At 38.7% G+C, this 72,089-nt stretch overlaps 1 protein-coding gene across 1 annotated transcript; it reads left to right on the top strand.

Moving 5' to 3' along the window:
* The first annotated feature begins 37,150 nt into the window (after positions 1 to 37,150).
* On the top strand, positions 37,151 to 51,119 carry LOC147900064 (transmembrane 9 superfamily member 2-like). The gene is made up of 7 exons (XM_087376761.1): positions 37,151 to 37,515; positions 38,376 to 38,416; positions 38,527 to 39,094; positions 39,268 to 39,405; positions 39,509 to 39,665; positions 39,744 to 40,228; positions 50,643 to 51,119. The coding sequence occupies exons 1-7, from the start codon at positions 37,382 to 37,384 to the stop codon at positions 50,860 to 50,862; spliced, it is 1,743 nt and encodes a 580-aa protein (XP_087232887.1). The 5' UTR covers positions 37,151 to 37,381; the 3' UTR covers positions 50,863 to 51,119.
* Positions 51,120 to 72,089: the final 20,970 nt, after the last annotated feature.

The raw sequence follows: 72,089 nt of genomic DNA, 5'->3' as shown, positions 1-72,089 counted from the left end.
ACATTTTTCTTTTAAGGACTCTAGGAAATCATTTTGAAATTGAGTAAAACTTGATTCATTATTAGCAATTGGCATTCGGCTAAGGGAGTCTGCTACCACATTGAACTTCCCCTTCTGATATGTCAGTTTCATATCAAACTCTTGCATTAATTCATCCCATCTAGCTTTTCTACCTTTAAGCTATGGCTGATTACAAATCCACCTAATGCTTTCTTTATCAAAGATGATCTCGAATTTGGCACCATACAAATAGTGCCTCCACTTCTTCAAAGCATAGACTACAGCATACAGTTCCTTCTCATATGCCGAGTAATGCCATTGGGCACAGTCTAACTTCTTGCTTTCAAAAGCCACTAGTCGACCCTTTTGTAAAAGTACTGCCCCAACAGCAAAATCATTGGCATTAGTCTCAAGCACAAATGGTTCATTGGGATCCACTACCTTTAAGACATGAGCTGATGCTATATCTACTTTTAATTTTTCAAAACTCCTCTTTTGAGGTTCATTCCGTATGAAGGTGCTTCCCTTCCCCTTAATCTGGTATGTCATCTTGCAACAGCAATCTTAGCATGTTATCTAGTGGAGACACAAGGTAAATAATGATGAGCACTCGTCGCTTGTCTCTAGCTTGTAGTATGCAACAGAAGTTTTAAAATCCAGATAAACCCAAGAATATCTATGATTCTTCTAGATTTGTAGGATGTGGCCATTCCAACATGGCCTTACTTTTTCAGAATCCATCCAAATCCCTTCTTGGGATATTATATGTCCCAAGTACTTTACTTCTTTTACAAAGAATTCACTATTTTGCCCCTTGCAATTGATCAAAGAGATCATCGATGCAAGGCATAGGATACTTATTTTTTATGGTGATTTTATTTATGCTTGGTAATCTATGGATAGATGCATAGTACCATCCTTTTTCTTTACCAGTAATACTATTATAGACCAAGGTGAGCTATTTGGTTGAATTTGGCCCATCCTAAGGTATTTAGTTAATTTTCTCTCGACCTCAAGTTCCCCCATTTGACTAAGCCTAAATGGAGGTTTACTAATAGAGGTAGATCTAGGAATTAAGTCTATTTTATGATCTACTTCTCTCTTAGGGGTTAAACCATCAGGCAAATTAGCCAGAAAAATTTATTTAAATTCAACCATTAAATCATTAAAAGAAGATTTATACTTTTTAACATTAACAAAAACAAGATTACTTCTTTCCGATGCAAAAGTCATAAAATCACCAATAAAAGTAAGTTCACAAACATATACCTCGCATCCTTGTTGGTGTAGCAGTCGTTTTAATTCCATCAAACAAATAAGATGAGAGTTGGGCACATCATGTTCTCCCTAAATCTGGAAGAGTCTACCATATTTTACCTCTTTTTAGTACCATTAAGCGGCAACACCTGCACCGCTTGCACTTGTTTTTATGGAAGTCTATTTGGGGCTTTAGCTCCCACTTGTTTATTTTTAGGGAAGTTCCAAACAGCATGGTCTTTTCCCAAACATTTGAAGCAATGATTTTCTTGTTTGGCCCCTCTTTGGCCCTTTCATAATCCTCTTTCTTCAAGAGAGGATATTTTTGTGTTTGAGGTTGTTTACGTGGTGCCTGAGAAGCCTCCTTCTTAAAGTGCCCCTTCCTTTTCAAATTGGGAAATTTGCTGAGCCTAGGAACAAAAATGTTTGTTCCAAAGTTCCATCTTTGGATTTTCCCATTGTATCATCATATCTTTGGGCATACTTGCACCTCAACACTATAAGTGTCTTTGAGACCTCTCACGAAACCCCTTATGTTCTAGAATTTATCGATTCCTTTCAACTTAAGGACTACCTCCCTATAATTTGCTATGTACTAGACTAGAGTGTTCTTACCCATATTATAATCGTCCCAAGCCTCCCAAGCTCTTTCTGACTCACTTTTAGGTAAAATTTATTTTAAGAAGGCTTGTTCAAATTCAGCCCAATACCTAGGAATTCTATCATTTTCCCTAAGGCTCATCCACCATTTATAGGCCTTATTTCCAAGAGACAAACTCGCTTCCACTACTTGATTTTCAAGAGGGGTATTCCTAAGTCAAGGAAGTCTTGCCATTTTTGCAAGAACGTATTTATCGCATCCTTGTTGCATTCTTTCTCTTCCCCATTGAAAATTGGTGGTTTTAGGTCCTTAAGAATAAAAGAGGTTTCTTTAAGTCAAGAGACCTCTCAACTTGGCTAGGAGGAGTTGGTGGTTGTGCCATAGGAGTTACTGATTGAAAATCAGCAGATAGCTTGGTTATGGCTTCAGTTTGGAACTTCAATATATCATTAATAGTTCCTAACTATGTTTCTATGTTTTGCATTCCGGTTTCAAGTTTAATGAATTCCAAATATAGAATTCCATAATCATCATACTCTATGTCCTCCATTTTCATATTATCCTCTTGAGTTTTGTTTAGGGCTTCCTCATGTATTTCTTCTTCAACTATATCTTTTCCTTTTCTAGCCCTTTCCTCGCTCTCTCTAGTCATTTTATCCCTTTTTGGAGTTGAGATTTTCAAATGCGAGTTTCCCAAATATTATAAAGTGATAAGCTCTATAATAAAAAGAAAAATCAAATGCCCACTTCCCTGATATTTGTTCGATAGTTTTGGATTTTTTTCTTCAAACCCATTGCGCCTTTTTGCTTGTGAGTGATCTTGACTTTATGTGCCAATCCGTCAAGCTTGAATTTTCCTCTCATTCTCAATCTTCCATCCCTTTCAATTTGAAATTTTGATGAGGATTAGGACGTCTTGGGACCTTGGAAAGAAGAAGGGCCTTAGGAAATAAATGGGTGAAGAGGAAATAGAGAGGGGTCAAAAGGAAGTGATGAGGTGGCTTCTGCAAAGGTTTTTAAAACCTTTAGATGATGTGGCAATCTATCTTCTATTGTCTGCAAATCATCATGATGCAAAGTTCATCTTCTCTACACCTTCAATCTGTAGGTCATAGAATCTCAATGATGAGGTTACATGGGGTTCATTCCCGATCAAATGGTGGAAGAACAAATACTCGTAGCAATACTATAGAGGAACACAATAAAAGCTCAACTTCTTCTTTACAAATCTTCTCTTTACACCACAGGTCGACAATTAGCAGTAAACGATAGATTTCTTCTTGCTTTTCCACCCGTGCCTCAATTGTACTCTCTAACACTTGAATTGCACTCCGTGAAGCCCATGGGTTTTAAGGCATTTTACAGAGTTTTCTCTCTCTAAGAAATTTGATGTGAAGATCTTCACAATGATCTTCTTCTTCACATGAAGCCCATGGGTTCTAAAGCAATACTACCAAGGCATTAGAATAGGGGATGCATGGGCAAAAACATGGAAATGTTCCTTCTTGGCAAATAGATCCAACGAAAATGATATTTTGAAAATCTAGTTTATTTTAAGTCACTTGCAAAGTATTGTGGCCATCGGGTCCCATTTGCATGACTAGAATACCACCGAGGCATTATTTTGAACCAGAAGAGGGGATGCATGGGCAAAAACATGGAAATTTCTTGACCATGCAAATGGGATCCGATGGCCAAGATACTTTGCATAATCCTCAATGTAGGTGATCTAACATGTCCTGCAAAGTATCATGGCCATCAGGTCTCATTTCCAGGACTAGAATACCACCGAGGGATGATTTTGAACTAGAAGAGTGAATGCATGGGCAAAAGCATGGAAACGTTCATTCTTGACCATGAAAATGGGATCCGATGGTAACAAGCCTCAAGATAGATTACTTTAATTTCTTGCAAAGTATCATGACCATCGGGTCCCATTTGCATCACTAGAATAGCACCGAAGCATTATTTTAAACTAGAAGAGGGGATGCATGTGCAAAAACATGAAAATGTTCGTTTCTTAACCATGAAAAATGGGATCCTATGGCCATGATACTTTTCATGGAGCTCAATGTAGGTGATTTTAAGTCACTTTTGGGTCCCATTTGCATGATTGGAATACCATCAAGGCATTATTTGAACCAAAATAGGGGATGCATAGGCAAAAACAAGGAAAAGCTAATTCTTGACCATGCAAATGGGATCCAGTGGACATGATATTTTGCATGGGCTTAAATCTAGGTGTTTTTAAGTCCCTTGCAAAGTATCATGGCCATTGGTCCAATTTTTATGAGTAGAATACCACCAGTGAATTATTTTAAACCAAAAGAGGGGATGCATGGGCAAAAACATAGAAATGTTCGTTCTTGACCATGCAAATGGGTTTGATGGCCATGACACCTTGAATGGGGGTCAATATAGGTGATTTTAAGTCCCTTTCAAAGCATGTCCATCGAGTCCCATTTGCATGACTAGAATACCACCGAGTCATTATTTTGAACCAAAAGAGGGGATGCACATGGAAATGTTCGTTCTTGACCATACAAATGGGTTTTATGGCCAAGATACTTTGCACAAGCTTCAATCTACATAATTTGTGCTATAAGTAATGTGCTATGTCATAAAGCACAAAAAGCATGTCACCTAACCATGCTTAGACCCCATAGGTATCTATGATACATCAGCCTCATATACCTTCTTGGATGTCATAGTGACAAGGGACTTGAATGGGGAATTTTACTTGGAAGCTCATCCATCCCATGGATGAGTTTTAGTGTCACTTGTTTTACACATTCTTTGCTCGCCGATGGACATGAAATTTGTTCCCACACAAATACTCCATAGTGAATGCAAGACCAAGGATCTACAGGATAGATCTAACCAAAAGGTGATTTTAAGTCCTTTCAAAGTAATATGGCCATTGCCCATTTGCATGATTAAAATACCCCCGAGGCATTATTTTGAACCAAAAGATGGAATCCATGGGCAAAAAACCTGGAAATGTTTGTTCTTGACCATGAAAATGGGATTTGATGGCTATTATATTTTGCACAAGCCTTATCCTAGGTTATTTTAAGTCCCTTGGAAAGTATCGTGGCCATCGGGTCCCATTTGCATGACTAGAATACCGTCAAGGCATTATTTTAAACTAGAAAAGAGGGGTTGCATGGGCAAAAACATAGAAATGTTTGCTCTTGACCATGCAAATGGGATTAGATGGCCATGATAATTTGTGTGTGTGTGTGTGTGTGTGTGTGTGTGTGTGTGTGTGTGTATCTATCTATCTATCTATATCTTTCTTGCTCTTCTCACTTTCCCACACTGTAAATTTTATGAGATGCAAATGAAAATCAACTAGAATAATGATTTGCAATAAAAGAAGAAAACTTTAGAAGTTTGATTGCTAACGTGTGTTGTGTCAAGCATGTGTGTGATGTGCTCATCATATTGCTTGCATCCCTTCCAAGCCTACATACATCTTCATATTTGGACAATATCTCATGTTACTATGCTAAAACAATGGCACTACCAAGATGCCTTCTGGACTTAGGTTATTTCTCCTTTTCTTGAATTGACTTGATACCTATGGGATTTTCACATTGGGCCACATTAATTCCAATCGATGGCCAATTTTTAGAATTATGTTGGTCCTTTTAGTGTGCAAAGTCTTTGATCCACCCAATCCATTTCATGTTTATTTTACAGGCAAATAACATAGCTAATTTTAGGTTGTTTGCAGCTAGTTGATCTAAGCTATGCACCTTTTTCACATTATTGAGTCCATCTCTCAAGTTAGAGAATATGGTCTCTTGAAATTGCAACTTCTAGGGTATGGCAAGTATGGATAGTTGATGAATCCTTAGGTGCACAATAAAGTTTTTTAGGACTCAATCCTCAAGTGACCTAATGTTGCTAGCTCAGATTCTCCCACTAGTTTTGGGACCACAACTTGTGTGCTTCTTTTTTATGGAACTAATTAAATGGGTGCATCTGCTACCTCCAAGCCTAGCTTCTCTAAAATGAGTTTTTTTTTTGGGAGGCACATTTTTTCAACATTTATTGCAAAAGTTTCATTTGTTGTCATTTGGATAATTCATGACAAACTACATTGCTCCATGTGGTACCTTATTTTTAAGAAAGAAATAAAAGTAAGAAACAAGGAATGATTTATGTTAGACTAGAATTCTTGAGAATGTGAAGAGAAATGACAACTCGCGTAAAGCTTCATGATAGGAAGTAAAACTTATTAATGCTTAAAGAGAGCCTAATTAGTATGGAGAGAATTACATGGGGGGGGGGGGAGGGGGAGCCCTTAAAAAGGTAGGTAAATGGATGGGAAGAGGCCAAGATGGATAGAATGTTTTGCACAAGTCACAATGTACAAGTGAGAGGGCATGGCATGAGGGTGTACTTTTTTGGTATGTATAATCATGGGAGAAGTGAAATTTTGAAAGCAATATGTGAATGTGGAATATAAGATTCCAATTCAAGGATCGTAATATCGGTGCAGTGGCCAGGGCTAGTCTGAGGGTTTCAAGGATTTCTCACATTCCTCGGTCTACTCAAAGACAACTAATAGTTTGTAGAGTGGCCGAGCTATGTCTGCGTAAAACAAAATGAACCTTTGATAGTAGCCCATGTGGTCGGTAAATTGCTGCACTCCCTTGGCATTGGTGGAGGGTGGTAATTCCAAGATGAGTTTGATTTTGTTGTGGTCCATGGAGATACCATTTTGGGACACACTGTGGTAGAGGATTACACCACGTTTAACCCAAAATTGGCACTTAAGGGGGTTTAGGGATATATGGTACAACTGGTACTTTTTCAAGACTAGTCTCAGGTATTTCAGGTGATCATCCCACATCGAGCTCACACATGTCATCCAAGAAGACTTCCACAAAGTCCCTTAAGTACTCCTTGAAGATGGTGATTATCAACCATTGGAAGGTGGTGGGTACATTGGTCAGCCCAATAATTATCACTCTAGCTACATACACACCCCACTTAGTTGCAAAGGTTGTTTAGTGTTGATTCTGCAGAGCGATGGACACTTGCTTGTATCCAAAGAATCAATCTAGGAAGCTATAGGCTTCCTTTTCAACTTCCCTTTCTAGAACATGTTCCATGAATGGCAGGTAGTGGTCGTGCTTAGTGGTGGCATTAACTTTTTTAAGGTCTACGCATACTCAAATCTTTCCATTCTTCTTCAGGACTATCACGATGGGTGACACCCAATCAATATCCTTGATCTCATAGATGAATCCCACATTTATGAGTTTTTGGATTTTCTCCCTCACTTTGAGCATGTATTTGGGATTCATAGGATATGGGTGTTAACATACTGGCCTAGCATTGTCAAGCATGGGTATCATGTGCTGCACAACTTCAGCAAGCACCCCTTTCATATCTATGTATTTCCAGGCCATACAGTCCTTGTATTCTCGAAGGATAGAGCGTTCTCCTCATTGGGGGAGATATTATCGGTGATGAATACCGGTTGGGGGTCCTACCCTTCTCGAGCCAGCTTTACCTCCTTGACTAGGCTGGGCCATCATATCCTTGGGAGCACCCATCTTCCCAAGATCTCTTGGCCTATTGGTAGAAGATCTTGTGATCCTCAATCATGTAGGCCTTGTAGTGGGCTAGTACCTCCCATAGATCCTCCTTCTCCACACCTTCCTCTTCTATTTCTTCATAGGGAGTGGTCCTCTTGGCCTTAGTTGAGTTTTTGGATAATGGGAGTTTCGGACCTGAAGGGGGCTCTTCCATGGCACTTACTTCCATGGCACTTGTAGAGCCAACTAGGGAGGTTACCTTACTTACCTTGGCTCCCAAACTAGAGGAGAACTCATGATGGGTGGTAGTGGTGACAACATATGCTAGCCAGTGGAGCTCTTATTTGACCCTTACTGTCTCCTTGCTCCCCTCATAGGGTTTGAGCATATTAAACATCCTAAGGGGAACCATCAGGGTCAACCCCTTGAGCTCGGGTGTTGTAACTTAGAACCCTATTCTCTCTGGAACATCAATGTTGGCCAGGATGTGCATCCAGTTCTAAGAGAATTCCAGCTCAGGGAGAGGTTCATACCAAAATTCATCGGACTCTTTTTCATCCTCTTCCTTCTCACAGGGTTAAAACAACTTCAAGGATGCTATCTGGATGGTTGTGTCGGATTCTGTGGCAAAAGTTGTCCTGAAAATGGGTGGGCCTTATAGGTGCACAAGTCCACCCGCATGAGTTGCTCCTCGTGGCGTAAATAGATGTTGTCAGTACACCAGTCGTGTACGAGCCTAGACATTCGCAAGAAGGGCATGCCTAGGATGGCTTCATATCCCGATTGCTAGGTAAAGTCCATGACTACAAACCTGATGGGGTACATGAAACCGAATACTTTAATGATGTTAATACTACTGAGGAGTCCCAAGGGTTCTACAATTCCTCCATCGGCTAACTTCACCACCAAATGGGTTTGTTCGAGCGCACGTTTTTCCCACTTCACCTAGCATTCCTTGGTACAGACACTCACCCCGCTCCCCCATCCAGGATTGCATCAACCTTTTGGTGCTATTAGGTTATGCACATTGCCACAAACTATGCCCAATCTACTAATCAAAATCATCTCATGTTGCTAGTTTTCACCCCTACTAGTTGCAGACACTTGGCAAAGTGATGAGGTTTAATAACCCAATACCATTCAATTCAAATCCAAAAAGAGTACTAGTGCTATGCTATATGTGTGCTCAACCTTTCTTATCTACTGATAGAGAACTAAATACCATAGATTAGAGATATTGAGACCATATGCATGCATGGATACTTGGTTAATTAAATGACAAAGGAAAGGCCTAATATTTTCTAACAAGGAGGTCTACATACATTTACTTATGTGTGTGTGCACACACATTGGGTGTGCATGTGTGTGTGTGTGTGTGTGTGTGTGTGTGTGTGTGTGTGTTCATAAAATAAAAGTTGGTACAAAAGTGTCGAATCCGTCATGTAGACCAAGTTTCGAGGTCAAGGTCCACTTATCTATCACCATCCACAGAAAACCATTTGTTAGACAACATATGGCATCATGTGGGAAGACAGGTAATGCCTATGTTCCCCAGCTTGTTATTGCTTATACCAAAGAGACTTAGAACTAAAGACAAATTCTCAATGTATACCAAAACAAGACCCATATGCCATAAGTAATATATCATTTCTTGCATTTTTTTTTTTGAGGAAAGATCATTCTAGTTCTATTATCTTGTCCATTTGTTTCCATTTCCCTGCATACACCCTCCATCTTTTAAAAATGAATGTCCATTTTGGCAGGGTTTGTGATTGTAGACATCCTAGCAATCCTATGGAACTTGCATGAGTTTATCACCAGAGTTTCCTATCAAAATCAGTTGGCAAGAAAATCAGATAAGGTTTAATGAGATGAGAGGTTGCATAACTAGATTTCATTCAAAAGAGGGGGTAGTCCACACCCTTGTGAGAAAAAAACTACAATTAGACAAATTCCCCTTGAGCCTAGGTGAAGGAGTCTAAGTGAATCCAATATCTTGGGTGGGTAGTCCATGCACTTGTATGAATATTTAACACAAAAACAAACATAGGGCGGGGGTATTCCACACTCAAGAATTTTGACAAAGAATTTAACTCACATCAATGAACAAAGAAAAAATCTTGCTCATAAATATAGGAAAAAACAAAATATTACAAGCTTACTTGTTGAAAAATGTAAAACCAATTTTTAGGAAGGAAATTATTGATTTTTTCGAAACTCAAGCTACCATGAACTATTGATCGATAGCTAGTAAAAGAATTCATGACAAGAAAATTATTTTAATAAAGAAAAAAGGATCTATTTTATGAAAAAGGAAAGTTTAATGAGACTAACATAATTTTATAAGTTTTGGATATGTTTATTAGCATACAGCATGGGGGTAGTCCTCACACCATTTGAGTGGGTTACCAAAATGTAAGAATGAAATTAATAAAAAGATAAGGGCAGAAAGGGCTAAGCATAGAACAAAGAGGCAAGACTAGATTATGCTTCCCTTTTTAGGTTTGAATCATCCATTATTGCCTCCTCATATTATACATAACTGGTTCTCCTTTAAAATCAAACAAGCTTCATTAATGAAATAGTGAGATTAGCATGTAAGAAATAAGACTAATAAATTAATCCTCAATCAATAATTTAAAAGAATTATATACCTACATATATAAGTATATATACATACAAAATGAAATAAATTTAATTAAAAAGGGAAATTAAAACATTTGAAGAATTTATACCATAATATCGACAAACAACTCAAAGTAAGAATATATATGTATATATAAAGTCGAAACACATATAGATATCAACAAACAAATAGATAATAAGAAGTATATAAGAAAATAACTAAGAGTATATTTGAGAAATAAATTAAAGAGATATACGAGAAAAGTACTTAAAAAACAAATTAAATATAGGAGGAAAAAGCTATAATTTAATAAAAAAAGAAGGGCCTAAAAAGAAACCCAAGGTCTAAGAAATTAAAAAGGGTTTCTTATATATACCTAAAGGATCTGATATAAAAAGGGTTTCTCATATCAATTAAGATCTATAGTAACTTGGTATATATATAGACTAAAGGATCCACCCGATAGCAAGTTACTATAGATATCTTCACATGTGACCCGTGAGTAGGATCACAAGATAATGAAAAAGGAGATAGCAAATACAACACCATGCAAGGGTACCTATATAGAAACTACCAAGACAGAGTAGCTTTATGATAGCTTGCCAAAAAAACATTCTTTGTTCACAATGCCATGTCAAAGCGCAATCACACAATAGAATCAGGGTCATAACCAAGTGATCCAAAAGGGAAGTGTCATTAAGCCCATTAATCAAGAAATTCCATCGATTGAAGATGGAAAGGAAGCAACAGCAATAGGCAAAGTGACTAAATGAAACTATAAGGGAGAGAGGGACTAAGACTAAGATGAAGCGATGAGTAAAACACCAACAAATTGGGCCAAACCATAGGCTACACAGAGGGCTATCCTCTCTTATTACCAAAGAGCCGAGTATATGTGCATGCAACAAGAGATCCTTGGGAACCGCATTGTTTTTGGGTAGACAGGGAAAGTTTGTGTGGCCAAGGGATGGCAAGAGAGTATAAGGCAAGCAAAATTCTTGCATGTGAAATGGAAGTCGAGATAGAGGAGAAATAAAGATGTAAAGGCACCTAGCAAAAGGAAGGAGCAGAGTAGCTCAGACGTAGGAGCAGAGTAGCTCAGACCCTACGTGTGAGGCATAGTCTTGAGGGTAGCTTTTGCAAAGAGGACCTAGTCTGTTAGCAAAGTGGAAGACTCGTAGTCGCACCTAGTTTGTTAAGAGAGCAAGTCGAGTATGAATTCATTTCGAGACCTTTCTATGCCAAGTAAGATCACAGTGTAGGATTTTGGAGGAGAAGCAATGAGAACTCAACAGAAGATAAGGGACTATGGAAGTGGTGAGTGGGGGGACAAGCAAGGTGATGAGCTGCGACATGGGGAAAAAGGGAGCAGTGTGTAACGATGGCTATTTTAACGGCCAAGGGGAGGGGTTGTGTAGGGTAAGGTAGGGAGGAAGGTTAAGGGAGATTATTTAGGTTAGGGGGTAGTTTAAGGGGGTAGGTTAGAGGTGATAAGGTAGAGGGGAAGTGTGTAGGGAGCTTATTATTAAGACTGAGAAAATAAATAAAGAGGGGAGGGGAAAAGTGTTAGTAAAGCATGAGTGACTATGCATAAGCTAATTGGGAAGAGTGCATTTAAGTGGTTAACTTTTATGGAGGTAAGCGGGGGGGGGGGGGGGGATTTTAATGTATAAAGGTCCATTTTGTGAAGGGGAGCAAGGGGGGAAAGAGGTTAGTTAAAAGTCAAAAAAAAAGTTAAAAATGAAATTATGAAAGGGGCTTTAAGTTCATATTAAAAATGAAAGTATTAGAGGGGGTTTAGGGGGGCCTATTAATTTAGGGATTAAATATTACTTAATGAACATATTAAGGCTCGAACGATAGCTTTGACTAGGGATTAGTTAGGGCAGAGATTAATTGGGGGGGTTTGCAAAGACAAGAGAGTTAAGGCGGGGGAGGGGGGGCAATGTCAATAACTAAATTTCAAGTGATGCATCAACTATTTAAGAAAAACCATTTATATGAGGTTAATCATTAAATTTAATGTATAGGAGGGCTAAGATAGGGTTGAAAGGGAATATGGAAGAAATGTTGAACTAGGGGGTATAGAGGTTACGATCGGGGACAAAAGAGGCTGCTCTTGGTAACATTATAGTGAATGTGTGGAAAATGAAAGTGTTTCTATGTGTGTATGTGTGTCCAGAACAAAGAAGGGATAGTGTGTGTGTGTGTGTTTTATGTGTGTGTGTGTGTGTGTGTGTGTGTGTGTGTGTGTGTGTGTGTGTGTGTGTGTGTGTGTGTGTGTGTGTGTGCATGTGTGTGTGTGTGCACGTGCATGTGTGTGTGCATGCGCGTGTGTGTGTGCACATGTGCGTGCACGCGTGTGTGCATGAGCGTGTGTGTGTGTGTGTGGGCATGCACGCATGCGTGCGTGTGTGTAATATTATCAATACTAATCTCACCCCTCCATTTCATGGCAAATTGACTTGCGACAAGCTACCTCGCTCTCTCCATGTGTGTAAAATAGGATGCTTTACAAAGTTGAATGGTCTTCAAATACTCAGGCGATAGGTAGGTGTTAAAACTTGCTTCAAAAAAGAAAGAGACAGTTAGATAAGAAGATGACCCTCTAACATCTAACTACCCAACACATCCTTAACCCCACCAGGTGGCAATTTTATGTGTGCTCATTCATGGGACAGTTCTCACAACACAAGTCCTTCATTTCCATGCATGCATCCATAGCAATCCATTTAGTATATGGATTTATTTATTTCCAATCACAACCTTGACATGAAGGCATATTGTTAAAACACTTAACCCTAATATTTATCCCCCAAGTAATTCACCCACACATGATTCCAAAACATCAACAATGATAATCACAATCATTTGGGCATGTCAAGATGATACATTATTTTGTGCAAGGACATGCTACAATCCCCCATTGTCACAAAGCAAGATATAAGTAGGTCTCTTTCAAAAACAAAATAGTCCTTAGTCAAATTTTCTATCGACATAGCATCCAACATCCTCCCAGCATCATGCATTCAAACTTTCATAAAAGCACTCTTTCTTGACATCTTTTATTCTAATAGTCATTGTCTTCCAAAAATGCCTTTTATCATTTTCATATATTCTCAATCAAGCCTTGTAACATGCTCAATATTCTACTACTTTGCAACCACAGTTGTTGGAGCCACTCTTTATCAATGAGGCATATCCATCAATGACTGAAGAACCAGTTCCTCCCTTTTTGCACCTAGTAACTAGCTATGTTGTCTCCTAGACTTCATGATCCTAGACCTATGCTTTGGGTTTTTGAAAGATGTGGGATATTCAAAAGATCCATGTTGCCACTCCTTATACTACTTGAAGGTAGGATTCCATCCATCATTAGTGAACTCCATTCAAGCTACTTAGCTCTAGATAACACTCTCTCCCTAGCTATCTAGCCCATTGATAGCTCTTTGAGAGATTAATCATAGGTTCCACATGTAGACTTCACCCATGCTAATGACTAACCAATAAATTTATCTTAATAATTTAACAAAACATACATTATGTAGGAATTTCTCTCTAGAATTTCCAATACTAAGAGCCAATTAGCTAAATTGATGCTATACTAGTCATATTCAAATAATATCTCTTATGGTCACACAAAAGTTGACCTCTACTATTCCAAAGGTTTCTTTCAACACTTTTCACTTTCAAAAGATATATGAAATCATTTTACATTACTCAAGAACAAATCAATTCTCTATTTCCTTTCTTTTTCTTTCTTTTTAGGGGTGTTCATTTTTAAAAAAATTGAAAGGATCCTCTAGAGTATTCCCTTTTTTCAATGCATAAGGGGTCATGAAATTTTTGTAAAGAGGTATCCAATGTTTATTCAAAATTAAATCAAAATGTACGTTATTTAACAAGAAAGAAACAAGCCTCACTCCATGTTGGAGATCTTATATAAATCAAATACAAGAGATTATGTCTCTCGACATCACTATTATACTAAAAGAATATATAGCAAATGATACTTTCCTTTAGAACTGTAGATTGTAAGGACTTTTTCCGTTTGGAGGATCATAAGGGTTAGATTGAAAGTCTTTGCACAATGGACTACCATGTTCTCTCAAGCATTAATTGAAGAATCCTTACATTTGTCAAGGCTCATGGCATCTTCCCAGTGAAATCAATTATTTTTTAAAGGGAAGACACATAAGAGAAAATGGTCCGTTAATATTAGCAACATCAAGGTTGTTAAAGATAATTCCTCACTATTATAATAATCCTTCTTATTGTTTATTTACTTATTTAATTGTTCTTTTTATATTTTAGACTCATGTCTTTACCATCAAGTTGGGGGGTGAACAAAACAAGTTAGAAGAAGCATACTTGGATTCGCTCTATCAACAAGATCTAAACCTCAAATGTGAACTATTGACACTCGTCTACAATAAACATAAGTATTTTCCAACACTCTTCGAATACTTATATTTGAAGTTTGATAGGATTTGAAATAAGAAATAATAAATTATAGAAGTTAGCATCGTGATAATGTTAGTATAAGTGTTGGTGTTAATGTCCAAGTTTTTTACATTTTGCCATACAATATTTTGTGGGAAAACTAAAGCTAGTACTTGAATTTTGAGATATTGTAATATAATTCTTAAATTCACAAATAAGTATAAAAGCATCCTTAATTAATACTATGTTAACATATTTATTGAGGTTATTGTGATCAATGTTTTTTAGATTCTTATGTAATGGGTAATACAAATATGCTAAGTGGAAAATTTTGAATTCATAATTCAACAAATCGGCAAATAATTTGATGGAAAAAAGAGAGGAAAAAATGTGTTGCCACATGATGGTTTTTTCACAAGTTGCCACATCATCTGTATATTCATACGAATAAAAAGTATTTGTACAAATAGGTATTTAGACAAAAAACTTACTAGTACAAGAAAATTAGATGGAACCATTGAATAGATCATGAATTTCACTTTTTATAGGTCCTCAATCCGAGCTACAAATCTCAATCTATAGCCATGACATGTGATCGATAGCACATCCATGCCCATGGCATGTGATCCGTATAGTTATAAAAAGTGAAATTTGTGGTTTTTAATTATCTATTCAATGGTACCATCTATGATTCAAAACCAATACCTTAAGCTATTGGTACAAATAAAAGATGAACAAAGCTTTATTCATATGAATAAGTTATTCTACAAATAAATCAAAAAAATACGTCAAATTCTCTTTAAATCGAGAAATTGATTATTTTTTACATTTTCTTTAAATTACAAATACACCAGTAAGTTAATGCAACCTAGGTGTGCAATATGGTGCTTTCTTATTTTCTTCATTGTAATAAATAAAATGTAGCTTTAATCCTTTAGTTTTATTATAGAAAATACAAAGTAACAAGATTATGATGCTTTTAGAAATAATTACAAAATTTCCCATGAGATTGCGTTTGGATATTTGAGAAAATGATGGGAGGGTTTCAAGATCTTGCATGGGGAGAATTCATCTTGTAGTTTGTTTTTTATCAGAATTGTTCTCAAATTGTTGGAGATCATGCAACATAATGAATGCCTACTCCATTTTTATCTAGTGAAACAAAACAAGGATGGAGATTTTGTATAAAAGTCCTTGAAAAATGGCTCCTCTAGTAAATCCGTTATTCTAGGTCAAATTAAGTTTTTACATGTTCTTTTATGCTTTTGACATCAAGTGCTCTAATGGATGTGGGAAGTTTTATCTACAAATACCACATGCATGTTCAACTTGAAGGATTACAATCCCATGTCTTTTGTGTAAATATGCCACTTGCTTGATAGTTCATGGCACAAAAGATTCACTACATAGTGCAATTCAATAAGTTTTCCCTTTTACATACTAAGATTTTCATGAATGTGTCAAGTTTTGAGAGAGCAATAAATAACGAACATAAGTCATAAGGTAGTAATAAAGATTTTAAAGTTTTAAATAACTACTATGAAAGTAGACTTAATAATTTTCTATTCTTTTCTCGAGATCAACCCCTTCACAAGATAGTGCTAATGTGTGCTTAGTGCTTAAATCGGGTAGGGATGAAGGTATTCTTGCCTAATTCCCATTTCACTCTCCTTGTTTTCAAAACCTATGCACATGTTTTCCCTACTTGTCTATAACACAAATTGGACACTGGAAAGCCACCCACTTGCAAAAGATATCTTAACTCTTAGTATTATAGAAAAAAAGAGATTAAATTAATACCCATTCAACACTCTCATGTGAACATAATTATTAATACATTTACTATAAAAAAGGTCCAGCCAATGGCCTGTAATCAGGAGGCACACGACGAGAAGTCCCACCAATAAACGGGAAGTGCTAGTTACACCAAAAAATAAGATTCAATAGTTGTAAACTCTCTTAATATTTATAATGGTGTTTAGGAAACACCTTCAAAAGTTACAATTAGACGTAGCAAACTCACAATATTTATAAAGGTGTTGACAAACACCAAAAGTTACAATAAGCCTCTCATTGGAAGGCAAATCTATTTTCTCTTGAAATCCTACATTCAACCGATTCAAGGGTTGAGTTCATCTCATCATCATCGATGTAGTTAAAACTACAGAAGAGAAGTAAGGAATTATGAATTTTCTCCTATATAGCACTTTGTTTATTCCGAATGGCTTGTGCTTCTTGGGGTGGAAATCTTCCATAATGAGCCACACGTGAAGATATCTCACTTTGAATGTCTGTTAGCTCTCTCCTATATGAATGTAATTTATCTATTTCACTAGTAGCCATACTTATTTTTCCTCTCTTCTCCTTCTCTAAGCCCTTCAGACAAGCAAACTCATCCTTCTCGTACTGGGTTAATAGAGCTGGATTTGTCTCTCTCCTCCCTCTTTCCCTGGTTCTTAGCAATCCATTCTTTGTTGGTGCTAATGGCTTGCTCAATGGAATCGATGACTTCAAAAAGATCCATGGAAAAGAGAGGAGGAAGGTAACGAGAGCGAGGAAGGTAATGAGAGCAAAGTGCAAGAAGTGTTTTGCTGTAAGGCTGTGGGCAAGATGGAAGGAGTAAGCTTGATGAGAGGAGGTAAGATTGTGGGCAAGATGGAAGGAGTAAGCTTGAGGAGAGGAGTAAGGTAATGAGAGCAAAGTGGAAGGAGTGTTTGCTGCGGGCGAGATGTAGAAGATGAACGACTAGAGAGGGATTTATAGAATTGCAGACTCATAATGTGAGATAAAAGATTTAGAATAAAGAATGGGGAGAGGCTAAGATGACTAGATTGTGTGAAGTAATAGATGCAAGATCATAATGTGAGACATGTGAGATGGTAGATTTTGAGTACATTGAAATCTATAAAATAAAGTGACAGAACACAAGAATGATATAATTATTAGAATCTCATCATGAGAAATTCATTTTATATAATAAGTTAGACTTGCAAATGCAAGACCATAATGTGAGACATGTGAGATGACAGATTTTGAGTACATTGAAATCTATAAAGTAAAGTGATGGAACACAAGTGTCAAGCACAATTGTGAAAAAACACGCTCCGAGGTATATTATTCAAAGTTGCACGTATTTGATGGGAAACTTGCTCTTACTTGTCTTGGATGCATACACACCATTGTAGACCTTGACATTAGAGGCATAAACTTTCTCCAAAGTGTTATGTATCTCGTCCTTGTTTTCTTTATTAACAGAAATCACAATATTGCAAATCTACTAATGGTGGTATATAGTATTCTATCGATGAATTATTGACATGAACTCATCCTAATCTTCCTCAACCTCTTGATCTGACTCTTCTTTCTCTATATTTTCTATGTCCTCCTCTTTCTCTAGTACTTGAAGTTTCTGAGCAGAGGAACGTTGCCTTTTTTTCAAAGTAGCCTTTGGAATTGTGTCCTCTTTATCTTTTACTTGTACTTTTTGAATGGAGGAATGTTGTCTTTTTGTGAAAGTAGCCTTTGGAACATTGGCCCTTGTAATACTAATCTTTTCTATTTTGCGTCTTTCTTTTCCTTTGATAGGTTGCACCAAAGTGGTCGTGGCTCATCCTTCCTCTTCCTCTATCTTTTGTATTTCTTTAGGCCACAATGGTTGTGTCGCTTCTTCATTTTTTAATTCGAACGTAGCATCTGCTTCTTCTTTTATCTCAAAGAGTTTGCATGTAGACCCTTGATGTGGGGCTCCTTGTCTAGGCTACTTTTGAGCAAAAAACTAGGAGCTCTCTCATCCTACTTGTCTCCTCTTTGTTTCTGAACCAAACTAGCATCCATCTGATCCTGCTTGTGCCCTCCCTACTCTTGACTGAATTCATGGTCTATCTTGAGTGATGATGTCTTAAAGTACTCAACCATAATCTTTTGACGCAACCGACTTGCCTTTGCATTTGGAAATGTGCTCCATTCATCCATGAGATCCTATAATGGAGTTTGTAATTCTACAAAGCTTGATGGTGGAGGAGGTGGCATTGCGAACTTGTTTAGACCTCGTGATGATAACCCCCAATACTAGGTTGTGAACACTTTACAAAAATGTCCAAGTATGGGCTGTTTGGTTCTATAGTAATTCCCACAACCATGCTAGAAGTTATATCTTTCTTAAAGAAGCTTCCATTCCATGACCCCTCCCCTTAACTAACCCCATTCCTTATGACCCCCTCCCTTATAACTCCCTTCCCCTTAACTAACCCTTTACTTATAATCCCCTACCCTTCCCTTATAACCCCCTTCCCCTTAACTAACCCTTTACTTATAATCCCCTACCCCTCCCCCTAATACCCTGGTGGCCATGCATTCCATGACCCCTCCCCTTAACTAACCCCATTCCTTATAACCCCCCTCCCTTATAACCCCCTTCCCCTTAACTAACCCTTTATTATAATCCAAAAACATGAATATAAATTCTCCATACTTGGCTAAGGTGGCTGAAGGTTTTAGATAAGATGTAGACTCAGTTTTGTAGATAGGCTCCTTGATTCTTCCTCTTGCTCCTTCTTGCTCCAATTGATTGAGATAAGAATGAATGAAGAGAAGAAGATCTTTTTATACTTCTTTAGGGCAAATTAAGACTTTCCTTTTCTACCCCTCTCTTTTCTTTCCTTTCACTAGCCTTTTTCCTTTTCCTTTCCTTTCACCCTTCTCTCTCTTTCATACTAAGCACAATTATTGTTCTTGATTAATTATACTCAATTATTTTCATAATAAACATGCCTTTTTTTAAACTATTAACCTCACAAATAGTTTTCTATAGGCATCCTTTTCCTCAGGGCGGTCGCTATGTATAAACCCTCTATATCATGTGCGTCTAAGGCCTATTTTGTAAAATCCCTTATCTGTAAGTTTCTTATTCATAAAATGTACCCTTTTTCTATATAAATCTATTAATGTTTTCCAAAATCATTTTAAAAACTCCCTTATGTAAATTAATTCATGTAAATTTTAGAGATTAAAAATATCGTTCTGTTGAACTCACATGATAGGGTTACATATGATGGCTGACCCCTCTGAGTCCTTTTCTTGATTAATAAATATCCTACTAAGCATAAATGATTTGATAATAATTAGACTCAATTATTTTCTTAATAAATACAAGTTTTTTTAAATTACTAACCTCACAAATACTTTTCATGTCAATTGTTACTCAAAATTGGCTATCCATTGAATCACGCCTTTTTTTAAACCACTAACTTTACAAACTCTTAGGTTTGTTATCTAAACGAGTACTTATCGGATGGGCACGCCACTTTGCACCTAAGTCAATACCACCTAGGTTGAGGGGCATGCAAAGTATTGTGTCCATCGGATAATCTTTGCATTGTTGATCAAGCATTAAACACCATTTTTTCCTCACTATGATGCACATTCCTAAAAAAGCATGCTCTTAGGTGGGTTATCTAAATGAGTACTTATCGGATGGGCACACCACTTTGAACCTAAGTTAATACCACCTAGGTTGAGGGGCATGCAAAGTATTGTGTCCATCGAATAAGCTTTGCATTGTCGATCAAGCATTAAATACCATTTTTTCCTCACTGTGATGCACATTTCTAAAAAAATGCGCTCCTAGGTGTGTTATTCAAACAAGTACTTATCGGATGGGTGCTCCACTTTGCACCCAATTCCATGCCATCTAGGTTGAGATGCATGCAAAGTATTTTATCCATCGGATATGCTTTGTATGGTCGATCAAGAATTAAACACCGTTTTTGCCTCAATGTCATGCACAACCATATAAAAACATGGTCCTAGGTGTGTTATTCTAATAAGTACTTATCCGATGGGTGTGCCACTTTGTACGCATATAAATATCACCTAGGTTGAGATGCATGCAAAGCATTATGTCCATCGGATATGATTTGCATGGTCGATCATGCATTATAAGTATACTGCTTTCGCCCTAATGTTATGCACCATCATAAAAAAGCATACTCCTAGTTGTGTTATTCGAATAAGAACTTGTCTTGGACATGCAACTTTGCATGCAAGTCCCATCTTATGGACATCACATTGAATGCAACTCAATACTAAATTATTTATACTATCTTTTATAATTCTAAACCTTAAAATCACAAATTTAAATTAGAGATTCTATTAGCTAAATGCTTGTACCCTTCTATCACCATCAAAATTTAATAAAATAAAGTAAAAGTAAAATAAAAGAGATTAATTTAATAAAAATTTACAACTAATAGGAAAAATATTCAAAAGAGACTAATATATTCTATAATTGTTCCATAGGAAGATGGCAAAATATTTCATTCCTGGGATGGAGGTAATATTATATTGCCAAAGAGAAGTAGTTGCATTTGATCCAAATTCTCTTTGTCACTTTCAAACGACTTGGCAAAGATAAGATTGCAGTTATTGTATCAAAGATTCTTAGTGCACATGTTGAGCTAAAGCATAAGTGTGCAGATATGGAAGTACTTGGAGACGTTATGCCATATAATGTTTTCAATAAATCATTTATTGCATGGGATAGAGATGAGACTTATCAAAGACATGTCATTAGGAATACAAAGTGCAATTCTTTGGATTTCAATGTGGGAGATATTTTGCAAATAAGAACATAACAGAAGGTTAAGTTTTGGGGTTTGAACACTGGGATCAGTGGTCATTTGTGAAGACGAGGATTGTGAAAGTTACTAATGATGGTATAGATGATAACACAACGTCATTGGATGGTCCCTATTATGAGAAAGGAAAAGATTTGAGATGGAGCATGCAATTTTTGAAGATTAAAAAGGGACTTGTGGTTTTCAATGATAAAGATAGAGTATACTACAATTTCAAAGGACTTAAAGAATATGCCTACAAGCCAAGATTTGTCCCTTCAGACGTGGATGATTTCAATGAACTCAGTATAGAAGTGACATCTTATTAGGAGTGGATGAGTTCATTGATGCAGAGAAAGATAAAGAATTCAAAAGCAATGCTTGCTCTGGAATGGATGAATTCTTGCATATTGAGAAAGGCAAAGCCATCAAAAGTGTTGTCTCTTTAGAATTACTTCAAAAGCAATGTCTTATCAGGAGTTGATGAATTCACACATGTTGAGAAAGATAAAGATATCATCAGTGAGTTCTATGGTATTGTGAAGAAAATAGACTATAGAAATGATGTCTTATCTAGAGTCGATGAATTCACGCACATCGAGAAAGATAGAGATATAATTTGTGTCATCTCTTCAAACTTGGATGATTTCAATGCACTTAACCATAGAAGTGATATCTTGTCGGGAGTGGATGAGTTTACTAGTACAAATAAAGCAAAAGGTTTCAGAAGTGATGTCTCATCTGGAGTGGATGAATTCATACACATTGTCAAGGAGTACAAAGAGTTCAAAAGTGTTGGCTTATCAAACATGGACGACATGGATATTGACTCAAATGTTCCAAAGATTACTTCAAGGATAAGAATAATTTTTAGAGCATATAAATAGGTTGAGAGAGAGAGAGACAGAGAGAGACAGAGAGAGAGAGAGAAAGAGACAAAGGGTCCTTAACCATGTTCTCTAGGTGTAATTTTTAGAGCATATAAATAGGTTATAAGAGAGAGAGAGAGAGAGAGAGAGAGAGAGAGAGAGAGAGGGAGGGAGGGAGGGAGGGAGATGCAAGCCATAATAGAAAGCACAGATCCACTATACAATTTAAAGAAGAAGATTTTAGATTGCACAAAGGCAATGCTTGAAGAGGATGCCATCAAATGTGAGTTAGCTAGTATGGTTGATTGGGAGTCAACTGCATTTATGTGGATCGATTCCATAAAGGTGATGTGTCCACATGGTTTGGGAAGTTGAATGATAAAGATCCATTGCTTGTCAATCATATTTGTGAAACAAAGCTAAAGAATTTGGATGGAATATGGGATGATCATAAACGTGTTGTGCTTTGATTGGACAAGAAGCAGTGTAGGATTGAGACATGGGAGAAAAAGTATTGTTGAGATATATAATTGTAGAGGAACGAGCTCCGCATTGGGTGGAGGAAGGCACTGTAGTTCTAAGAGGCATGGTGCTTGGAGGTATCATGCAAAGATTACAGCATTATGCCATCACATAGGAAATGTGACTTATCTTTTGCACTCTCATAGAGCAAGAGCTCTTTCAATAAGAGAGGATTAGATCTGGAGGATATGGGACCGCGTACAAGATTTGTTTAATAGGTTCTCCACAGTTCATTCCACATAGGTGGTATGCTAGTAAGCAGTACAAGGGCAATATTGGTACACGTAGACTTGAAGCGTGAAGAGAGTGGGCAATGCAAAGTAGTGCATCCTTTTCTTGTACGAGTTATTGCAGCAACACATGAAGTGCCAATGTGGACCATTACACCATACTTCAATGGTGGGAACTTGTCTGATATCCTACTCAAGTTGCCATACAATGAAGGGACTTTTAGGAGGTACATTGATTTGAATTTCAAAAAAGGCATAGAGAGGAGGGCACAAGCACAAGGAAGATTTGATGATGCAATTAATGAGTCATGAGAGGTGCTAGAAAGTCTTAACTATATTTTATATAAATCTCCTTCACTTGATTCATGCTCTCCTTGTAGCGTGATTGCATCAAGCTCAATGGTTTCACACAAATTTACATCTTGGCAATAGCTTACTTGACTTTACTTCAAATGGTGCATGTCGTGTTGGAATTGTTGATTGGGGCATGGCATAAGATATTATAGAGGAGCTTAGAAAGGCCTTCAGGAAATTGAAGCAGTTGCTTGGCAAGAGTTCAGAGCATTGGCAATAACAGGTTCAAGAATGCGAGCGCGAGCATGCTCAAATACACTAGCTTGCGCTAGAACTACAAAATTTTGCAAGAAGAGGGAGGTACAATCCAAAGTCTGGCACTTTTGCCCTTGATTGGATTATCAGTGAAATGATCCAATTCTTTCTTGATGCTCGTGACTATTGGACAAGGGATCTTTGTATGTCTGACCAAGTACTAGTGGACCATGTAAGGAGAAATACTTGTAGAAGTATGATGGAAGATGACCCATCGCTGCTACTGAGATGTTTCTTATCTCTTAGTCTTTTTGCATTGATACATAGATAACAAACTTGGTTTATTTTCTTCATGAATGTAGAAAGGAATGTTGTAGAGAATGTAGAAAGGAATGTTATAGAGAATGTAGAAAGGAATGTTGTAGAGAATGTAGTGTCGATATTTTACTTTTTATATTTTGCATTTTCCACTTTATAGTCACTTTCTTTCATGCCATTTCTAAGAGGTATGTATGTTGTTTATGTTCTATCAAAGGTTAATCTACCATGGCTGCACCATCTCTTGAGGAGCTCTCTATGAAGTGTACAGTGTCATTGCAAATGTAGAGCTTTACAAGAAAGCTAAGAAAATCAGTGATGAAGATGAGCTTGTTTTAATGCGACAAGCGATTCAGGCTACTAGTGAAGTCCTTGTTCTACTAAAGTGCATATTAGAGAATAAGGAAAAATCAAATGTAGCATCTTTGGATATGCTTGAGCTTAAGCTTCCTTCTGCAATCGGGTATATGCAAACCTATGAAATCATCACTGAAGAAAATGAAGTCATGGTTAGAAATGTTAGAAAATCATTGGTGGATCGTCGTTTTGCGGGCAGTGTGGTAAATCATCATCTTAGGACCAAATGAAATCATCCTCTTGCTTTAGGTTTTATGACAATTATGGTGTAAAGTTCTATTATGCCAACGATTTTGAACTATGTCGAGCTTTGTTTGATGGATTAGACACATATAGGGATGGTACAAGCATACCTATGCATAAATTTTTGGCAATTATGCACCCTCCATAGTTAAAATTGAGAAAATCTTCTTGTCTCACCATACAATTGATTTTTGAATGCTAAAAAAAAATTCAGTATGACTTCCCTATTCATTTAAAATATTTGCAAGTTTTTGTGACCATAAAACAAATAGACCCATTGTATAACATCTCGATGCAAAAGTTTTTGGCACTTATGCATCGTGTCCTTGAAAATAAGAAGATGTGCATGTCTTGCCATACACATGATGTCCTAATCTTATGAAAATTTGTAAGTACAAATTCAATACTCACTGAAAGGTATTTGCAAAGTTTCATGACCATACCATAGATACATCTATGGCATAAGCATGCCAATTCACAATTTCTTGACAATTGTGCACAAAGCACAGTCAAAAATTAGCATGTACCACTTCATAGATGACTTAAAAGAATTATGAATATCTTTTAGCATAATAAAATTACTCATTAAATGGCCTTTGCAAATATCATCATGGTGTAAGTATACCTATGTATAATTTGTTGGTAGTTATGCACCATACATGGTCAAAAATGAGAAATTATGCATGTCCTACCATAGTAACTACTCATTAAAAGGTAAATACAAAATTTTGTGACAATCACACACATACACTTATGGTAGAAGCATCCCAACGCATAATTTTTTGGCACTTACACACCATGCATACTTGAAAATGAAAAATGTGCATGTCTATGGGAAAGTGGGGGAGAATAGATGCATTATGGCAAGAGGATTGAGAACACATAAGATATTGAAATGGGTGTTGCTATTGATTTGAGAGGGAAGTCCCTCTTTTATAGAAATGGAGAGAGGGTGTCCTAAATCAGTGGAACCTCTCATACATCAATGGCAATCAGCCCTATATCATAGGCACCTCCCCATGTGGGGGCCTTTGTACTACATCACCACTATGTCATGGTCTTAGCACATCATAGCACTAAGTGTGCTACACTACCTACACACACTCAAACATGTGACTACTAGTGGATGCACACATGCACCTAGTAAGTCCTTGATCATAAATGTCCCAACATACCCCCCCTCAAGGGTTTGCCTCATGCTATGTCAAGGATACATCTCATCACATCGTTTCTCATGCCATCTCATAGTGGTTAAGGATAAATCTATGGCTAGGATCTCATGCTAGCAAAGGTGCCCAAGGGTCAAGGTTTACAAAAATGGGATAGACCCCCCCAAATGGTTATCTCCCTTGCATGTACAAGGATTAATCTTAGGCCTTTGTGTGGACCTAGTTTCTCATGTCTGCAAGAGGTACCATGGAGGCAAACACATATCACATGGCCTACATCATATGGTGACTGAAGGTGATTTACAAAAAGACTATAAGGAAAACATAACCAGGACATTCTTTTTGGAGTACTACTCCAGGCAGAGAACCTCACAAATTGACTACATGACCAAGTGGTGACTAAAGTTCAATATGTTGGACTCTAGAAAGCCCAATCTACCACAAAATTTGATTCTTCACTTGCTAATGGAGTTCTTCCTTCAGCAAGATTTGCTTTGTTGTTGATGTAGCTCTTCTTCACATGATATGCTTCATTCTCTTTGGAGTTGTAGTGGGAGTCATTCCTCTTCTCTTCTTGGGCTTGTCTCTTGGAGAGCAACTGTAGATAAAACCTTTTTAGGTGGCAATACTCCACAGTATGATTGGGTACTCCACAGAAGGCACATATCCTTTTCATCGTGTTCACCTTGATGAAATATTCACCATTACAAGGCTTTACTCGCATTCTAGGCTTCTTTTGGAATGCTTTACTCTGAGATACATAATCAATGTTAGAGGAACAACATGATGAAGGCATATTGGGAAGGTCTTACCACCACTAATGTAGCAGTGTCTAGTCCCTTACAAAGAAGTCTCCTTCTCCACAAGTATAATTGGTTGGAGAGATAGTTAGATACCCCAAACTCTTAGCATAAAGGAAATACAATAGTACTTTGATCCTCTAGGATTAGGAGTTCTAATCTGCTACTAAATCACTCTCTTGGCTTGTACAAATCAAGCTTTGTATTTCTCACTTGATGAAGACAATACTTGTTCTCATGTAGAGATTTCCATAGTGCATGTACAAGTATGCAAGCAATGTAAAGTTATATTTGATCAAAGATACTCAACTCTCTTCTTCAAGACTTGAATTTTAGTCCTCTTTTTTTTACTTGGCTCTCTTTACATAATCCTCATTGAAAGAGCAACTAGAACTTGACATTCTTGTTAAGAAAACAACATCAAATGATCTTGCATTTTGAAAGAGAAGTTTATGTACTTCATTTCAGCTTCAATGCAAGTATCTCAAGCATCAAGTATCATTAGAATTTAAGCATTTCAAGAACATTTGTCAAATAGCTACTAGAGAAATTTGCAGATTTGAAGGAGCTCTATCTTACTCAATATGTCACTTTTGATAGGGCTTTTTAAGGCAAATAAAAGATTGAATATCAAAGAAGAACCATAGCATAGCATATCTCAAGATATGCTCTTTGTTATCAACTGTAGCTCTGCCAAGTCGGAACAAAGAAATATTGATTTCTCCTCAGTCACTAGACGAAATTGTCTCAGATTTCAATTGCAAGTAGTTCGTGGTGTTGCCCACCCATGGCTCAGTTTAATTAGAGTATAGTTGAGCACTTTGTCAGAATTATGCGATATCGGCAAACTATTTTCTTGTCGGCACAGGTGATAGAGGCACAATTTGCATACAAGCTTCGAGTTGGAGGTGCACCCTACCTCTAGAAATTGTTCTACAATAGAAAGGGCTTGGCAAATGATTACATGAAGGCGGAGAAAAAGATGATGAGGTGGTAGTTTGAAGCAAGAATAGGCTAGAGGCTCAAGGGATGGTTTGGCTCTGATACCACATGTGGGAAAGTGGGGGAGAATAGATGCATTATGGCAAGTGGAGTGAGAACACATAAGATATTGAAATGGGTGTTCTATTGATTTGAGAGGGAAGTCCCTCTTTTATAGAAATGGAGAGAGGGTATCCTAAATCATTGGCACCTCTCCTACATCAATGGCAATCAGCCCTATATCATAGGCACCTCCCCATGTGGGGGCCTTTGTACTACATCACCACCTGTGTCATGGTCTTGACACATCATAGCACTAAGTGTGCTACACTACCTACACACAAACATGTGACGCTAGTGGATGCACACATGCACCTAGCAAGTCCTTGATCACAAATGTCCCAATAATGTCCAACCATCAAAATGATTTTAAATTTTCATGAAACTTTTAAGGTAACTCATTTAAATGTATTTGAAAAGTTTGGTGACCAGTAGACACATAGAGATGTGGTATAATATTGATGCATAGTGGTTTGACAATAATGCCTCATTCACAGTTGAAAATGAGGAAATGTTTATATCCCACCATAAAATTAATGTACTACCCTAATGAAATTTTGAAATTATAAGCTTCTTAATAATTTAAAATAATTTTCAAAGTTTCATGACCATAATATACATACATGTATGGTATAAGCGTGCCGAATCATAATTTCATGATAATTATGTACAATGCGTGGTCAAAATTTAGAAAATGTGTGTGCCCCACCATACATGTGATATAGAAAATTATGAATATTTGAGAGTATAAGTGAATTACTCATTTTAATATCTTTGAAAAGTTTTATGACCATATCATTCACACATGTATGGTATAAGCATGGTGCTTTACAAATGCTTGGCAATTATGCACAATGTTCTGTCAAAAAACATGCTCCAGTCATCTTATTCAAACATGCACATGTTTGATGGGCATAATACTTTGAACATGTATCAATCCCACTTATGCAAAGTATCATGCCCATCAGATATGGTTTGCACGATCAAAATCGCATTATGCCATGTGTTTCACCGTGTCTCAAGCATAACAATCAAAAAATACGCTCCATGGTGTCTCTTTTGAATGCACACATATTTGATCAACATGATAATTTGCATGTGCATCAATCCCACCTATCTTGAGTCTTGTGCAAAGTGCCATGCCCATCAGATATGGCTTGCATGGTCAAAGCCACCTTATATCATGTTTTTTACTGAGTATCATGCATAATGGTCAAAAAACACATGTCTTATTCGAACACGCACATAGGACGCACATGCACGAAGGAAACAATACTTTGCATGCATGTCACTCCCAAATATTTTGAGACGCATGCAAAGTACCTTGCCCATTGGATATGCTTTGCATCGTCGAGCTCGCATTATACCATGTTGAGTGTCATGCACAATGGTAAAAAAACACGCTCCGAGGTGTATTATTCAAACATGCACATGTCCGAGGGGCACAATACTTTTGCACATGTATCAATATGTTTTGCATGGTCAAAATCGTATTATACCATGTTTTCTACCAAGTGCCATGCATAATGGTAAAAGAACATGCTCCAGGGTATCGTATTAGAATATGTACATATTCGATGGGCATGATACTTTGTACACGCATAAATCCCACCTATCTTGAGCTGCATGCAAAGTATCCTATCCACTGGATATGGATTGCATGGTTAAAGTCACATTAGACCATGTTTTTCACTAGTTGTTACACAAAACCTTTTAAAAACACGTTTTGGGGTGTCTTATTCAAACACGTACATGTCCGATGCCCATAATAATTTGCACATGTATCAATGCCACCTATCTTGAGAGGTGTGCAAAGTATCATGCCCATTGGATATGGTTTATATCCGATGGGTATGATATTTTGCACATGCATCAATACCACCAATCTTGAGACGTGCAAAGTATCATTACCATCAAGTATGGTTTGCATGGATGAAATCACAGTATGCCATTTTTTGAACCAATAGAACGTGTGTCACACCACCTATCTTGAGATTCTTGCAAATTCTCTTGCCCATACTATATGTTTTGCATGGTTGGGGGTGCATTGCACCATGTTTTTCACCAAGTGTCACGTATGACGTTTAAAAAACACGCTCTAGGGTGTCTTATTCAAACATGAACATATCCGATGGGCACAATACTTTGCAAGCATATCAATCCCACCTATCTTGAGGCTCATGCAAAGTATCGTGTCCATCGGATATGGTTTTCATGGTCAAAGTGCATTAGACCATGTTTTTCACCAAGTGTCATGCACAACGGTCACAATAAACACACTCCAAAGTGTCTTATTCAAACATGCTCATATTCGATGGGCATGATACTATACATGCATGTCAATCCCACCTATCTTGATATGTGTACAGAGTACCTTGCTCGTCGGATATGGTTTGAATGGTCAAGGACACATTACACCATGTTTTTCACCAGGCGTCACACACAACAATCAAAAAACACGCTCTAGGGTGCCTTATTCAAACACACATATATCCAATGAGCACTATATTTTTCACATGAATCAAGCCCACATATCTTTAGGTGCATGCATCCATTGTATATGGTCTTCATGGTCGAAGTCACAGTAGACCATATTTTTCACAAAGTGTCACATACAATGGTCTGAAAATAGGCTCCAGGGTGTCTTATTCAAACACATACATGTTTTATGGTCATGATAATTTTCACATCTATCAATCCCATTGACCTTGAGAGTTGTGCAAAGTATAGTGCCCATTGGATATGGTTTACATGGTCAAAATCACATTATACCATGTTCTTTACCGAGTGTCATGCACGACAGTCAAAAATAGGTTGTGGTGTGTGTATTTTGAATGCACACATATCTGATGCTTCACACATGTATCAATCCCATTATCTTGATATGCGTGCAAAGTACCTTACCCACGTATATGATTTGCATCATGTTTTCAACCAACACAACGGTCAAAAAACACGCTCCGAGGTGTCTTATTCAAACACGCACATATTTGATGGGCATGATACTTTCTAAACATCTAAATACCACCTATCTCAAGGCTTGTGTAAATTATCATGTTCATCAAATATGGTTTGCATGGTTGAAATTGTATTATACCATGTTTTTCACCAAGTGTCATGCACAACCATCAAAAACATGCACTGAGGTGTCTTATTCAAACGAGCACATATCTGATGGGCACGATACTTTGCACATGAATCACTCCCACCTATCTTGAGGGTCTTGTAAATTATTGTGCCCATCAAATATGGATTGCATGGTCGAAGTTGCATTAGACCATGCATATCACCAAGTGTCATGCACAACAATTAAAAAACATGCTCCGAGGTGTCTTGTTCAAACATGCACATATTCTATAAGCACAATACTTTCAAATACATCAATACCACCTATCTTGAGGTGTGTGCAAGGTATTATTACCATTAGATATGGTTTGCAAGATCGAAGTCACATTACACCATGTTTTTCACAAAGTGTCATGCACAACGTTCAAGAAACACACTTCGGGTGTCTTATTCAAACATGCGCATCTTTGATGGGCATGATCATTTTGACATGTATGAATCCCACATATCTCTAGATGCGTGCAAAGTATCATGTGTATCAGATATGTCTTGCATGGTTGAAGTCGCATTAGAGACCACGTTTTCCACGAAGTGTCATGCACAACGATGAAAAAACACGCTCTAAGGTGTCTTATTCGAACACCTAATGTCCAATGGGCACGATAGCTTGCACATGTATCAATACTAACTATCTTGAGAGGTGTGCAAATTATCATGCCCATCAAATATGGTTTGCATGGTCGGAGATGGATTACACCATGTTTTTCACCAATTGTCACACACAACGGTCAAATAACATGCTCTGAGGTCTATTATTCGAACACACACATATCTGATGGGCACGATACTTTTTGAACAGGAGGACCCTTACCAACCACCCTGGCTATCTACTTTGTCCTTGCCATGATAGTCTTCCAGCCTGCAACCAAGAGCTTTATTAGAGAAGTAGTACCTATTGGCCCTAAGAAAGAAAAAACTTGTAACAAGTGGATATGCACAAATGTGCTTAAAAAGCGATTCGGAGGTTGGGAATTGTCCAACCCTCCAAATCGCTTTCTTAAGCACATTAATGGAAAAATCTACCAATTATCATGCACAACAGTCAAAAAATACGATTCAGGGTATCTTATTCAAATGCATGCATATTTGATGGGAAAATTACTTTGTAAATGCATCGATCCTACCTATCTTGAGGCACATGCAAAGTATCATGTCCATTAGATATGGTTTGCATGGTCAACATCACATTATACCATGTTTTTCACCAATTGTCATGCACAATCGTTAAAAAACATACTTTGTTGCATATCAAGAGATCCTGCATTTTCTTGTATACCATGTGTATGTGATGTACTCTTTTGAATTTATTTATGTTTTGACAAGGATACTAACCAAGGCTTCAATAGGAACATGTTAGGTCCTTCTACCTCTTAACCTCATTGTGTACACATTCTATGTCCAATCTCTTATGCTAACTAGGTACAATGCTGGAATAAATAGAGTGTAATGTAATACATTTTGTATCGAATGTTACAAAATTTTTGCTACATTTTGTAGATAGTAATGAGTTTTGTAGATGTATATGAATATCAAAATTCATTCTTTTGAATAATTCTTATGCCTTTTAAATATTAATGAGCGATCGAAAGAATGTGGATTGAAAAAGTAATATGACAACACAATAGTGCTAACTGTAATTATTTAAATGGATACATTCATGTAATTCCATAGAGAGACTAGATAGAACAAGTGTGCCAAGTGCACGTGGGTTTTGCCTCCTAGTATAGCACGTACGTTTGGATGCAAATGAGAAAATTGATTTTTTAGTACTTTGGGCTATTAAAAGGTGGCTTTATCTCATGGAAGGAATTTCGAAATGTCCAACTCAGTCAACTTTATTCAAACAATAACACATGGTATCTCACAAAGGAGAACCCAATTCTCTACTATAGCACTACCTCTTAGGAGGCAGAGCTAATAAATTGGATGCATTTATATATTTACACTAGATAGAGTAAAATAGTTGTTGGACTCTAAATGATAACAACTTTTGAATCAAAGAAACTAGGCTTAAATTGAAGGTACGCATGCATTTTTGTATTTACATAGAGAGACTAGATGGACTAAAACAATTGTTGGGCCCTAGATCTAACAACTTTTGAATTAAAGAAGCTAGTCTTAGATTGAAGGTTCATATTATGCATGCTCTTTGGTCTGCCTTGTGTGACTTAAATTGAAGGTTCGTAATACTTTCTTAGGTCTTCCTTGTGTGGGAAACTGCCCTTATTCTCTTTCAGATATAGTTGGTATTGTTCTATGCCAAGAAAGTGGAAATAATAGATCTTTAGGTGGTGCTTTTGTTCTCCTTTACAATAATGCTATTGTAATATGTCAAGCAAGCCAAAAGTAGCCTTTCAAGCCTACATTCCATTATGGTTCTTCAAGACATTTGCTTTTGTTGTTGATAGTGCTTTGCAAGGCACATGATCAACAATCTATAAGGCCACATCTTATTTGTTCTTATCTGAGTCCAAATAGCAATGGATCAAGCCAAGCTGGATCCCATTTATGCTTCCAAAACTCAAGCAGGAATGGTACCTCCTTATTGCTTGAGCAACGATCAAGTTAGGCCATACCTTATTTATGATTTCAAGACTCAAGCATAGATAGTACCCCCTTGTTGATGATAAGGTGTGGGTAAGCTAATTCGCAATGGCATACAACCATTCATCCCTCTTGAGCTTCATCCATGTGAATTCTACTCTAGTGAGTTATTCGTTTTGAAACATGGATAACATAGGTCGAGTAATCCTTCAAGCTAAAATGAGCAATCTAATGTTTTTTGCCTTTTGTAATCTCATCTAAATGGCTTGCTTGAATCCTACCCACACACATTCATGTGTAGGCACCCCAAGAGAGAATAAGTATATCTCTTCTCAAGGTCCAGGGTTAATGGAAATGAAATCTCCCATGTCGGATCAAATAGCTTTCTAAATCAAACTCAAGGTAAAATGACAACCAGAAAAGTAAACCGCAAATAACCTATCAAATTTTGACACATCAACATTTGCATAACTCGAAAAGGAGAGCTGACTAAATTCTAATCGCTACATGTACCTTTAATAAGAGGCTGATCTCTACTAGTAGTGCATCGCAAAAGACCTGTGCATAAGTGCCTCGCCATGTGTATATCCACCTCCTGCGCCATTGGGTAGCCTACCTGCCAGTTGGAGATTGCCCCCTTCTATGCATCTTGGTCTACTATCTACTCGATTCATAGAGCAGCTCTTCCCCAAGAGCTCTGCCTCACTATTTGCCCTCTTTTGTCAGCTTTTCCCAAGTCCCATAGCATCCACCCTAACAAGGCTACCATCTATCCAGTCGTAGAGCATCCCATCTATGCCATATAACAAGCCCCAGTCCGCCTTTGCACCGCCATAAAAATTAAAGTTACCGCACCTCTAGCCATGCACCATTGTAAAAATTTACTTCGCTGGCCCTCCTCCCCTTGGCCCTTTATAGCCAGAAAAGGGCCTTGCCCTTTTTCGATCGAGAAAGCTGCCCGAAAAGGCGACTCGTGGCCTACCAGATGATGTTCACCTTCCCGAGGCTTCCCCTTTGAGAAAGGGTTCCCAAGGCCCTTTCCCTCCAACCTTAAGAACATGAGGGGTTTTGCCCTCCCCCTTGTATGGACTCCCAAGGCTCTCACTACTAGAACTATTGTCAAGCCTTGAAGTTTGATGTCTCTAGTATTGGAACCAATGGTCCTTGTTTGTGTGAGATTTTGGATTTGATTCCCTCGTAGCACTCCAATGTTTTGCATTGTTGTTCCCCTACCTAATAGAAAGATTTAGACCCATGATCTTAGCATTGAGAACAAAACGCAAAGCATTGCAATTTTCCCATTTTAATGGTGATGAACAACAAAAGGTAGGAAATTGGGAGGTGGGAACACGAAGGCTACACACGTAGGTTGAGCACAAAGTGTGCATAGGAAGGCAAAGGCAAGCATTAGCACAAAAAAGCAATCGAACCAAATTAACAGGTAGAAAGCATTGATAGGACGAGGATTGCAATACTGAAACCTAGAGGTTTCCACAATGCTAGAAAGAGCCCAAAACACTAGGCCAAATTAGGGTTTGGGAAGAGAGAGCCTTAGCCAGCCAATTAAAATTTCAAATGGGCCAGTCGAATTACAGTCCAATAGGAGACTGGTGGGGTAGAATTTTAGACATTTTAGTTATATTGCTAGTCAATTACTTCAAATTTGCTAGTTTGGTTGCTTGGCTGAGCTTTTTCTTTTTTCTAGAACACTAGGCTAAAGCCTAGCAAGGAGTCATAGAGTTCCTCTCACATCCACACATGTGCAAGCTAGTGAAAATAGGTAGTGCTCTAGAGATATAGAACCAACCAAATATATTTTCATCCACAATCGGACACAATACAAAAGAGGTCCAGAGTCCCACTAAATTGTGGTCCTCTATCCGTACCAAAAGTTGTCCTACTACCTCCTTGGTACTTCTAGATTCCTGAGCCAGCGTGCTCCTTGATGAGCTTCTGTAGTCACCTATGCCAACAAACATACCTCCACGATAGAGACCGCTCTATAGGTGAGGCAGTGAATGCCTAGAAGACTTGACCTCCTTGCTGCCCTAATGTGCAGCCAATGGTGGGGCCCAAACTTCTCATGTTTCTTGTACCTTGATTCCTATACCTTGCTGTCCAAGATGATAGCCAAGGGTGCAACCCTTGTGGGAAAGATTAAGATTACATTTATAGGTGATTTCTTACAATGACGAGTAACAAGAAAATAGCAACAAATGACCCTGTGGAAAGCATATTGTACTGAATCGCATTATAAAAAACCACAAAAAGAGTACACAAACTCACTATGTGGTTATGGATGGCTTTTAACCCAAAGAGTACTTTATTTAAGTTGTATGCTTGTGAGCACATTGAGCTATGCTGACTCATTTCTTGCCCTTTTCTCATTTTAATTGTGATAAACCACGAAAGGCTGGAAACTCGGAGGTGGGACAAAGTGTGCATAGGAATGTAAAGGTAGGCATTAGCACAAAAAAGCAACCAACCAAAAGTAGTTGGTCAACAAAATGAGGATTGGCATACTGCAATCCACAGGTTTCCACAATGCTAGAAAGAGCCCAAACCACTAGACCAAAGCAGGGTTTGTGAAAAGAGACCCGTAGTTTAGCACAAAATTTCAGATTGGCTAGCTGGACTACAATCAATGGAAATTATCTAATAAGAATTTTAGATATTTTAGGTATATTGCTAGTCAATTACGGTTTGGAATTTCAAATTTGCCAAATTGATTACCTTGTGAGCTTTCATCCCCGTCCTAGAACACTGGACCAATCTATCTATACTATATATAATTGATGTTGTTCGCTCTCTTTATACATGTTTCCTTCACAAAGCTTGGTTAAAGAAGAACGAATAATCCAAGTGAAAGTTCTAGGGAGAGCCAGGAATCTCCCCACCCTCACTGGCATCCGTGGCTTCCATCCCATTGCAACCTTGTATCTTCTCTTACCCTCCCTTGAATCCCTTCTTTGGATTCCATTTCCCCCATCCTCGCAGCTTGGATTGGGCCTCTACCCCATGGAACGCAACATAGAAGGTCGAGCAGGAGCAGGAGTATCTCCTGCTAGTGAATGCCTTACCTCTCTCTTCATTGCTTCCTTGGACCTGACGGGCGGTTGTCAATCCCATCCCCTTTGGCAAGCCCCAGATTTACTGGAATTTTACCTCTCTTTTGAGGTTTGAGGAACATACTTGAATCATGATGCCCAAGTGCAGGTTGTGTGAGTCCCATATCGTGTGAGGTTTGAGGAACATGTGGATCTCGATGTAGCGGCAACAACAAATGCTACGCGGGTCCCCTACTAGTGTGTTGAAGTTGAGTACATTTTAAATGGCATAATCACTTGCAAACGGTAACATATAATGGCATCTTTCAGATTCGTTCGAAAAAATTGAAAAAACATATATCATCTTCATAAAATGTTTATTTTGTGCGTAGTACTACTCACAAAAAACATGCAAAATTTAGAACATGATTAAAATTCAAACAGTTCCATTCAAAAAATTAGGGTGAAAAATCCAACTCAATATTTGAGAAACATGGCAATATACAATACACAATAGTTTTTTTTTTTGGGGGGGTTTTTAATATATAAGGACTTTTGTTCTTTATGTTGAATGCTTGTGAGCTGATCATCCCTGATTTTCTTTGGCATGATCAAAAGATCAATAGGGAAGGATCCTGTGATCATCTCCCTTCTTCTTCTCTAGCATGATCATCCCTAGTACCCTACTGATTGGTGATCCTCTCTGGCATGATCAAAGGTGAACTGTGTGAGGTTTGAGGAACACGTGAGGAGGAGGAGGAGCAACAACAATAAGCTGGCTGACTACTAGGATGGTGTAGTTATGAATGGCTTTAAAATGAGAGAGAGAGAGAGAGAGAGAGAATGTTTTTTTGGCCGGCCACCATAGGGAGGCCGAAGTGAAGGCGAAGGCGAAAAAGGCCCTTTTTTATTTTTTTTAAATCACGATTTTCTCTTGCTATTATTCTCCTCCACATTTACAGGGCCCCTCTCTCTCTCTCTCTCTCTTTGTCTCCCTCATCCCTTTAAATTCATCATCTGCGCCCTCTTTTGCTATTTGGATCTCAGGCAGGACTTATAAATGATTAACTTGGCCAGCACTAGAGAGTTTTACTCTACAATCCATAGTTGAAGCCATGTTGCACATTTACTCTACAATCCATGGTTGAAGCCATGTTGCACATTTTAAGCCGTTAGATCAATTGGCCTATTACAAGCTACTTGGGAAAGCATTCTAGTTTATTATCAATTCATCTTGTTTTTATTTGGGGGTTGGGGCAAGTACTTTCTGTATGTTGAAAATGAGGTGATGAACCGTGGTCAATCTTTGAGGTTCCAATTTCTGTTGATGGTTGATCTTTGGGAGCTGCAAAGGTCTGTGAAGCTGTGGCATGTTTTGGCTATGGCGTTTCTCAGCTCCTCTTGCTGATCCCCCTTTCTTCCCTTTTGCCTTCCCCGATCTGCTTCTGCTCTGCCCTCTCTCTGCTCGTCATGGCTGCCCTTCCTTTCCTCCTCCTCCTCTCCCACTTCTTCCTCTCCCTCGCCAGCCCTTCCGATCACAAATACGCTCTCTCTGCCCCTGTCCCTCTTTACGCCAACAAAGTCGGCCCCTTTCAGAACCCCAGGTAATGCCTTTCCCTCTTTTTTCTCTCTGGTTTTGTCTGTGCTGGGGCGTGTGTGTGTTTTTGTGTGAGAGACAGCCAGCGAGCGAGCGAGCGAGAGGTTTCTTGCCATTTCTTTTGCCACATCTGTCAAAATGTGCTTGCTTCCTCCTCCCTTCTTTACGGGTACGCTCAGATTGTTGTCGATGCGAGCTGTCTAGCTTTTCTTTCCTAGCTGCACACAATTAGGTGCGTGATCCGTTGCCTCGGAGAAGATTTTCACGTTTCCTTTTGGAAATCACAGTCCCGTTAGAAACGAGGCCGCCGTTTTGCTAAATCTGTGGTACGGTTTTTAATCGTATCATCGGATGCCATTACGAGATCGGAGCTATTGCTATGGGGGTGTGATTCTTTTGGATTCTAATTTCAGGGGTTGAGGTTCCTAGATCTCCATAACTGCACCCTAGTCATCACCTAGTCGCTGATGAGCTGGAAACGTTCGAACAATTTTTTGGCCTGCCACAGGGAGGCCTAAGTGAAGCCTAAGTGAAGGCGAAGGCATTCAGAAGCGAAAATGGCCATTTTTTATTTTTAAAAAATCACTATTTTTTCTTGCTATTTTTCTCCTCCACATTTTCAGGGCCTCTCTCTCTCTCTTTTGTCTCCCTCATCCCTTTCAATTCATCATCTCCGCCCTCTTTCCTATTTGGATCTTCGGCAGGCCTTATGAATGATTTATTATCATTCACCTTGTTTCGATGCTTAGATTAGATGACAGCTTTATTCCATGTGGGAATCGGAGCTTATGTACTTCTGCTGGTGTTGTCTTTTGTTTTAATTCGAGTTTGTTCAAGCCTTCTCACTGTTTTGTGGACCTCATGCAGTGAGACTTACAGATATTTTGATCTGCCTTTCTGCCCTCCAGGTATTTATTCTATTCTTCCACGTTCCGCATGTTGTAAAATGTTATAATGTAAAAATCGTACAGGTGATGTTATAATGTTAACAAGTGTTCTTTGCATTTCGAAATTGCAGCTCAGGTGACTGAAAAGAGGGAGGATCTTGGGGAAGTTCTCAATGGAGACCGTATGGTGCATGCAAGATACCAATTGAATTTCAGAGAAGACAAAGTTTCGAAGAGTCTCTGCAAGAAGACGCTCACAAAGGAAGAAGTTCGAGTTTTCCGAGAGGCAGTGAAAAAAGACTATTACTTTCAAATGTACTATGACGATCTGCCTATCTGGGGTTTTATTGGAAAAATAGATGAACAAGACATGAAGTACTTGTTATACACACATGTGCACTTTGAAGTTCTTTACAATGAAGATCGGGTGATAGAAATAAGTGTAGCAACAGATCGCAGTTACACAGTGGATATAACAGACGATAAGAAGGTAGAAGTTGAGTTCCTCTATTCTGTCAACTGGAAGCAAACAGATAAGCCTTTTGATCGCCGCATGGAGAAATATGCGAAGTATTCATTTCTGCCTCAACATCTGGAGATCCATTGGTTTTCTATCATTAATTCATGCGTGACAGTCCTTCTTTTAACGGGTTTCCTTGCCACCATATTAATGCGGGTCCTGAAAAATGACTTCATCAAGTAAGAGTCCTGGCTGATTCAGTTGTGACATAGCTCACTGATTTCAATCACTATGTTTGAAATTCATGTGTGTTTGCAATCGTAGAATCTTTCTGGAAGTAATTGAAATTCATTTGTCTTCTTGTTTGAGGTCGTGAGGTTTAAGGTCCTATTTGTGAACTGCTGCACTCAAGGTATTCACGCGATGATGAGACAGCTGAGGACCAAGAGGAAACGGGCTGGAAATATATTCATGGAGACGTTTTCAGATATCCTTCGAACAAGTCATTGTTCTGTGCTGTGCTTGGAAGCGGCACTCAATTGCTTGCCCTGTGAGTGTTGAAATTCTGTGAATAATTGGATCTGTATGTGCTTTATCAAAAGTCACTTGGTAGATTGTATATGGTTTTATTCAAGTTGAATTTGGACTTGCAGTGCCATCTTCATATTCATGCTGGCTCTAGTTGGTGTTTTCTACCCTTACAACCGAGGTGCACTCTATACCGCACTTGTTGTGATATATGCTCTCACATCAGGAATTGCAGGCTACAGTGCAGCTTCCTTTTACCAACAACTTGAAGGAGCCAATTGGGTGAGCTGACACTCAGTAGTTTCCTATTGTCCTTCAGTTTGTCATTGGATTGAAGCTGAGCAACATATTGTTTTGCAGGTCCGCAATGTGTTGTTAACTGGCTGCCTGTTTTGTGGTCCTCTTTTCTTGACATTTTGTTTCTTGAACACTGTTGCAATTGCCTACAATTCTACTGCAGCTCTCCCTTTTGGTACGATTGTGGTTATTCTTCTCATTTGGACCCTTGTGACTTCGCCTTTGTTGATTTTGGGAGGGATTGCTGGTAAAAATACCAAAGCAGAATTTCAAGCTCCCTGCCGCACTACGAAATATCCCAGAGAGATTCCTCAGTTGCCTTGGTACAGAGGAACAGTTCCACAGATGGCAATGGCAGGCTTTTTACCATTCAGTGCAATTTACATTGAACTGTATTACATTTTTGCCAGTGTCTGGGGTCACAAAGTGTACACAATCTACAGCATCCTTTTTATTGTTTTCATTATTCTGATCATTGTGACAGCGTTTATCACAATAGCCCTTACTTATTTCCAACTTGCTGTGGAGGATCATGAATGGTGGTGGAGGTAAAAATCTCAACCTATGCTCTCCCGCTTGTTCCCTCTCCCCCGCGCTCCCCCCTCCTCCCCCCTGGCTTTTTCATTCTTTTGTCCTATGCGTGGTAAAATGTTGCTCTTATTTTCAAAGTTGCCTCTGCTGTCATGCTTTCTGTGCCTTGGTAGAATTGCTACCATTAGATTGGAAAGGGCACGTGGTATCAAGGAAACAACCTCCTGACCAGCCACTTGTTTAAAAGAACTCATACAAATACAGGTGTGGTCAGTAAGTGTGTGCACAAGGACTAGATAAATGAGAAAAGTATGTCAATCATCCATGGAATAAAACAGGCATGTAACACCTGAGATTAGCCAAGGATGTAACAAACACTGGTGAAAGCTTTCTCAGCTATGAAGGTGAATGAAGGGCAGATGAGAGAATCCACAAGACCGGTCTAAGGTTTCAATTGACCTTTTCTTTCAATTAGGAGATCATTTGTACTTTTACAAAGATGCAAAATAGGGTTGCAAATACGAAGCTGAAAGAAAGAAAGACAATAAATCAAGCTGCCTTCCAAGCTGAAAAGGAGGGAGGGCAGCACAGACTGAAGAGTCTCATCCAAAATGGCTTTAGCTCCTCCTCAAAGTGAGTTATATACCCCAATGGAGCAGGCCTAGGGCCAGCCTCTAGATCTCTTTTTATGGTCTGTATACTATGAGTTCGTTTTCTTCGCTACCCGTTTAGCTCTATCTTCTCCTTTAGAGCTCGCTCCTTCCCTTTGTACCTCCACCTTTTGCTTGCTTCCATCTTTTGCAAGCATCTTCATTGTACCTTTGTACGAGTAGGAAGCATAGGGCAGCTTGAGGCCGATCACAATTGTTTAAGTGTATGGGCCACAAGTATCTTCACATATTGGTTTGGAGTTACAAGGAGCTATTGCGCTCCTTTTGAGCAACCAAGTTCATGGACAACAGCCTTGTGCAATTTTTTTCCCTTCAAGAAGATTACGTCACAAGGAAGCACCAATGCCACACAAGCTTCCTTTTCTCCTTGCGTTTCGTCTTATTGAATTTGGGGCTTAGCACACAGACCCTCATGGCATTGTTTTTGTTTAAAGTAGAGGCGCTACTCACAACCAGTATGGACTAGAAGCATAGCGCAACTTCAGGCCAATCACAATCATTGATTGTATGGGCCACAAGCATCTTCACATATCATCTTGAAGCTACAAGAGAACAGTGGCCACACTCCCTCATACTAGTCTATAGCAAGTAAGTTTGTGGACATCAACCTTGTGCAAGTGCTTTCCCTTTAGGAGGATTTTGCTACAAGGAAGCTCTAGCGCCACACATGCGTTCTTTTCTCACTGTGTCCCGCCTTATTGAAATTGGGACTCGTCACTTAATGTATGGACTCTCGTGGCATCCATTTTGTGCAAGTAGAGGCTCAGCTCATGATCCGTACGTTGCTTGTCATGATCTACCATTGCATGCATCGCTTCGGCCACCGCTCACCTCGCCTCGACAAAAAGTTGTCTTCACCATTGTTTTCCTAAGGTTTTGAGTTGCAAGACCTAGGTGATTAGGTCTAGTTAGAATTAGGTAGATTGAGCTAGGTTAGGTGTCTTATGTCTTGTAGGTGTCTAGGGTGTTCTAGTGTTTTGAGTGGCTTACAATTCCACTTTGAGATGCTTTTTTGAACTTAATATTCTAGACACTTGTTTCGGATTGCTGCATATCTCTGGGATCCTACATCCCATTTTCATTTTTGAATTTCTTTAATATATGTTGGGTCTCATGGGCGTTCCATTTCAAGTTTGGAACTTAGCTTTCAGACTTGCTTTCAGAGATTTTTCAATCTTTGGCTTCTCCCTACTCTCCTCTTTTTTGATATCCCCTTCTCAAATCTGCCCTATCCCCTGTTCTACAATTAATTAAAATATTGTATTTTATTCCCTATTTATTTAGATTAGAATATTTGCTTAAACTAAGAGATATTTACATAAATTAAGTTTAAGAACTTGTTTTTATCTTTTTAGTGGATTTTCATAGTTCTGTAGCTTTTTGTATTTTCTCTTGTTTAGATTTGGGGAGCATTCTTGTTTCATGTGCATTCTTGCATAACTATCTCCATTTTCCACGGTAGCCAATGTTCACTTTCTTCATCTTGTTGCTTCTTCTCAAATCAGGAGTTGTTTCCAAGGATGCTTGTGTACCTCTAGCATCTGCAATCTACCCCTACTGGCATCTCAATCTACTCTAGGCACGTGTTACTTGCAACCCACATGCATGTTTCTAGGTGCAACTTGGATTCTAACCTTGTCTACTCGATGCTTGCGTAAAGTACATAGGTTTTAGGGCATTGTTTCATAATTCTAGCCTTACCACACTCGGCAAATGCCTATTCTTACATGTTTCTAGCTCCTATTCATGCTAGCATTGACTATGGAGATGATATTTTAACTGTTTGATGCACCTAGGTACCATCTAGACCTATGCATTTGATTATCCATGAAACGTGAGCTCTTTTTAGATGTGATATATTTCCTTATTGAAATACTTCCATATCTTGTTGGACAATGTATAAATTTATGCAAAGGAAGTAAGCAAACATACCAAGGATAAGCCTCAAGATAAAATTTGTACAAAAGATGTAAGCAAACATACTAAGGGATAAGACACTCATGCTAGTAACCTCTTCAATGGGGGTCGATATGCAAAGGGTAGACTCTAGCAAAGAAGTAATTGCCTTAGTAAGAAACATATTGCAATTGCTGGGCAATTAGGTTTAATTTTAACAATAACCAAATAAACACGAGGATTTGCCTGCATTGAAAGGTTTCACTCGCTGTTTAAGCTTGGCATCATTCTTATGAAGCTTTGCCCCTAAAATACATAGCCAGGTGCCATGGTGGCTCTCATGGGCTGCGAAGATGTCTTGTATCTGTGTTTGTCAGGTTGTCTCTCGTTGTGGCGGGGGGTGTGGTCTCCATGATCGGTCCCCTTTGAGTAGAGCTGGGATAGGGTGGACCATCGTGCGTGCTCTGGTCAATCTCAGTATCGTGTGTAGTCTTTGTCCATCGCTCCCCGTCATCTCTTCCCGTTGATCCGTGCGGTCCTCATGTCGAGTATCTCCTCCTTCTCTACTCCACATTATCATGGGGCTACTGCAATAAAGTCTCTCTGTGTTGTTGCATCCCCATCAAAAGGCCAACACAAACTTGGTCATGAAAGTGGATCAGTCGGGAGAAGGGCTCAAAACCATGTCCCTCCTGAAAGAGACAGTGGTATTGTCCTCGAATCTCATAGTAGATTGGGCAAGTGCTTAGGAAGTGCTTCTACCTTTGCTCGTGTGCATAGCTTGCATATCCTCTACTCCCTAGCTGTGCTTGTGGCTCTCCGTGCCCGACCCTCAGTTGTTGGGACGAGATCTACAAATGTCTTATGGCAAACCTGTGTGTGAGACCCGTCCGTTCTCCAACTACTAGGGTCTGATAATCACCCCATCCTTTGATACACTCAAGAAAATAGTCGCAATAGAATTAGATCTTGGTGGGAACTCTAGGATCCCCCCAAGGCCGCGATGTGTGGAGCTGGAGTAGATCCAACCGTATGATATGGTTGATCTCATCTCGTGAGATCTAGAGGGACAGGGCATCCAAGTTGTATTTGAAGGGGGGAGCTTGTCCTTTTGACTACCATTGCTAGCAAACCATCTGGATATGCTTGCGTACCAGGCCGTGCGAACCCCGCTCTCGGCTAATCGTCTAGATGGTTTGGGCGCAGAGGAGCAATGGAAGCGTGTACATCACATGTCAACAATACTTTGCAAGGAAAAATGAGAGGCTTCAAATTCACCAACACTCACTAGCTGCTATTTTTAAGCATTGGTTAGCATATTGGTAGTCTCACTTACAACACTCTCTCTCACAATAGCTCAATGAAATGAGAAGTACAAGATGCAGAATATCATGAGGAAGATATTTCAATGTTCAAAAGGCACATAATCAACAGAATAAGAACCACCTTTGACGATCTAGAGGTGGAAAGGGGCAAGTGGTTTAGACCAAGAATCTCAAGGGAGGCAAGAATTTGTAAAATCTATCCTACAGGGAAATAGAAATGATACCTCAATTTTGCTTTCTAGTAACTTAAAAGACCTTTTCATGAAAGGCACGAAATTTCGATTGTACTCTTTTAAAGAGTCTTGCCTTTTAAAAGCTATCGATAAGGGAATCTCAAAGTTTGTTTTGCAATTATAAGAATGTTTAGGAGTTCAAAATACCTTATCAGAATGGAAAGGGAAGATTTTGAAGAAAGTCGCTTTGAAACTAGAAGAAATGCCTTCGGTTAATTGCTCAAAGCAAAGTAACCTTCTTTCTAAAGACGATGAAACTCTTCTTCGAGAATTCCATAGGAATTTTGTTATTTCTTATATGGACAAATGTTCCAGTAACTTTGTTTTTATTTGCAAAAAGTTTTACTTAGAATGTCTTTTGAGAGAAGTGAGCTCGTCTGCCAAAACTTACGCCCTTGCCTTAGTTTCTCAAAAGGATTTAATCTCAAAACACTAGAGTTTTTGCAAGTCTTCTAGGTTTGTTTGCAATCCAAGTATCCCTTTTCTTTGTGCTGCTTGGAAGTTCCACAAAACTTCAAAAAAGCCAAGGTTTATTGCAGCTGCTTGTGAGACTATTTTAACGGATGTCTCTAAATGGCTAAGCTACTACTTCAAAGCCATGTTGCCTAGTGTCCATGAACTTTGGTGGGACTTATTTAAATGACACTGTAGAAGTGATTCTTGTTGTAAAATTTTTTAATTCCTCTCGAAGCATTCGGGGAAAAGAGTCTCCTATTCTCCTTCAAACCTTTGATTTTACCACGCTTTACACAAAGATCAAGTTGGAAGACCTGAAGTTTATAATAAGAAAGCTAGTGGCTGAAGTTTTCAAGGTGAGATTTGACAAAGATAGATGCAAAGTGCTAAAAGTTGAGAAAACAGCCTTATGCTTTGACTTTTTGTGCCTAAAAAATAAAGATCATGACATTGGTTCTGAAAAGAAAAGATACACAAAGGTAGTAAGTGTTGAAGATGTTTGCTCTTGGATAGATTTTCTTTTAGATAATATTTACATCACATTAGGTGATTCTTTGTTTCAACAAATTATAGGAATCCCCATGGGCACTAATTGTGCCATCTTTTTAGCAAACCTTTATCTTTTCACTTATGAATTTGATGCAACGTCTTATTTCTATCAATACCTACCCTATCATTTTACATAAGCTTAGCCAAGCTAGGCGTTTTATAGATGATTTATTTGTACGAGATGTTTCTAACTTTCAAGACTTTACATACAAAGATGCTTGTGCTTTTGGAGAAGGAATCTATCCTCATGACTCTTGTGAACTGAACTGTACTTCAAGGGGGGATTCTTGTGTTTTCTTAGATCTTAGACTTTCTCAATCTACCATAGGATTAGAGGTTGATATTTACGATAAACGTGAACAACTTGAATATGGTGGTTTACACATTATAAAAACGCCTCACATTGACTCAAGCGTTTCTGATTTGGCAAAATATGGAGTCAATTCCATAGATTTTCCTGCCTTTGTACAACTAAGGAGTCTTTTATCACTCATTGTAGTAATTTGATCACTTTACTATTACACAAGAGGTATAATGCAAGGAAAATAATCAAAAAAGTACGCACAATCTTAGATATGAAGCCTTTTATCTATGGTGTATCGGCCTTAGGAATGTTTAGAATGATTGAACATAAGCTGAAAACAAAAAGCGGGGAGCTAAATAGCTCGTGTTTCTTTTAGTTTCAAAAGAGAGTTTGATTGAGTATGCTTGTGCTTTCTAAGTTATGATTGCAATTTTGCCTCTTTGTAGGAAGCAATACATAAGAGTAAAGGGTCCATTTAGCTTTTTATGTTTTAAATAAGAGAGAGAGAGAGAGAGAAGAAGAAGAAGAAGAAGAATGTATTACCGTCCTCTGGGGGCCGAGAAACCGACCCATGGGACCCATGAAAATCACAATACAAGTGTCTCCCTTCTTTTATGGAAGGGGTAGGAAAACAACTATTCTGAAATACATTGAGTAATACAACATTCCCGATATTGAAGAATCTTGGCAATAAAATTGCCCAGAGTGGCTATATGGGTATGTGAAAGCAAGCTTGCGAGGGTGTCGTGTTCCTTTGTAATGTTGTTAAAGTCCCTCCTTATGCATGCATATCGTGGGCATGTAAGGAGGACATGTGCCTCTGTCTCTACTTGTTCTTGGTCACATAACTTGCAAAATCTTTGTTCCCTTGAGACATCTCCCCAAGCACCTTTCTCTACCTCCAAAGTGTGTGATCGGGTGCGGATGAGTGCAATACTTCTTCTTGCATTTGCAGGTATGGGTATAGTTATGTACTTTTGTGCATTATCTTCCTCCTTGGAGTAGGTGTCCCAATAGATGGGATTGATATGTGTACAATAGTACTCATACTTAGCCCTTTTCTCAGCTGATTGCCATTTTTGTTGCAATATTCCCAACAAAGCTTTATGAAATGCCTTCTCATCCATTTCCCCGGATGACATCTCAAGGTAGGATGTTACTCTCCATCTTTGGAACCATCTTTGAATGTCTTGCCACCAACCAGATGATAACATCTTGCTTTTGTTTGTCTTTTGAGGCCTTTTACTTGCTTCCCATGCTTTCATTGGTAATCTCTGCCACCCCATGTTCTTGACCTTCTTCACATATTTGAAAACCCTTCGTAGTGCTCTCAGTTCAATGGGCCTTGTACCAGTCTCAATAAGCATGATTGAGTACGGTGTAGTAATTTTGACTCCTAGATGCCGTCTTAGAAATGATTTCTGTATTTTTTCAATATCATTCCATTTTGATGCTGAGATGCTTCCTCCCCATACTTCTACTGCATATAGCACTGTTTGCACCACATATGCATCAAATAGAATCCGTTTGATGCTCCATCTCTTAGTGTCACTATTTCTGCAGTCATTTTCAAAATGATAATACTTTCCCCACCCAGCATCTATCCTTCTATGGACACAATCATTCCATCTATGATTTGCTGGCACATCTATTCCCAAGTATTTGAATGTGTTTACCCTCTCAATTTCCTGCTCATTGAACATAATACTTGGGGTGTTTGCAGGCTGCTTTGTTTTTACTATCATCATTTTAGTTTTGGTGGCATTTACCATGAGTCCACTCTCTGCACAGAGCTTGTGTAGAATGGGCATCATCCTCTGCATACTTTCTGCTGTGTATGAGAAAAAGACAACATCATCTGCATATAACAACAGTAGTACGGTGTATGCACATATTTCAGGGCCCTCTAGCTGCTGCTCTTGCATCATTTCTTTGACCAACTCCTCCAATCTGTCAATACATAGTCCAAATAATGTTGGTGACAAAGGGCAACCCTGTTTAACCCCCATATTACTGTGGAATGTATTTGACAATCCGTTTCTGCCTTTGAGTTGGCAAGTTACCCTCTCATACAATCTGAAAACTGCTGTTTTTAAGTGGTTTGGCACTCTTAATTGGTCCATTCTTTCCCCCAACTTGTTTCTAGGCACTGTGTCAAATGCCTTCTTGAAATCTATGAAGCAACAATAGAGAGGCTTTCCTTGCAACAATAGAGAGAGAGAGAGAGAGAGAGAGAGAGAGAGAGAGTTAATTCCAGTTTTTTTGGAAGATTTTGTTTTTTGTTTCTTGACTTGCTTGTTTATTTTTGCTTAGTCACCTTCTCTCTCTCTTTTTTTTTGGACGTATTTTAGTAAGCACAGGGTTTGCCCAAGAGACTCCGCGGGTCTTTAGAAACCTAGTATAGCTACTTATGCTTGGGCGCTGATGACGACATAAGTGTTGCTTTGCTTGCTAAGTATGTCTTCCTTTTTTTGTTCATAAAAGTTTTTGTTTACCTCTTTTTTCTTCTCTCTCTTTTTTTTTAATGTGTAGATTTTTGGTCTTTAGAATAACAAAAAATCTAAATTTGTATGATTGGACTTATTCTAGTCTTACAAAGGTATATATATTTAAAAAAAATGAAGAGCACACACTCCTCCAGTAGATTAGACCAAGAATCTCAAGGGAGGCAAGAATTTGTAAAATCTATCCACAGAGAAATAGAAAATGAAGAGAACACATTTCTCCATTGTAGAGCACACATGCATATCAAGGAAAGTACTGAGAAAAGTAGAATAACAATGCCCTCTTTTAGGAGACGTCTTGAGTCGTCAGACCAAACAACCAGGTACACATCTGAAATTTTTTGGGACACCACAATAAAATTCTGGACATAAAAGGTCGGCTGGCCGCATATTAACCAATAAGGAATTTTCAGAAATTGTATTAGATGCATGCAAAGAGCTAAAATCGCTTTGTAGTATGCTACTATCAATTTGATAGTAGTTTCCAATGCCATAGATCTTGTAGGGTCTCGAGCGGACTTTACGACAACCATGTCATATCATCTCTCTCTCTCTCTCTCTCTCTCTCTCTCTCTCTCTCTCTCTCTCTCCCCGTCTGCTCTTTCGCTCCCCTCCGTCTGCTCCTCCACTCTCCCCCATCTGCTCCTCCGCCTACTCCCTCGTCTACCCCCCCGACCTGCTCCCCCCCCCGGTCAGCTCTCCTCCGCTCAACTCACATCTCTTGCTCACCACCCATTTGCAACTCTTGTCCCACCTGCAGCGACCGCCAGTAGCCGCTAGCTGCCAGTCCCCCTAGTCTCGTCGTCAATAACAAACACCCCCTCACCTAGTCTCTTCAAACAGCAAACTAACCCTAATTTCGAGTTGGGCTAAATCCTTAACCCAACCCCGGGGTTAGGCTCAGCTAGAGGGATGTACAGACAACCAATTATGGACTGGCCTACCCTCTGCTCCAAGTCCCCTTCAACTCCTTAAACCTCCATCAGGACTCGGTACTCTACAGTGGCAGCCATGACACCCTTTTTGTATGCACGCAATTACCAATAAGAAGGCTCAAAACGACCCATCCTTGGGTAACAGGATCGGATTTTTTATCTGCAGCAAGTAGTGAGAGAGCTATGATTGGAACTGACAGAAGTAAAGGTTCGACTTCACATTCTGGAAGGGCCTAGTAAGGAGGCAGTAATTGATGAGGCTGTAAAATCTTGTAAGGATTCCCCCCCTACCCCGCAGCTAGTCTCTACAATCAAAGATCTTGTTCACATTTAAGTGCAAACTGCTAAGAAGGAAGTGATTGTGGAAGTGGACACCAAAGCAAGTAAGTTTGATACTCAAGCAGAGATTAAAGAACACGAAGCTAGATGTGATAATGTACTGAAGATTAGAATAGGGGGACTCCCAGAATATTGGTATAAAGAGGACACATATACTGAAATATTGACAAAGATCAAAGCAAGCTTGCCCAACATTGAATGGGCGATGATGATGAGTAGGATGATGACGACTTCAGGCCGGGTTCTATTATGCACTATAAAGGTCATGCAATCCTTCCATTGAAGTCAAAAGATATGCGGATCAAGCTTCTTCGACAATCTCACAAGCTGAAGGGTACCAAAGTATGGATAGTTGAGGAGCGTACAGTTGTCATCTGATACACTTGCTGCTGGCATGTAGTTAGAAAAAAAAAGCACAGGGAGTGGAGTTTCATGGCCTGTATTCCTCAGCTATGGCAACAGAATAAGCCTATTGGATGCTTCACTCTAAAGGCACTTAAATATTTGATGGATTTTCCAATGTTTCCTGGCTAATTCAGTTTGTCCCCTTGCGGAGATTGCTATTGAGGTTGGTGATTTGATTGTGATCGTAATAAGCTTACATCATCAGGAAAACCTGTTTCATACAGGGAGTCTAGGGATTCTCTCCAGTGGAGCTGAACAGCCTGCTTTTTTTATAAGTTTCGAAAAAAGAGTAAATTGAGTATGCACGTGCCTTCTAAGTAAGGATGCTTTGCTTGCTAGGTGTGTCTACCTTTTGTTTTTCAAAATTATTTTTTCCTTATTTCTCCTCTTTAGTTTTCTCTTTTATTTTCATTGTAGAATTTGGACCTTAGAACAACAAAAATTTGAATTTGTGCATTCTAGTCTTACAAAGGTATATGTATATTCTCTCAAGTTATTCTTCTTCTTAGCTACAGGAGATGTAAAATTGCTAGTGAATAGTCTTGAAATGTTTTTTTTTCGGATGATAGCTACAGCCAGGAAATGGGTGGTTGTCTCCACTTTTTTGTTCGGGTTCTTGTTGGGTGGTAGCTCAGATTATAGCTCATAATGTCTTGATGATTTTTAGTATGCAAGATTCAGTAGCTCGCCCTGATTAAGGAAGAAATTTGACATTTCGTTTACATCTTATGCTTCCTTGAAGTTTTAGCGACATGTTTTGAAGCATTGGATTTTTTAAATAATAACTTCCATGTTGATTCTCATTTTCCTGCAGGTCTGTCTTGTGTGGGGGCTCAACCGGTGTCTTTATTTTTGGCTACTGCTTCTACTACTATTTCGCACGCTCAGATATGACTGGTTTTATGCAGACATCTTTCTTTTTTGGTTATATGGCTTGCGTATGCTATGGATTTTTCCTCATGTTAGGAACTGTTGGATTTAGAGCCTCCTTACTTTTTGTCCGCCACATATACCGATCTATAAAGTGTGAGTGAAAGGACTGTCTTTTTGGAAGGTGACAGGGTGGTCTTGAGACAAAAGAATGAGGTTTTTGTATGATCAGAGGTGATTCTTCTGATTCTTCTCAGCGGGAAGTTTAATTGGAAAAGTGAAGCACTGAAGCTTAAATCAAGGCAATTCCCTTCTATCAAGAATTTCGCCATGTTGGTGGGTATAAATTTGTATCTGTGAGAGCAAATTACTTGGTACAATATGGTCAATGGCATGGTTATGCAGGGCTGCATGAGCATAAGCATCAGCCTTACAAAACAGGAAGCCATCCAATACTGGGCCACATGCTATTTATTGTCTTGGAAGGTCTCCTTTCAATATTAGTAAATCATTCTCAATGCACAGGACTATCGTAATTGAAATAAGTAATTTGGTGAGTCTGGTTTTTATAATTCAAGTTTGTTATATTGGGTGCATGATTGTGTGTGTTTATTAGCAGATGCTATGCTAGAAACCCTTTTGAATCAATCAAATCATGTCTTAAAGTTGTTTAATGGGACATAGTCATGCAAGTCTTGCAGGTTTGTGGATATGCAAGGGAGTGCATGCACCTAGATGGGGATTTATGGAATCTCTGGATGATGCAAGGTAGGAACTTTCCATTTGGGGGTTTTCTCATGTGACTTCGAAAGGTGAAGAGCATACAAAAGGTTATAATCTGCACTTTGAACTATTCTGGTCCTGTTGATCTAACTGGAAACTACTGATCTTCCTACCTCAGAATATGACAGAAACTGGCTCTGTATATGCAATGCTCATGTGTGGGTTTGTGGGTGTGAGCATACATGCATACAATGGTCTAGAGCCACGATTTGGCCCGATGTGGGGATGTGAGATTAGCTACTCCAGGATGTTCATGGTGAAGGGAAGGGTTCTTTACTAGTGGATCATTATGGTGAGGTTGTCCATTTGCTTTGATTGATGAATTTGAGCATTTGTCTTATATTCATGTAGAGATTCATACTTGATTCCTCCTTTAGTTTACTGATCTTGACTTTCCATCTGCGTATTTCAACTGCCCTTATATTTTTACAAACTAATTAGAAAGGTAATTGAAAGGGCCTTGAAATTCAGTGGATTTTGGTATTTGACAAGGTGGAGTACCCAATTTAGCTAAGGTCAAAGGGATAGCTTCAAAATCTAATGCAAACAGGCTTGAATTTAAGACTTACCACTTGGTTATATGAAGGTATTTCAAGAGTAGAGTCCCAATGTTAGATCTTGGGTCTGATTATTTGATTTAAGTCATTCGTTTCATTATTTGAGTTTGGTTCGTCCAAATGAGGGGAAAAGTGAGAAGGGAAAGTAGACACAATGCTAGGGCCTAGAAAATGAAAAGGGAAAGTAGACCTGACGCTAGGACCTAAAAACAAGGCTTGGATCCCCCAAAAGGACTTTAAAAGAGCGTGGGAAAAGACTACAACATTGAATGTATGGTGGCTGAACAAGCCTTAGCCAATTGAGTTACAAGAGATGAGAGACAATGCTATAAAATAAGTAACTATGTTTTCCCATGCTTCCTCCTAGAAGCTAGTATATATCTATGTGTTTTGACCAACATCTAGTACTTTTCAAACTCCGAGAGTCTATTGTAGGGTAGTCCCCCTAAAAATGAGGGGAATTAATCACTCTCCAAACCTTGCAATATTTAATTGAAGGAACACAACAAATGCATCCATTGAGTGTTAGCCTTTTGTGGGCGTGCAAATAAACATATACTTTGGTTGACTATGGTCAACCTCCTTGCCTTAGTATAAGTCCCTTTGATTGAATGTCAAAACTAAATTTAAAATACAACCCTTTTTTTGCTTGGAATAGTACAATTTGGTCACATCCCCCTAGCTTCTAATCAGGTGTGCTCAATTGGAAAGCCTCTGGATACAAACTCGAAGTTGGGAATACTTTAATCCACCCACTTGGCATTTAGTGCTAGTTTTTGAACTCTACAAGTTATTGGGAGGTAAACTTGCCTTGGGGTTCTTTTTTATGTGTAAGTTGGACTATTTGTTTTGATTGGAGAATTTCCTCATCTCATCCACTTTTGGTGGTTCTTCGAAGATTGACTTTGTAGGTTTGGGGCCTTGGTGTCTCTTTAGAAGACTTGTATGAAACACATTGTGAATCTTGCAATGTTTAGGCAGCTCTAGTGACTCATTGACTTTCATTGACTTCATTCATTATTGGAAAGGGTCCATAGTCTTTGGTAGACAATTTAAGGTACACTTTTTCTTTATCCTTCATCTTGCGAAGTTTAGCTTTTGGAAATCTAGTTGCCCAACAGTGTTTATGTTTAGCCTGTTTTTGCTTCTCGTGAGATCTTTCAATGGTTGTCTTGACTTGGGTAAATGTTGTCACTAATAAGAGTCTTTGACATATTTGATCAACTGCAAATATTTCATCCTTAGTTCTCAAGATAAGTGCTAAAATCACCTTTCCATAAACCATTTCAAAAGGAGCGTCTCTTATGGAGCTGAGTGATTATTATATCCACCCTCCATTAATGGGAGATACTTTTCCCATTCAACCTTTTGGTCGGCCACATATCACTTAAGTAGGTCTTGCATTGTTGAATTTGCTATTCTACTTTGGGCATCCATTTGGGAGTGAAAAGTCAAGCTTAGTCCCTATGCTCTCTAGAACAAGTTGGTCATTTTGGGGTCTCTATCACTTACTATGGACTTAGGCATACCAAGGTGCTTAAAAACTTGTGCTAGAAACACCTTAGCCATATGATCTACCTTTATGGTCTTTCACAAGTGTCTGTGCATGAACAACATGAATCGACTTTGTAGTTAACCTTTCCCTTGAGGGTATGAAATACTATTTTTTGTTGATATCCCCATTTGAATACTGCATTTTTCCTATAATAGGAACAAGACCCAAAAAATTGTGTACGTCATGTATGGATCTCAGCTCTGAATGGCTTGTATTTTAACAAGATCCATTTTTATCCTATCCTTAGAATGATATGACCAAGATAGTAGATCTCTTCCAAGAAGAGTTCACTCTTCTTATTATAAGTATAGAGTTTGTGACTTCATAACTCCTAGAACACTATGGCCAAAGGCCACTAATGCTCTTCCACTGAGTGAGAAAAAACTATGATATCATCGAAGAACGTGCTTGTAAAATGGCAATGAGGCTTGAATATTCCAATCCATCATCCTATTAAGGTGGTTGGTGCATTGGTTAGACCAAAGGGCATTACCAGATACTTATACAAACCAAAGATAGTTGGAAAGGCTACTTTGGGCACATAATTTGATGATACATACTTTTGGGACAGCTCCTCCCAAGTCATCCAACACATCATTGATGTGTGGAATGGAAAATCTATTCTTAGCAGTCATCTTATTCAATGCAAGGTAATAGCCACACATCCAAAATGACCCATCCTTCTTCTGGACCAGTAATACAGGTGAACAAAAAGGTGAAGAGGTAGGTTGTATCAACACCTTTGAAATTAAATCCTACACCTATGTTATTATCTCCTCCCTTTGCGTTTCACTCACTGTATAGGGCCACCTGTTAGGTGGCTCAATCCATGGAATTCTCTTGGGAGGATATATGAAAAACAACCTTGAAAACCCTCAAAAAGAGCCTATAGTCTAACACTCAATGGATGTATTTGTTTTGTGGGCGTGCAAATAAACATATACTTTGGTTGACTATAGAGTGAAAAACAGCCTTGAGGGTCCTCTGGTCGATTAGGTGGCAATTCTCTTGGGAGGATATATGAAAAATAGCCTTGAAAACCCTCAAGAAAATGAAATTCATCCTTATCTAGAGGAGTTAATACATAATTTACATCTATTTATTGATCCTTGATTTAAAAATCATGTACGCAAAAATTGCACACTTTAATTGATTTAGCAACAGAAGTATTTAATACAATAGGAATAGTCTCCCCTCTTCTTTTTTGCGACAATCTGATGCTCTCTACCCCTATGGGTAAAACTAGAGTCCTCTATGGCATCATAAGATGTACCCCCTTCTTATGAAATTAAGGAATACACAACACTACATCATATTGCTTTAGGGGCGAAATATAGAAGTCTTCCCAGTCTACATAGTTTTGCACATGGATTTGAAGCTTTCCAATGATAGGGGTGACAAGGATGACATCTCCTTGAAACCTTTGATCAACATCCAAATCCCTTCCCAATTCTTTCGTCTTAATCCCAAGCTATAAAGCTATCTCCTCAAAAATGAAGTTATCGGTATCTGTTGCCCCTAGATCAAATAGGATCAACACATTTTGAATAACAATATAGGTGAAAAAAAAGGTGAAAAGTTGGGGATGCAACTGTGAGAGCACGAGATGCAACTCTCCTAGACTCCCCAAAGGACTATTGAAACTTGTTGCTGTCTTGGAGGGAGATTTGGAGGGCTTGAGGCTGCTTCGAGGCTAGAGAGGTAGGTTGGACTCTGGATGGGAAATGAAGCAACAAACCCCTACTTATTTAGGATGGTTGGATGGCCCCAACCAGCCATAGATAGTCGACCAGCCAGTTGGCTGGTTGGCTTGCTGGTTGGGCCATAAATGCCCCCTCCACCTGCTTAGGGAGATGTAGATGGTGGCCTATAAGGCAACCTTCCCCCAAGCCCATTTCCTTTTTTTATGGATCTGCCTCGGGGCCCTTCTGGGGCTTCTTTCTTGGTTGATCCTCCACATAACTTGGTCTAGCCCTTGGAGGCCCTTCTTAGCTCCTACCAAGGCTAAGACCACGACCTAGCTAAAAACCCTAAGATAGAAACACTAACCTTATGTTCTCTAGTGGGTACTAATGAACAAGGACTTGACTTTTGACTTGACCTAAGGCTAAGAGACTAACTTATGTACCTTTGAAAGTAAATCATGCACCTGTGTTATTTTCTCTTTCCTTTGGGTTTCACTCACTATATAGGGTGGCCTATTTAAGAAAAAATCCCGTTAGTTCATAAGTCAAGAGGGGTGGTTATATTGAGGGGGAAATTTAAATTGAGGAGATTTTAAAATATCCCTTCAATGCACGTGATACATATGGTTTCTTAGTAGTGCACCCACCAAGTAACTTCTATCTCGTGGATGTTTGTTGTGGAAGATATGATAAACAATCTACTCTTACATGCGCTTTACCAGGCTAGATAATTCTTAAATTGAACTCTTGCAACAAAAGCATCTACCTTACCAATCTACCTTGAATGATAGTTTTATTGATAAGATACAATAAAGCCTGATGATCCATATAAAAAATAAACTAATTACCCAACAAGTAATGACAAAAATATTGAACACTGTAAACCATTCCCAAAGCTTCTCTTTTCGTTAGTCTGTTGGCATAGTAAACATGATAATCCATTTTACTGTTTCACTGGGCTAAAATGATCCCAATGGCATAAACAGAAGCATCCATATGGAGATGAAATATGACATCCCACCTTGGTTGTATTAGAATTGGTATTTCATAAGCCTTTTGCTTTAATTTATGGAAAACTTTTGACAACTCAGGAGTCCACTGAAACTTAACATCCTTCTTGGTGAGCTCTTATAATGGAGCAACTATTTTGGCAAAATACCAAATAAACACCTATGGAAGTTGATAAAGCAAACAAAAGATCAAAGTTGAGTCAAACTGGGTGCTTCAGGCGCATAGATTCAATGGCTTTGATCTTACCACATTCATTCTTGACTCTATCTTTGCATATGACATGGCTAAGTAGCACACCAACTCGAACATAGAATTTTTTTTCGATGGATTCAGAGAAATACCTACTTATCTATATCTATCAAATACTTTACTCAAGGAATGCAAATGAGTAGTGACACCCGATTAAACACAAAAATTATTGAAAAATGAACTCTGCAAGATAATCCCTGAAAGTTTCCACCATAAATCTCTGGAAGTAGAAGTTGCACTCTTGAGTCAAAAAGGCATATCTTTAGTGCGTCTACAACCATTCGGTCACAAAAGCGGTTTTAGTACGATCTTTTGGTGCAACAAAAATCTGAGTATAACCACTGTAACCATCCATAAATGAGTACATCTCATGCCCCACAACTAAAAATGTCATCTATAAATGGAATAGGAAAAGAGTCTAGTATAGTTTGAGCATTAAACTTTCTATAAGCTACACAAACTTGGAGTTTTCCATTTTTCTTAGGTACTACCACAATAGGAAAGAGCCAATCACTTATGTTAATTGAATAAATAAAACTGGCTAGAATGAGTTTATCCAACTCAACTTTGACTTGTTTTGATTGGGATTCATTCTAAACCTCTGCTATCTGATGGGTTTGGCATCAGGGACTAAAGGAATTTTGTGATAACAAATTTTTGCAGGAACTCCCTTTAGATCTATATAGCTCCATGCAAAACACATATTTCTACTACATGAACAAATTTTTTACGTCTATGAGGTAACCATCAACAACATAAGCACTGATAACCATTGTCATAGGCTCCTCTTTGGAACCTAGATTTAGCTCTTGAGTTGGGTCTGGTTGCAATTTCTAGATCCTAACTGAGTAATGTAAGTTGAGGGTCAGCAATCTCTCTTTCCCCAATTACACCCTTTATGAAATTATTGGGATATAAGTTTTGTTGTGCTACTAGCTTTTCTTCTTTATTATTTTGCTTGAGATTAGTTGCTATCTGAAAAATATCAATCTCTCCTACTGGTATAATTTAAAGCTCCATAAGCCGAGTTTCAATGTCTTATGGAAATCAGTCCTTGACTTCAAGTTCCTGAGGCCGACAACTCTTAGGCACTCTACGTGAATTAGGTGGAATCTAAATTTCTTTTTCCTTAGTTTTAATGGTCATCAACTCAGTTCCCAAATCATGCAACACCTTGGCACTTTTTAAGCCTTCCTACTAGTAATAAAGGATATGCATTATCCTCCATGGGAATAACCAATAGACTCACTGTATAACGCTTGCCATCAATAGTTTAAAAAACATTAGAAAGAATACCTAGAGGCTTGACAGATAGTTGATTAGCCATTCGAACTCGGAATGAAGATTGTCTCCAGAACCACCATCTATAATAGCACCTGAGACTTTTAGATTCTTGATCTTTATTGTAATCATAGGGACTTGATCATCTATCATTGGGGTGTCAATGATAGGGATAGTAGCTAGTGAATCCATGATCTTAACAGCGGGTTCTTCAGTGTGAGGCTACTGCAATAGAAAATCCCTGCAATAAGGTGCAATATTAAGTAATTTTGATATAGTGAGACTTACCTTCATTTGTTGGAAAAGTTCCCGTGCTTTAGTCATCTCAAGACTCGGTTCCCCTATGAAACTTGGGTTTTCCTATGAATGGCCTTCCTGTGAAACCAGGAAATACCCAACACTACATCATGTTACTTTATGGGTGAAATATAGAAGTCTACATCTAGGGGTGATAAGGACAACATTTCCTTCAAAAATTTGACCGGCATCCAAAGCCCTTCCCAATTCTTCTATCTTAATCCCAAGCCATAGGAATATCTCCTAAAAAATGAAGTTATAAGCATTTGTTGCCCATGGATCAAAGAATATCAACACATTTTGATCCCTCACTTTTCCCCAAGAGGCAAAGTTCTTTGGCATTTGGAGTGGCCATTCTCCCCAATACGTCAGGGATACCTCCTACCATATGTCTAGGCATCTCTTGTGGTCTTCTTTGCTCCCTTGGATCCTATAGGCCTTTCAGGGCACTGGGCAACCACATCCCTCTCTTTTGCACATTGAAAACACTTGCCTTCCTTCTAAAAAGACTCAATCTGCTCGAGCATGAATCAACTCCTATGCTTGTAAAGTTTTTGGTCTCCCCTTGGCCTCCTTTTTAGAAAGTGCCTCTGTGGAAAAGATGGAGGTGTTGGATTCTTCTGTTCTAGGTGAGATGGCACCATAGATTTCTCAAAAGTCTTTGTGTAGTGCCTTTGTGGCAAAGGTTGCATCCTTCATATGCATGAGCACCGCTACGTTTGCATCAAGTCTTGTATCTTGGTATTAGGTAGGATGGTGACAAAAGCTCTGACTGTAGTTGGTGAACCTGCCCTACACTGATGAAATTGTACCTTATTCAAGATGTCAAGAAAAGGAATGACTTGGAGATAAGAATTCCAAAATTTTGATTATATACATGAATCATCTCCCGTTCTTGCATGGGAGACTGGCTATGTGCACCTCATCCAAGGACTGTTTGGGAAGGAACCGCCTATAGAACATCTTCTTGAATCTCTGCGGCCCCGTCCATAGATTGGGCACTCCGCCATGCACTAGCTATGAGTGTAAGATGCACACTCACCATTCATAGTTTTTTTTTGAACGAAAGGTTACGTCAAATTGATGTATGAATTGATGGCCTTCTCTATTTGCCCCCATATGCCCCATCATATGTGGCAAAATGGATAGATTTGCCTCCCTTGGATTGGGAAGTTTGTTCCTCAGTATTTAAGCTTGGACTTGAAGCATTTCTTGCTACCTCTCTTACATTTGTGAGCAATCATCACTGATAAAGAGGATGATGTAGATGAAGAGAGAGGTGGAAGAGAAACTCAAGGAAGAGGGACTAATAGAAGAGGAACTAGAAGAAGAGGATGCTGGAACGTTGGGCCTTTTTGCTTCTCTTCTTTTCTTTCTTGCCATCATGGTGAGGTTTCTTGCTCCTTTTGGGAGAATCACCAAAGAACGGGGCGGGGAAGAACTCGAAGGACACTGTCAACTAGTCTCCTTCTGAGCTGATATGGAAAGATGTCAGTCATCATGGGCTTCCTCCTCTCTATGGGGATTCTCCAGCTTGCAAAACAGTGGTTCTTTTTGTGCTTCCTCCAACTATGCCAATAATTCCCTATACAAATCTTCATCTTTGAGTTTATGGCCTTCCGCATGTCTGCCTTGACTATGTCCACCACTACTTATATCAGGGTAGACTGCTTTCTAATATGTCACCCACAGCTAGGAATTGATGTAAAATAGCACATAGGATTTTCCTAATTGCATGCTTCCCACACCACACCAAGTGTAGAATTGTCTTCCACTTATGCCTAGAGAGTCTTCCCTAGGCATGGGGAAGACTCTTCTTTTAAATGCTAATGTATGTGTGTTATGTTAGATTCCTTGTGACACTTGTGCCTCTTACTCCTTGCCTTCCTTGAGACTGGCATGTCTCTATCCATGCTAAATCCCATGGGTCCCACACAATCAAATAATGATTCTTCTCCCATCCATAGGTCTAACTAAGCGATGCTCTATATTCTTTTCCCACAACCAAACCCTTACCAAGATACAGATGTAGCTTGGTGTGATCTATTTACAGTTGTCCTTTTCCAAAACACACCTGTGCAATCCCATTTTGTGAGATTCTTGAATACATAGTGATCCTAAGGCTTGTTGAATCCTTCCAACATGCACAGTGACCTTGGAAGTAGAGTACGATGAAGATTACCTTAGGCCATAATTAGAGCGATTCAATCTCAATTTGGGTATCACGCGGCCGATAATCAGCTCAAGGAGCTACGCATAAACCAATCATAGCAAATAAGCCCAATAGGAAAGATGATGAGCGCTGCAATCTTACTACCACAGTAGAACATGTGCTCCATTGCCAATAAATCTAGGAGATCACTTGCACTTGGTATTCCTTTGAGTCTCATAGAGTGGAGTGTGCCAATCTTGCCTTCTCTTCTAATTCCTTATGTTACGGTCCTTGGATTTGCAATACATTGATTCTATTTTCCTTGTTAGAGCAAGCCCTCATGTAGAGATTATGACACACTTTGTCCTATACCATTGTTGGATCATTCCCTCATTGAAAGGTAGCCAAACCTATTAGATCTATGATACCAATGTTAGACCTTAAGTACTTATTTGGGTCCAATTTCTTCATTCTCTATAGGTCATTTATTTCATTATCTAAGTTTGTTCCATTCAGATGAGGGGGAAAAGAGAAAGGGAAATCAGAAACAATGCTAAGGCCCAAAAATAAGGGCTAGACCCTTGAGGACTTTATTACATCTTCTAGCAAGAGCTTGGAAAAATGTTACAACATTGAACGTATGCTAGTTGAACAAGCTTCAGCCAAAACTAAGTTAAATGAGCCAAGAGACATTGCTCTAAAAATAGTAACTATGTTCTCCCATGCTTGCCCCAAGAAGCTACTATATATTTGTGTCTTTGACCAAGATCTAGTACTTTTTGGACCAAGGGCCCCTTTCAAGAGTATGCCCCCAATAAAATGAGGGGAATAAACCACTCTCCAAATCCTACAACATTTAGTTGAAGTAACACAACAAATGCACCCATTAAGTGTTAGCCTTTTTGCATGCAAAGAAAAGCTATAAAATAGTCCTAGTGTTTGTGGGCATCCCCAACATGCAAATAAACTTACACATATACTCTAGTTGGCTATGGCAAACCCTCCTTGCCCAAGGGCAAGTCTCTTTGACCACAGTCAAAAGGATAAATTCAAAATACAATCCTTCTTTATTACTTGGGATATCACAATATGGTGACAAGACTGTAAGGGTTTTAAATTCTCACTCCAATAAATAAGAGGGGAGGGTGTCCCTCCCTTCATAAATAGATGCATCATCATTAATCACTCCTCTTGACCTCTTCCTTTGCCTTCAAACTCCTCCTCTCTCTCTTTTTTACTAATTAATGCTTTTTTGAATTCATTTAAATTAAGGGGATCTAATGGATTCAAGCGTGTTACATATTAGGTTTGATGCATTCAAGCATGTTACATATTAGGTTTGATGTATTCAAGCGTGTTCTCATCTATTCAATGACTTTTTGCAAAGCTCGTGTTTCTCTTGTGTGTGCCCGTCTACCCATTTTCATATGAATTTTCCGACGCAATACAAACCCCATCATCGTTCTTGACATTTGACTTCTGCACCCAACCACCATCAATTAGGCTCACACGCCAAGCAACCTTGGATTGCAAGAGAGGGCATCTTCCACCCAAGCACTAGCATTGTTTACATCAAAGCATAGGGTTCATCAATCAACTTAGGGGTGAGAGGAAAAGACCACCAACACTCGAGCTTCAGAGAAACACGTGCTTTGTGGAAATTCTTCATGAAAAACAAAGGGACTAGGCTATATCCATAGTTTGGATAGTGCATGACTATGTGTGCAAGTATAAACCAAGCTAAGTAGCATGGGTTAAAATAGGATAGTTCAAGAATTGCATGGGTTGCATGAGATTCGGAGTAAATTCTATGCTGATTTTAAAACCAATTTAGCAATAACTCCTAACCCTAGTTATGTGGTGGTGTTTGTAGCTCTACATGGACATCTCCATAATGTTTAGACTATTTGGTCTGGACATCATGTCAAGGGACAAATAGAAGACCTAGGGTATGGGGTTTTTTATGATAGTGCAAAGTCCTAGGAGTCTGGTTAGTGTGGCCAAGATAGTGTAAAGTCCTAGGAGTCTCATCAACATGTACATACACCTTTAAGGCCAATATTAGATTGGGAGGACCCAAGACCTAGATCAAAGGTCTGATGTGAAGTTAGGGGTAGGTTGTAGGTTTAAAGGAGGGTTGTGTAGACCTAGGTGAGAAATAGAAGTAGATTTACATAGAATGAGATGATTGTTAATTCAATAATATCTCTAGGTAAAACATGCAAATATTGAGGCCATGGGCATAAGATTACATGTAGATAGCACGTGTACAATAGCCATTGTAAAGTAAATTGATAGTAGACTATAGGCTTAAAGAGGGTGTAGAGTCCTCTCCACATTAAGGATTCTAGAATGCTATAGCTTTTTACAAGAGCTTTGGAATTTCTATTGTGATAGCGCATAGGCTACAAACTCAAGCATGAAAAAACACTTTGAGCATGGAGCAAATTTATACTATTGCATGGCTTATCACAAACAAGAAGGCTGCAAGTGAGTCGAATCATGTAGTAAGATAGAGTCCAAGGAGTTAGACTTGGTGAACCATAAAGTTGTACAAATCGTAGCAAAGGCTCACTCAGGGAGCTAGGGGATTGAAACCTCTACTCATTTGTGTGCCAAAAATGGCACAAGTAAGAAATACCAATGGCATTAGTACCTGTAGTAGCTAGACCAAAGTAGTCTTCATATTGACTAGAAAAGATACTGTGATTCGCAAAATGACATAACAAAGCTAGTAGTCAAAAGGTATCATAAATTGCACATAAAAGTACAAAAAGAAGCCTGATTTTTTACTCTATCACCTAAGAAACTAAACACTATCACCCCAAGGGAAGACCTAGTGCTAAGTGCCTTGATTTTCATAGATGGGTTGCATAGCCTAGAGGCTTGTTAGCTCATGTGCATGACTTCTATAAGATACCTAGGTCCCTAATCAAGTGAGATTATAAGTACTTTCTATAAACACGAGATTCTTAGTACTTTCTATAACAATGTTAAGAACATTTTCATGATATGCAAGAGAAGGATGAATGAGACGATCCAATGATCCTTACCACTACAAGTAGAATCAAAGCATAGAAACCAACTAACATTTTTAAAACATCCAAGGATGCTAGTGTAAATATCATAGGATTTGCATTTGATAAGAATTCACAACATTTTGAGTCAAAACACTATGATGAGATTTTGCACCAATTGTATCCTATCACTACAATCCTATCACTACAATTTAGAATTCTTGCTAGGAAAACCCTACCCTTTGCACGAATTAACATCTACAATTATAACACAAATGTTTATGGTTACTGGTTGTTTTGCTTGGGGAGACAAGACAAGACAAGAGAAAACATTGAAATTTGAAATTCATGACGTGAGAATATTTGTTAAAAGGATTAGACATTATACATGGAAATTTTCTTCCAGGGCTGTGTTAGATTCTCTATAGAGAAGTACCATTGAGACTTTGAATACTCTTTGTTCAGAATCACGAAGGTAAGAAAAACTCGATGAAACAAAAACAATTAATTTTATTATGGCTTCCACCTATGTTGGCACAAATATAGACCTATGGGCTAGGATATCCCATGATTACGTATGTAGATATAAGATGAAGGCCTATGAAATCTACACAAAATAAGTAGGTGATAAATAAGTTAATCATGTGACAAATTTCTTAATCCTAAGATAAGTTTATAATTGAATATGATTTCAGGAATCAATTTGATGTTGAAATCTCCAATACTAATGGATTATCCAAAATTATGGTAGTTGATACAATACTCAATTGTTATATTATCAAAGAGGCCTCGGCCTATTACAAATAGTCATAGTTGCAACGAATGACTCACGAAGACTCTCACCTCGACTCGAGGCATTACACTCACTTTGAGCAGCAAGGCTCCACTCAAACTTAGACTATAAGACTAGTACAAGGGTGAGTAAAAATCTTATACTACATCAGACTCCAAACTTAAGTAACCTAGGACCGTCTAGTCTTAAGGAACCTATGACTCTAGACTTAAATAACCTAGGACTCTAGACTTAAGTAACCTAGTACATCACACTCTAGAATTAAGTAACATAGGAATCTAGACAATTGGTTATAAGAAAACCCCTTTTAAACTCAGTCCTGGAATCTTGCAAAATTGCTACCGAGGATTGGCTACACGCTGTAGGGGTCATGTTGCTTGGCTCTCAGCACTTGGGTTACTAGTGCTTTGGTACTTAGACTTGACTCATGTTGGTGGCGGAGTACCGACATGCCAACACTTTGCCTCAACTTTAAGTTAATCAACTTTGGATCAGCTTGCACTAGCCATCATTTAGACCTTGGGGGCTTGATGGTGGGTTTTTGAAAACAAAGCTCAAAGTTGGTATTGCACCTCTTGGGAGCTGGACACTACCATCACTCTAGTAGAGGAATATGATACTGCGAAAGCTATTTTTAATTTGACTGAAGACCCAAACCCTATTAATCCCACTCCAAAACCTCACCACCTGCCCTCTTCTCCCCTAAGGACTTATCTAGAATTTCCCGCCCATCCATTCACTCTACCTTGGCCACTTCTTTTTCCTCCACAGATCCCTCCACCTCACATCCCTCCACGAGCACACACATAGGTTCAACAGAGAACCCCATAGGACAAGGTAACAACCAACAGACACTTGTAGAGTTCACTCCCGTGCAGTTCCAAACAATTTTACGGGCCATACTATTTTCAACAGAGCCCCTTCCACAACCACCACCAATGGATGAACCAAACCATTTTCCCATCGACGGGGACAACCAAACAATGAAAGAAATTCTTCTGTCAGATTGTTAGTGATACCAGTTTCTCCATAAGTGCTGACCGTTTAAAGACATAATAGATTTAAGTCTATGGAATGGCAAGCTCTAGAGTTTATCATGTGGTAGTAACAAAATCTCTCTCCGATTAATAGTGTGTACATGAAATCTGTCATTCCTTGTCATAATACAATAGCTGCTTGAATGGAAGATTACCATTACTTATCTTTGTAATAAATATGTTCTTTCCTCCCCTAAGGATCTTTGATTGCTCGTACCTGCGATTCAAGGCCGTCCAAATGTACCGAATTCTTAGAAGTTGGTTGCTATTCGATTCTTCTGCTAGAGCATTTGAACAAAGGGGTATATGCCGGACTCCGTCCTCTCCCATGTATGAAGCTTCCTCTAGCAGCAAATCTTCCTCTTTTTCCTTGTCCAAAGGGTCTTGGAGAAGAAGTATCTGGTGGTCATAACATTAACTCCCCATAAGAACTGAAGCCCGGAGAGGGTTGATGTAACAATGGCTAATTGGGGATATTCTCTAGATTTTTACTACCAAAAGGACCAAATTCATCATTTAGATTAAAGTTATAGAAACCTTGCTAAGCTGAACCATGTCATAACTCTTCATGAACAGAAGGAAAGAATTGAAAGTGGCCTTCAACGGTATGCCTTGGAAAAATGATGCAGATTATGTGCCATAAAGCATATGCCAATGGTCGAACCATAATGGTTGTGTTGTGCAATTCAACTTCTCCTCCAAGCATTCGAAATTAAAGTATGGACACCCCACATTGAATATATCATTATATCATTAGGATACTTGGGGGTTCTTTTTGCCATTTCAGAAGCCATGCTTTTGCACCTTCCAAATACCTCTACTGGAAAGGGTCCATAGTCTTTGGTAGACAATTTAAGGTACACTTTTTCTTTATCCTTCATCTTGCGAAGTTTAGCTTTTGGAAATCTAGTTGCCCAACAGTGTTTATGTTTAGCCTGTTTTTGCTTCTCGTGAGATCTTTCAATGGTTGTCTTGACTTGGGCAAATGTTGTCACTAATAAGAGTCTTTGACATATTTGATCAACTGCAAATATTTCATCCTTAGTTCTCAAGATAAGTGCTAAAATCACCTTTCCATAAACCATTTCAAAAGGAGCGTCTCTTATGGAGCTGAGTGATTATTATATCCACCCTCCATTAATGGGAGATACTTTTCCCATTCAACCTTTTGGTCGGCCACATATCACTTAAGTAGGTCTTGCATTGTTGAATTTGCTATTCTACTTTGGGCATCCATTTGGGAGTGAAAAGTCAAGCTTAGTCCCTATGCTCTCTAGAACAAGTTGGTCATTTTGGGGTCTCTATCACTTACTATGGACTTAGGCATACCAAGGTGCTTAAAAACTTGTGCTAGAAACACCTTAGCCATATGATCTACCTTTATGGTCTTTCACAAGTGCCTGTGCATGAACAACATGAATCGACTTTGTAGTTAACTTTCCCTTGAGGGTATGAAATACTATTTTTTGTTGATATCCCCATTTGAATACTGCATTCTTCCTATAATAGGAACAAGACCCAAAAAATTGTGTACGTCATGTATGGATCTCAGCTCTGAATGGCTTGTATTTTAACAAGATCCATTTTTATCCTATCCTTAGAATGATATGACCAAGATAGTAGATCTCTTCCAAGAAGAGTTCACTCTTCTTATTATAAGTATAGAGTTTGTGACTTCATAACTCCTAGAACACTATGGCCAAAGGCCACTAATGCTCTTCCACTGAGTGAGAAAAAACTATGATATCATCGAAGAACGTGCTTGTAAAATGGCAATGAGGCTTGAATATTCCAATCCATCGTCCTATTAAGGTGGTTGGTGCATTGGTTAGACCAAAGGGCATTACCAGATACTTATACAAACCAAAGATAGTTGGAAAGGCTACTTTGGGCACATAATTTGATGATACATACTTTTGGGACAGCTCCTCCCAAGTCATCCAACACATCATTGATGTGTGGAATGGAAAATCTATTCTTAGCAGTCATCTTATTCAATGCAAGGTAATAGCCACACATCCAAAATGACCCATCCTTCTTCTGGACCAGTAATACAGGTGAACAAAAAGGTGAAGAGGTAGGTTGTATCAACACCTTTGAAATTAAATCCTACACCTATGTTATTATCTCCTCCCTTTGCGTTTCACTCACTGTATAGGGCCACCTGTTAGGTGGCTCAATCCATGGAATTCTCTTGGGAGGATATATGAAAAACAACCTTGAAAACCCTCAAAAAGAGCCTATAGTCTAACACTCAATGGATGTATTTGTTTTGTGGGCGTGCAAATAAACATATACTTTGGTTGACTATAGAGTGAAAAACAGCCTTGAGGGTCCTCTGGTCGATTAGGTGGCAATTCTCTTGGGAGGATATATGAAAAATAGCCTTGAAAACCCTCAAGAAAATGAAATTCATCCTTATCTAGAGGAGTTAATACATAATTTACATCTATTTATTGATCCTTGATTTAAAAATCATGTACGCAAAAATTGCACACTTTAATTGATTTAGCAACGGAAGTATTTAATACAATAGGAATAGTCTCCCCTCTTCTTTTTTGCGACAATCTGATGCTCTCTACCCCTATGGGTAAAACTAGAGTCCTCTATGGCATCATAAGATGTACCCCCTTCTTATGAAATTAAGGAATACACAACACTACATCATATTGCTTTAGGGGCGAAATATAGAAGTCTTCCCAGTCTACATAGTTTTGCACATGGATTTGAAGCTTTCCAATGATAGGGGTGACAAGGATGACATCTCCTTGAAACCTTTGATCAACATCCAAATCCCTTCCCAATTCTTTCGTCTTAATCCCAAGCTATAAAGCTATCTCCTCAAAAATGAAGTTATCGGTATCTGTTGCCCCTAGATCAAATAGGATCAACACATTTTGAATAACAATATAGGTGAAAAAAAAGGTGAAAAGTTGGGGATGCAACTGTGAGAGCACGAGATGCAACTCTCCTAGACTCCCCAAAGGACTATTGAAACTTGTTGCTGTCTTGGAGGGAGATTTGGAGGGCTTGAGGCTGCTTCGAGGCTAGAGAGGTAGGTTGGACTCTGGATGGGAAATGAAGCAACAAACCCCTACTTATTTAGGATGGTTGGAGGGCCTGGTTGGATGGCCCCAACCAGCCATAGATAGTCGACCAGCCAGTTGGCTGGTTGGCTTGCTGGTTGGGCCATAAATGCCCCCTCCACCTGCTTAGGGAGATGCAGATGGTGGCCTATAAGGCAACCTTCCCCCAAGCCCATTTCCTTTTTTTATGGATCTGCCTCGGGGCCCTTCTGGGGCTCCTTTCTTGGTTGATCCTCCACATAACTTGGTCTAGCCCTTGGAGGCCCTTCTTAGCTCCTACCAAGGCTAAGACCACGACCTAGCTAAAAACCCTAAGATAGAAACACTAACCTTATGTTCTCTAGTGGGTACTAATGAACAAGGACTTGACTTTTGACTTGACCTAAGGCTAAGAGACTAACTTATGTACCTTTGAAAGTAAATCATGCACCTGTGTTATTTTCTCTTTCCTTTGGGTTTCACTCACTATATAGGGTGGCCTATTTAAGAAAAAATCCCGTTAGTTCATAAGTCAAGAGGGGTGGTTATATTGAGGGGGAAATTTAAATTGAGGAGATTTTAAAATATCCCTTCAATGCACGTGATACATATGGTTTCTTAGTAGTGCACCCACCAAGTAACTTCTATCTCGTGGATGTTTGTTGTGGAAGATATGATAAACAATCTACTCTTACATGCGCTTTACCAGGCTAGATAATTCTTAAATTGAACTCTTGCAACAAAAGCATCTACCTTACCAATCTACCTTAAATGATAGTTTTATTGATAAGATACAATAAAGCCTGATGATCCATATAAAAAATAAACTAATTACCCAACAAGTAATGACAAAAATTTTGAACTTTGTAAACCATTCCCAAAGCTTCTCTTTTCGTTAGTCTGTTGGCATAGTAAACATGATAATCCATTTTACTGTTTCACTGGGCTAAAATGATCCCAATGGCATAACCAGAAGCATCCATATGGAGATGAAATATGACATCCCACCTTGGTTGTATTAGAATTGGTATTTCATAAGCCTTTTGCTTTAATTTATGGAAAACTTTTGACAACTCAGGAGTCCACTGAAACTTAACATCCTTCTTGGTGAGCTCTTATAATGGAGCAACTATTTTGGCAAAATACCAAATAAACACCTATGGAAGTTGATAAAGCAAACAAAAGATCAAAGTTGAGTCAAACTGGGTGCTTCAGGCACATAGATTCAATGGCTTTGATCTTACCACATTCATTCTTGACTCTATCTTTGCATATGACATGGCTAAGTAGCACACCAACTCGAACATAGAATTTTTTTTAGATGGATTCAGAGAAATACCTACTTATCTATATCTATCAAATACTTCACTCAAGGAATGCAAATGAGTAGTGACACCCGATTAAACACAAAAATTATTGAAAAATGAACTCTGCAAGATAATCCCTGAAAGTTTCCACCATAAATCTCTGGAAGTAGAAGTTGCACTCTTGAGTCAAAAAGGCATATCTTTAGTGCGTCTACAACCATTCGGTCACAAAAGCGGTTTTAGTACGATCTTTTGGTGCAACAAAAATCTGAGTATAACCACTGTAACCATCCATAAATGAGTACATCTCATGCCCCACAACTAAAAATGTCATCTATAAATGGAATAGGAAAAGAGTCTAGTATAGTTTGAGCATTAAACTTTCTATAAGCTACACAAACTTGGAGTTTTCCATTTTTCTTAGGTACTACCACAATAGGAAAGAGCCAATCACTTATGTTAATTGAATAAATAAAACTGGCTAGAATGAGTTTATCCAACTCAACTTTGACTTGTTTTGATTGGGATTCATTCTAAACCTCTGCTATCTGATGGGTTTGGCATCAGGGACTAAAGGAATTTTGTGATAACAAATTTTTGCAGGAACTCCCTTTAGATCTATATAGCTCCATGCAAAACACATATTTCTACTACATGAACAAATTTTTTACGTCTATGAGGTAACCATCAACAACATAAGCACTGATAACCATTGTCATAGGCTCCTCTTTGGAACCTAGATTTAGCTCTTGAGTTGGGTCTGGTTGCAATTTCTAGATCCTAACTGAGTAATGTAAGTTGAGGGTCAGCAATCTCTCTTTCCCCAATTACACCCTTTATGAAATTATTGGGATATAAGTTTTGTTGTGCTACTAGCTTTTCTTCTTTATTATTTTGCTTGAGATTAGTTGCTATCTGAAAAATATCAATCTCTCCTACTGGTATAATTTAAAGCTCCATAAGCCGAGTTTCAATGTCTTATGGAAATCAGTCCTTGACTTCAAGTTCCTGAGGCCGACAACTCTTAGGCACTCTACGTGAATTAGGTGGAATCTAAATTTCTTTTTCCTTAGTTTTAATGGTCATCAACTCAGTTCCCAAATCATGCAACACCTTGGCACTTTTTAAGCCTTCCTACTAGTAATAAAGGATATGCATTATCCTCCATGGGAATAACCAATAGACTCACTGTATAACGCTTGCCATCAATAGTTTAAAAAACATTAGAAAGAATACCTAGAGGCTTGACAGATAGTTGATTAGCCATTCGAACTCGGAATGGAGATTGTCTCCAGAACCACCATCTATAATAACACCTGAGACTTTTAGATTCTTGATCTTTATTGTAATCATAGGGACTTGATCATCTATCATTGGGGTGTCAATGATAGGGATAGTAGCTAGTGAATCCATGATCTTAACAGCGGGTTCTTCAGTGTGAGGCTACTGCAATAGAAAATCCCTGCAATAAGGTGCAATATTAAGTAATTTTGATATAGTGAGACTTACCTTCATTTGTTGGAAAAGTTCCCGTGCTTTAGTCATCTCAAGACTCGGTTCCCCTATGAAACTTGGGTTTTCCTATGAATGGCCTTCCTATGAAACCAGGAAATACCCAACACTACATCATGTTACTTTATGGGTGAAATATAGAAGTCTACATCTAGGGGTGATAAGGACAACATTTCCTTCAAAAATTTGACCGGCATCCAAAGCCCTTCCCAATTCTTCTATCTTAATCCCAAGCCATAGGAATATCTCCTAAAAAATGAAGTTATAAGATTTGTTGCCCATGGATCAAAGAATATCAACACATTTTGATCCCTCACTTTTCCCCAAGAGGCAAAGTTCTTTGGCATTTGGAGTGGCCATTCTCCCCAATACGTCAGGGATACCTCCTACCATATGTCTAGGCATCTCTTGTGGTCTTCTTTGCTCCCTTGGATCCTATAGGCCTTTCAGGGCACTGGGCAACCACATCCCTCTCTTTTGCACATTGAAAACACTTGCCTTCCTTCTAAAAAGACTCAATCTGCTCGAGCATGAATCAACTCCTATGCTTGTAAAGTTTTTGGTCTCCCCTTGGCCTCCTTTTTAGAAAGTGCCTCTGTGGAAAAGATGGAGGTGTTGGATTCTTCTGTTCTAGGTGAGATGGCACCATAGATTTCTCAAAAGTCTTTGTGTAGTGCCTTTGTGGCAAAGGTTGCATCCTTCATATGCATGAGCACCGCTACGTTTGCATCAAGTCTTGTATCTTGGTATTAGGTAGGATGGTGACAAAAGCTCTGACTGTAGTTGGTGAACCTGCCCTACACTGATGAAATTGTACCTTATTCAAGATGTCAAGAAAAGGAATGACTTGGAGATAAGAATTCCAAAATTTTGATTATATACATGAATCATCTCCCATTCTTGCATGGGAGACTGGCTATGTGCACCTCATCCAAGGACTGTTTGGGAAGGAACCGCCTATAGAACATCTTCTTGAATCTCTGCGGCCCCGTCCATAGATTGGGCACTCCGCCATGCACTAGCTATGAGTGTAAGATGCACACTCACCATTCATAGTTTTTTTTTGAACGAAAGGTTACGTCAAATTGAT

The sequence above is a fragment of the Dipteris shenzhenensis genome, chromosome 7, assembly GCF_047967505.1.
Source record: "Dipteris shenzhenensis isolate YYH24624 ecotype China chromosome 7, Dip_SZ_1.0, whole genome shotgun sequence".
Taxonomy (NCBI): domain Eukaryota; kingdom Viridiplantae; phylum Streptophyta; class Polypodiopsida; order Gleicheniales; family Dipteridaceae; genus Dipteris; species Dipteris shenzhenensis.
Note: the sequence above shows the minus strand (reverse complement) of the source record. Positions and strands in the feature narration are given on the sequence as shown.

What these genes read in the sequence shown, in the direction of transcription:
- LOC147900064 (XM_087376761.1), top strand. Translation starts at nt 37,382, where the DNA reads ATGGCTGCCCTTCCTTTCCTCCTCCTCCTCTCCCACTTCTTCCTCTCC. An exon ending in CTGAAAAATGACTTCATCAA is followed by an intron (nt 39,095 to 39,267) that starts GTAAGAGTCCTG and finishes GCTGCACTCAAG; the next exon opens with GTATTCACGCGATGATGAGA. An exon ending in AACTTGAAGGAGCCAATTGG is followed by an intron (nt 39,666 to 39,743) that starts GTGAGCTGACAC and finishes ATTGTTTTGCAG; the next exon opens with GTCCGCAATGTGTTGTTAAC.